General features: G+C 34.4%; 2 protein-coding genes across 2 annotated transcripts; both read left to right on the forward strand.

Moving 5' to 3' along the window:
* The first annotated feature begins 35,320 nt into the window (after positions 1-35,320).
* LOC123653919 (cell wall protein IFF5) lies at positions 35,321-43,125 on the forward strand. The gene is made up of 5 exons (XM_045589896.1): positions 35,321-35,387; positions 37,700-37,744; positions 37,995-38,174; positions 39,507-39,698; positions 39,974-43,125. The coding sequence occupies exons 1-5, from the start codon at positions 35,321-35,323 to the stop codon at positions 42,184-42,186; spliced, it is 2,697 nt and encodes an 898-aa protein (XP_045445852.1). The 3' UTR covers positions 42,187-43,125.
* A 10,177-nt stretch (positions 43,126-53,302) lies between these two features.
* Positions 53,303-57,397, forward strand: LOC123654114. Its single transcript, XM_045590074.1, has 3 exons — positions 53,303-53,346; positions 56,336-56,500; positions 56,898-57,397. Exons 2-3 carry the CDS (start codon positions 56,360-56,362, stop codon positions 57,039-57,041), a joined length of 285 nt encoding a protein of 94 aa, XP_045446030.1. The 5' UTR covers positions 53,303-53,346; positions 56,336-56,359; the 3' UTR covers positions 57,042-57,397.
* The last annotated feature ends 3,551 nt before the right edge of the window (positions 57,398-60,948 follow it).

A 60,948-nucleotide genomic window follows, 5' to 3' on the forward strand; every position in this document is an offset into this window, starting at 1 on the left:
GCGCGTCGAGTGGAGACGAGTGTTTTGTCAGTGAGTTGATTATTGATTATATAAATATGGATATTTATTGCAATGTTACTTTATAAATTATGTAATAACTAAACTTTATAAGAATGATAGATAAGAGAGAAAACGAGATTAAGGGTAGATAAATAAACTTTTCTTTAGTTATATTAACATATTTTGTGTGTGTGTGTGTGTGTGTGTGTGTGTGCGTGTGTGAATTGTATTGTCGATATTTAAAAAAAACATATTTCAATATTTATAATAAATAACGAGAGGCTTATTGTCAATGATACTACAGTTTTCTTAGGGATACATTTGGACTCAAAACGTCAGTGGAATTCCCATTTGTCATCCTTGAATGGTAGACTCAGCTCCGCGACATTCGCAGTTAGAAAAGTACGACAACTGACCGACGTTGCAACTGCACGCTTAATATATTTTAGCTATTTTCATAGTGTTATGTCTTACGGCCTGTTACTGTGGGGTAATGCTGCAGATATTGAGACTATATTTATCTTGCAAAAATGGGCTATTCGCGGCATTTACGATCTTGGAGCTCGAGTCTCCCTACGGGATGTTTTCCAAAAGGTGGACATATTAACGATCGCGTCGCAGTATATTTATAACAATATTATGTATATCCACCAAAATATTCATTTTTTTGAAATAAATAGTAATAATCGCATTGTAAACACGAGACGGAATAACAAAATTGTAACTCCAAGTTTTCGACTGCGCAAAGTAAACGTTTCCTTTCTGGGTCATGGTATTTGCATGTATAATAAAATACCACAAACGATTTTGGAATTGTCTCAACATAAATTTAAAGTTTTTATTAAAAAAAATTAATAGATAAAGCTTATTACTCGGTGCAGGATTACATAGTTGATAAAGATGTGTGGACTTAGTGACGCTGTATTTCATGCAACATGTTTCTAATTTTGTTCTAAAACACAGTTTATATATTATTTTCAAAAGAGTAACTGCGGAGTTTCTTGCCGATTCTTCTCTGCAGAATCTACATTCCGAATCGGTGGTAGCTTCACTTTTACAAAAATAATAGTTAATTTTTAAAGTTTTAATTTGTAAAATGACGATTCAAAAGTGCTCTTGGAGCCTATTTGAATAAAGCTATTTTTGATTTTGATTTTGATTTTGCAAGATTACGTTGTATTACGGGACCGAGAGTATTACCTTTACTTCTTTGCCTTTGTTCCCCGTTCAACCTTTTCACTAGCTTCTTGTGTAGTAAGTTTTAATTTGTTGTGCAACATTTACATAGTAGACTAGCAGATTTAGTTTGCACTAGCTAAGTTAGTTTAACTTAGGTAGGGCACAGCAGGAAATTTCCTGCTCAAAATATGGAGCAGCCCGATTGGGGTAGTACCTCGACCTTACAGAAGATCACAGCTAAATAATACTGTTTTCAAGCGGTGTTGTGCTCCTGTTGGTGAGTAAGGTGACCAGAGCTCCTGGTGGGAATTGGGGATAGGGTCGGCAACGCGTTTGCGATGCTTCTGGTGTTGCAGATGTCTATAAGCTACGGTAATCGCTTACCACCAGGTGAGCCGTACGCTTGTTTGTCGACTTAGTTGTATTAAAAAAAAGTTTGATTCTCTTTGAGTTTTAAAAAAAAATGTATTTTGCGTTAAATAAATCTGTTCTTTTGTTTAGTTAATAGCCACCAGACCAACAGCTCAGCTTTTACGACTATTGGGAATTTAGAGGCGAAATTAACGGCGTAAATATTAATTTATTTATGCCTTGTTGTAATCTAAGAATGCATTATTAAAGCATACAGCAATAGTTACAGATAGCGTGGTACAATGGGCGAATGGTTTACTCGCCATTTCGTACATATACCTAAACATTTTTAACAAATCTTATCTACATATATTAAAAATGACTCACCGATATGTTTATTTATTTATTTTATTTACTTAAAGCATGAAAAACTTATATCTAACATTACCGTGAATTCGATCCGTTGGTTGATCCCAAATTCATAATGCGGATTTTTATTATAATCCTACGGATTTCGTATATAAATAACATTAAATTTAACAATTAATAAAATAAAAATTAATTTAAATTATTCAATAAAATTAATTAAATAGAATAATAATTCTATTGTGATGAATTCAATAATCAAATTAAAAAATATATATAAAACAAACATTCAATAGCAGTCACAAATTAACACATATTTATATCTTTATAACATTCACACACACAGTCGTCTGTGTATAAGTATACATATAAGTTAAATATATTACATTTAAAATCAATATTTCATGAAGATAGGTTCCGGTTAGCACTAAATTGAAAGTTTTTTTTTTCTGTTTGTTATTGTCAAGACAAGGTTTACGTTGAAATATTGACAAAAAAAACAAAAAAAAAAAATTGTGTACCAAATTTGCCGGATCAGCATTTAACAAGTTTGTAATAGAAAGTCCTACTTAAAAATATGACGAAGGTATAAAGTACTCATTATCGAAACGAAAAAATAGTTCCAAGTAAAGCAAATAACTCGCAGCTAGTCCGACCTGTTGGACGCGACGAGATAAAATAGTCATCGATGACTCAGACCATGGAGCATAGAGAAGAGGAGAACGATCGCTATAGAAAATATTGTCCCGAAAATATCGACGAAATAGCGTAGCGCTGCAATCGCTAAGTTGCCTCAATAAAAGCGCGGGCTGTAGTGCGCTAATTTGAACTGATCTATCAAGTCTATCAACGTTTAGTTCGATCATTTTATTAGACATTTGAAGGTGCATAAATTCCTAACAAGCTGAAAAACTGTTTCTGAGCTACAACAATTCAAAAAGTTGTAAAAGTTGTTATCGTAATAATATACACACGTTTCTACGCTTTTACAGATGTTGTTTCGAATTTACACTACTGATAAATTAAGAGACTGGGTTTCATTTTACCTGATATTCTTTTAGTTTTAACTTATGTATATTTTAAGTATAAGTTACAATGACCGATAGGAAAAAATTCAACGTATATAACAACTCCAGAGATGTGTATATAAGTGGCGAACTCGTGCGAAAATTTCGCATACATTGAAAAGAAAAATCAGAATACAGTGATTAAACTTCGATAATTCGCAAAAAAAGGACGTGCCTTTCGGATCAGATACTAAATAATAATTATAGAGAAGACTGTCTTATTTATAAGTCTGTGAGGTGTTTGCATATTTTTAACCATGGGCATTAATTTAATTCACAATAAAGATTCATTCAGAAGTAGACGATATTGGATTAAGTTACGTAATAATAATCTATTTCAATGCAATAAAGCTGCGATAGGAAGCTTACTTCACAGTTAATATAACACTTATACATTTTTATAACCTTTATTTTTTGTTCACATTTATTGTACATGTACTTAAACTAAAATATTTACGATGTGTACCTATTAATAAGATTCGAATATGAAATTACCTAATAATATAATTAAAAAAGGTTCTGAATAGAAAAATATTTGCCAGATAGTGAAGTGTGAAGCGGAATGAAAACATATCAGAAACTTATCTGTTTCATATCGTTATAGATTCAATAAGTTACAGATACTGAGACTTTATCAGTAAGATGTGAAATTGTTTTTATAAGATCAATATTTTAACATCCTACGGCTGGGATTAGGTCTATATTTTGTTTTTCTTTTTTGTTCTGTGATACTAAATAAGTTAAAACTATAGCATTTGTTAGTGGTATTCTTCCTGTATGCTTCAGCCTGTAATGCTCTAATATCCCACTGCTGGGCATAGGCCTCTTTCCCCCGTGTAGAAGTCAGAGCTTAATCCACCACGCTGCTCCAATGTGGGTTGGCAGATTTATTCCCTATCAATCGCTATCAGATGTACATGATAACAACAGGAACCGACGGCATAACGTTCTCTTCGATGCACGATGGGGAGACTCAAAAGGACTGCACAAACAGACCACAGCAAACATCTGTATGGCCAATACAAATGTTTGTTATGTGCGGGGATCGAACCCGCAACCACCGCAAACCAGTGCTATAACCGTTGCGCCAATGCCTTGTCCTGTATAGTATTCTATAGCTTTTTTTGTATAAAAAGTACATTATTGTCTCTCATTAATTATGAACAATATTATGCATATTTTGATATGGTTTTATTAATTTTTTTTTCAATAAAAATCATAAAAACACCACAATTACTGTTTTTAATGATGCTTACAATATGTTTCTTCACATAATTTATAATTATAAATACAACTTTTCTCAAAGTAAATTAAGAGTCAATAAATAATACTAAAATTATCGGAAATATATTATCCATATTATTAGACTATCTGTTAATTATTTAATTAACAAGGAGACAATATAAACGTGGCCTTTGCATTGTGACTACTATACAGGTTTACTGGCGAAGTGGTGAATTAGTATCAATATTGAGTGATAGTTAGTAGAAATGAAAGATCAAAATTTGGTATATTTAACGATATAGTAGTAAAATAAATAAAAAACAATTAAAATACCATATTTTTTTATTTCATAAAATTGCTTTATAAATGTTTTTACATTATTTACAAGTTCATTTGCAGTACAAGTTCATTTACAGTTAGATAATTACAAAAAAAATCTGCTACTTAAAAAACATATCTAATGTAGATACTCTCTTTCTTTTCACACTACTACTAAAAGGTGTACTTGATGCTTGTTTTTACTTCAGGTGTCACAGTTCTAGATGGAGCCTCGTTTTAGGTGAATCTTTAAGTTTATTTTCAATTTTCACCAAATGTGTAATAGTATGAGATTTTTATTTATATTAAAAGAAATAAAAGAAAATATATCGTACCTATAGTGTATGTCAGTTCCTTTACATAAAATAGTGGCTTGCAGAGTTTCCATATACATTTTTATATCTTCTATAGATGATGTAGTATCATCAATAACAATTTCTGGTTGTTGAGAGAAAGAAACCTGTTGTATCAGAAATGATTATGTGAGCTAAACTTAATAAATTTTATAAAATGCTCTGTATGCATTATGAATAGATAAAATTATTTAAAAAAGCATGAGATAATTATTTACCTTCACTGAAAGATTATTGGAAATAGTAAAATTCATATCTTCTTTTCGGGTGCGAATATTGATATGACTAAATATCAACTCTTCGTCACAAGCAAAATAACACCATCCTTGGATCAGTATTGAGTGAAAATGAGCATGGATCTCTTCTAGTGTAACACATGATGGTGGAGACATGTTCGAGATAATGACCTAATGTTGAAATTTATGTACAAAAAAATATTAAAATCTCGCAAATCTATGACAATATGATAAACATAATAATATCTAATTCTTTTACATTATTAGCTGTTACAATCTCTGGTGATTCCATATGATGGGGTCCTGCTGGTTGAGAATCTTTTTTTAATTTGTTACCTTGAATGATTTTTAACGAGGGTTGTGTATAATCCAGGTTTTCAATTGGTCAGTTATTAATGTCATTTTGCACTATTGGAACTTGCTGTAACAAAATAGCAACTTTAAAGTAAAGAAAGCAGATTTGATATTTCTTATATTTCAATATCATCTAAAAATAGTAAATTTTGGCATTCAAACCTCTTCAGAAATGTCCTTTTCCAAATCCTGAGGGTTTATTGGAATGACATTGTCGTTCAAAAGAGTCCACCTTTCGCGAGGGATGATAATTTCAGCTCCATTAATAATCAATCGATCTTTCTTAATATCTTATAATCAATCGAGCTTTCTTAATATCTTTTTCGCGAAAGTGCTTCTCACACACAAACTGATTTGGAGTCAATTGTTGTGATAAAGCTTTTACTCATTTTACCTCAATACGTTATTCTGAAAGTGAATGAATAAATTTTGAGAATGTAATTACTTGCAAATCTTGTAATTAACTTTAATTTCAACAATTTCTTAAAAGTTCAATAAAGATTAATTTATTTAAAAAAACCATGATTAACTAAGCAAATAATAATTTTACATATTCAGTATTCCAATGTACAGCTATGAATCAATAACGTATGAAGATATTATTACCTTTGGTAGTTTGGTACTTTGAATAAAGATTATTGACGCAAATTGTTTTTCAGTTATTCATTCTATTTTAGCAATCAGATGCTAAATCTCTTTTACATCCACGCACAATACAATGTTTCAGCATTTTTTAATATTTCTTTTGGTCAAAAATTAAAAAATTACGGAGCACGATTATTTTCTCACAAATGCCGCGAAGAAAATTTGTTAACATTGTTTACGAAATACATTATTCAACTAACTTCATTGACTTGTACTCATAAGCACATGACATAAACAGCTAACTTCACAGAGGCAACTTACCGTCGGCAGCGCAGACTGGTGGCTGAAAATGAACTACAATTATGTACAAGTTTTTAGGGACAGGCGGGCTATGCTTTAGTACGTAGCGATCGTTCTCCTGTTCTCTATGCTCCATGTTTGCCGGATCAGCATTTAACAAGTTTGTAATAGAAAGTCCTACTTAAAAATATGACGAAGGTATAAAGTACTCATTATCGAAACGAAAAAATAGTTCCAAGTAAAGCAAATAACTCGCAGCTAGTCCGACCTGTTGGACGCGACGAGATAAAATAGTCATCGATGACTCAGACGATCGCGCTGCGTAAGCGCACAAAAAATATCGAAAAAAAAAGTAAATCACACATACCTTTATCCTTGTCAATTTTTTTTAAATACTAATTACGATTTTATTGTTATAGTTATTTCCAGCAGTCTGTACATATATACATTTGAATAACTATTTTAATAACCCTATATATAATTATATGAGTGAACTCATGTGTTTTGCCCATAGTCACTACGCTGGGCAGGTGGGTTGGTGACCACAGGGCTGGCTTTGTCGCACCGAAGACGCTGCTGCCCGTCTTCGGCCAGTGTATTTCAAAGCCAGCAGTTGGATGGTTATCTCGTCATCGGTCGGTTTTTTAAGTTCCAAGGTAGTAGTGGAACTGTGTTATACCTTAGTCGCCTCTTACGACACCCACGGGAAGAAAGGGGGTGGCTATATTCTTTACTACCGTAGCCACACAAGTTACTTCTACACAAATACACACACTTAACATCATATGTTCCTAATCTACTTAACCAACTTTAATTAAATTGCAGCTCTAATCAGCTTTAATCAGCTGCATGCAGTTTGATCTAACATGAAAGATAGGCTATATTTTATTTTGATCTATGTAATTATTATATTTTAGAAAAAATAATAATAAGACGGTAGGAAGTTTACCAGATCAGCTAGTATATAAGCCTATCTTGAGAATGCACTACTACTTCTATATTACAGATTTTTAGATGAAACTTAAAAATGATAAGGACTGTACATATGTGGTTTAATTTAGATCGTCTCGCTCGTATCCTGTGTAATACAATCATATCATTAGCATACCGTAACACGAACACAAAAACAAACACCTGTCATGCCTCGCATAATATCTAAAGATGGAATCATCTCGGAACCAGTCGGACGCGTCTCGTGTATAAATACAATAAGAAAACGGTAATATTGATCGTATATTGTAGATTTTACATTTGTCGATTCATTGATACCTTTTCAATAAAACTGTATCAATTGTTTTATTGAGGTAGGCCACAGTAGATATGGTAGCCACCCCCTCTCTTCCCGTGGGTGTTGTAAGAGGCGACTAAGGGATAATACAGTTCCATTACCACATTGGAACTTGAGAAGTCGACCGATGGCGGGATAACCATCTAACCGCTGGCTTTGAAACACACAGGCCGAAGACGGGCAGCAGCGTCTTAGGTGCCACAAAGCCAGCCCTGCGGTCGCCAACCCGCCTGCCCAGCGTGGTGACTATGGTCATCCCACATGAGGTCACGCATTTTTAACGCGAACTTGTGGAGGCCTATGTCTAGCAGTGGACTGCAATAGCCTGGAACTATGAGGCCACAGTAGGATAATATAGTGGTCAAAATGAAAAACTCGTCTGGGCAAGTACCTGAAACTTACAGAAGGTTACAGCTAAATAATGCTGTTCTGAAGTAGTGTTGTTTTCCCGGGGCGTGTAAGATTGTCTGAACTTCTGGACGTGGTTAAGGATAGGGTCGGCAACGCGCTTGTGATGCTTCTGGTGTTGTAGGCGTCTCTAGGCTACAGTAACCGCTTACCATCGGGTAGGTCGAATGCTTGTTTACTGAACTAGTCGTAGATAATGTTTTGATGTATCATTCAATCTCCTTCCTGTCTTCTCCATAGTACCGTAAAATTTGTAAGTGATATTGGCGAAATCTTTTGTAATCAGTGGTAGAAACCATTAATAGTAATTAAGTAATATATAAAAAAAAACTATGTCTCGTAAATATTTTGTTTGTAATCGATCCGTAAGCCGGCATTGTGATAACTAACCTAACCTAACATTTAGGTTAGCAGATATTTACTAGACAAGACTAAATTAAAATTGACAGTTTTACAACAACAATGAAATTCTAATTAAACGTTATTCAAAATAAGATTTGACTTCAAACAAAATTGTCATTCTTACAGCAATTTATAATATTAGTTAATTTGTTTTCACCTTTGACATTCAATTTACTTCTTAAATATTTCATTATTACAAAGGGACAAAATATCACGGCCACAATGAAAAAATAAAATGAGTTCCAAACATTTACCGCACAGTTTTAACTGCTAAACTCGACGCCAAAAAGTCTGCAGTGTGTGGATTTAGCTCAGACGTACCTTAGGTTTGTGTAGACATAGCGCAGGTAATGTGCATGACGTCATGAAGATGAGTTATGCTTACATTACTTAAGCTGATGTGTATAATTCGGTACCAGAGGTCACCGCTTGCGTTCGAAACGTCTCACACTTAAACAGTTTACAAGTAGGACATTAGGTGGTAAGATTGTGTTGGAGGGTGGGGGACATACAATCTCATAGACGTAGGCTACAAAGATTTATATAATAGACGTTACTGAAATAAAAATATTTGTCACGTGAGAGGATAGAACCCACGACGTCAGACGAACATCAGCCAGTCGCTATAATCTAAGAGAAGAAGGCATTAAAAAAAAAACAAGTCTTACAATTGTTTAGAATAAGCGTGCTTGGAAAAGTACACGATTTTTTAAAAACATATTGAAAGACATAAAACGAGAACGACGTACCTATTTAATATATAAAACAATATTACAAAAACTACAAAATATACAAAGTGCTAGAAAAACAAATAATTCCAAAGCAATAAGACCAAGTAATAAATGTGCATTATTCTTAAATATCTTTTGTATGGATCTAACTGGTCACACATTGCGGTAACGACAGAGTAAATAGGTTTTATTTGTACAAAATATTATCTGTGGTATTCAAATATTTGTCCGTATCAACTGGCTGGTGTCAGTGTTTGAAACTAAATCCGGCGGAAGGTTTAAAAGATAACTTGTTTTAAATTGAGTATTTCTTTTAAAATTTATGTTAGGATTTTATGATGCAAAATATTGGATTAAATTTGTAATATAGGACTAACTAGGACTTGATATCGATCAAATGAAATTAGACGCATAATGATACACTTTGTACATTGTAAGTAAAAAAAAAATCGCAGTGACAGAGCCTGCCGATAGAAGTGAAAACTTAGAAATTTTAGTATTAAAATATGAAATTTCATAACGAATTACAATTAAGCAATTCAGATAATAATCAAACAAAAACACTATTTCAACAATGCACAGTATATACACATTGAACTTTTCACTAAATCCATTCAATTTCACTTATAAGATATACACAGCACTAATGTTGCACAATGGGTCAGCTGTATAGCTCTACAGATCTACTGCTATAAGTGTAAGCATGTTGGTGACGCGAAACCATATTATTATATTAAGTTTAAGTTTTCACTTTAAAACCTATATAACTACACCAAAAACGTCTCAAAAAAAAAACAAGAAAATAATTACGAGGTCAATAAAACGTTATTATTAAACTATAATTGAAAAAGTATCAAAATAGATGTTTTCTCTATTGTAACAGATGTCCAAACGACGCAAAAAACGCCAGACCGCAATTTCTAATCAAGTCCTGAAAAAAAAAACAAAAAAAACAAGATGGCAATCATTCGCGCGCTCAATTCTTTTTCGATTTCACGGTGGCGCCAAAACCGCTAGCTCCGTGGCGTTAATTTTTTTTATTGGGTCAACGATCGCTAAATCTTGACAATCTCGGAATGTGTATCGCAAATGTTCTGGTTTAAGAAAAATAAAAATAAAATAAACTGTGTCTTAAAAACAGGTATAAAGTAACGGACGATGCCTGTCTTTATCATCTGCATTATTTTTTTTTTAAATGTTTTAGTTGATACAGTGGTAGTAAGAGTAAATTTCTTTACGCACTTAATTATAAATATTTTAAATTGTTAAAATAATTTTTTAATAAAACTTTTTTGTAAGACACGGCTAAAAAGGCCACACCGTAACTACTAGATAGATTTAAGTGATATTTATCATACTATGTGCTTCGGTATTATGCAGTATTACATAAACTTATTATCCCGAAATTCACTACATTTCTCTTGACAGAGAGGATGACAGTCAAAACGTGTAACTGCTAAAGTTTGACAACATTTCATCTACACTAAGGTTGAAGTCACACTATTTAGCTTTTCTATAAAAAAAAAACACCATTCTAACGCATTTTTATTTAGATAAGCTATAAAACAAAAGAAAAAAGTTGTTTTCGAACTGTACTTTCCATTTAATCAACAATAATATTGTTAAAGATTACAGACGCGACAATTGGTAGCGTCCACGCGAATCTCATGAACTTTCACACGGAAGGCCGACAGTGAGTGTTACCAGCGATTATTCAATTGAGAGCACGCATTGTAGCGATTGGAAAATGACAGCCGGTTGGACACACACGGTCATCGCGTACCGGTCGCGCACTTATTGCTGTGCGATCGGAAAATATACAAAGAGATGACTCTTGTATTTTCTTTTTCTTTGATATAAAATATTTGTAACTTAATGTGATTAAAAGTGATTCTCTAGTAGGAATAATTAAATAATCATTGATCAAAAGTTTTGTTTTTGAAAAAAAAATTAGTCGCAGATGAGAAATATCGATTCGTCTAAATCCAGGTTTAGACTAAAAATTGATATATTTATCTGTTAAAAAAAAATTGAACGTACTACATGGTATTTTTATTAAAAAAAAACTGTGAAGATCTTTCAATTCAATTAAAAAAAAATAACACTCATGGACATCAAGCTGTCACAATCATCTGCAAGTAAAACTGCATTCCATAAAACGTACATGACAGTTATAATAGCGTAGCGCATCTTGCAATATCTCTACCATGGAGATCAATCTTTACCGATATGACACGGTTCCCCCATTGTCATAGATTCGTTTTCATCAAATATATGGGACATGGGATCGATCGTCTGATGTCACTCTTCATTCGAGCCCGGATTAATGAAAGTTGAATAACGGACGCGCCTGTCAACTGACTGTTTATTAGCGTGTACTTTCTAATGTCATGTCAACATATATTTCTAATACATGTTACGAGACAAATGCGTCAGTTTATATATTTTGAAAACTATTTACATTTTGATATATCTAACGGTGTTTCTATATTTGTTGTTTCTAAATTTGAATTGGGATGAGATAGCAGGAAATGTTGTATATAGAATAAAATCTAGAACAGGTCTAGAAGATTATATTCAAATAATACTACTATGTATAGTCTATTATTGAAAGTAGGTGTAACTACATGTAGAGAGTAAGATAGTAAGAGCTTCTTAGGATGCGTTGTTTGGTCATCGGGGCCGGCAATGTGATTTTTTTAGTCCTGGATTTGAAGGTAGGGTACGGTAACCGATTACCGTAGGTTAAACCATATTTTTTTTCTTCCTAGTGATATAAAAATATATGTATGAATACATTTTCATATCTTAATGTCGATTTTATTTTTTGTCAACGTTTAACTACAACGAAATACAGAATCTACATTCCGAATTGACAGCTTTAAATGAAATGTAATTAATTAAAGGATATTTATACGCTTGAATTAAAGATGGCTTTCGAAGAATTTTACAAATTTAAACTTCGATTGTTTAAAACTTTTTCAATGCCTCACAGAAAATTAAATTTAGAATTTAAATTATCAATTTGGAATGTATAACTTACAATATTTAAATTTAGAATTTAAATTATTAATTTGGAATTTAGAACTTACTTAAAATATTTAAATTTAGAATTTAAACTATCAATTTGGAATGTAGAACTTATTTAAGATATTAATATAAAACGTATGATCAGTAAAAACTAATTCAATTATGACTTTCACATGAAATCAGTACGATTAGTTCTCGTATTAACAGCAACCGGATCTAGTATTTAAGGTTACTTAAATTTTTGGCGACACATATTATTCAATATTTGTCTTTCGACATCGGAGATCTTCTGTCGTCTTGAAATTATATCTTGAAAATAAATATCTTTGTGTAAAAGCAAATAAAACGAACTTATTTAGTCGAAGTGACTCCGTTATTAAATGATTCGTGACTCATAAAAAGTTCGTTCTATTTGATTTGTTTATTTCTGAAGTTTTCTTTCACAACACAACATAACCTGCTTTCCGCTCGCAGCTTCAGGTCAAAGATATTTATTCTCATAAGAATTAACAATTCACAGTGAAATACATTAGAAAGAATACATTTTTAAATAGCTATAAGTTTACAATAATTCTAGCCGAACTTGTCGGTAATATAGTTCATTATACGATATCGTCACAAAAAGCAAAAACGTGACGGTAGAAAGGCAGCTTAGCTAAGTGTATTTAACGATTTCGATCATTTCGTTTTCTTTCGCTAAAATATAGCCTATGTAACGTAGCAATCTCCTAGTAAAAGAATTTTAATAATAATAATAAATATCAGTTAGTCTACGGTAAGCAACTTAATGCTTGAGTTATTGGTAACAGCCGACTGTTATAGTTAAAGAAAATATGTCGCTGTTTGATTTAAATTGCGGGATAAAAATAGCCTCTATACTACTTCATAATAATAGTTCAAATCATAGACGCTTTTGTTTAAATTTATTCAGTAGCTTTGGCGTGTTGGTCGGCCAAGGGGCTGACAGAAAGAAACTCGTACTTCAGTATCAATTGAAGAGTATCCTCCGACATAATTTTAAAAGGTCCTTCATTCCTTTGTTGCATATCAATATCAAAAATCAAAATCAAAATTTATTGAAAAATGATTCAAAAGTACATTCGAATCGTCATTTTACAAATTAAAATTTTAAAAGTAATTATTATTTTTAAAAGTAAATCTATTTAGATTCGGAATGTAGACTGCAGAGAAAAACCGACAAGAAACTCCGCAGTTACTCTTTTTTTTAAATAATACATAAACTGTAATTTAGTACAAAATTAGTTATATTATGCTTGTAAGCAAAGGTTTATTCTTATTTATTATAAATTAAATTCTTTTGTACGCAATTAAAAATATCTCAATTACCTATTGTTCAGGATAGCAACAGCATATCAACTTTATGTATTACAATGTAAGCACAAAGCGATCATTACGTGGTGTTATAGACAGGACTTACGTCAGGATAGGCTGATCTAGGCGGTCGGGCAGGTCAGCGACCCCGCCCTTGCCTGCGCATGCGCATCTTGTTAGCCTTTTTTGCGACGCATCCTTTCCAATCCAGTTTATCTCGAGTCGATTACGTCTAGAATTGCGATGTGGAATTATTATTGCATATTCGTGTATCGATGTATTGATTTAGTAATTAGATTTTGTAGCTATAAGTCTTTAATATGTGTGTGTGTGTGTGTGTGTGTGTGTGCACGCGCGTCTGCCTTCAAACAACATTGTTTTGCGTATCTTACCTTAGCTACTTTACATATATGTAATTTTTCGATACTATTAACAAATATTACGTAATTTTACTGTGCTAAAAATAACACAATTAGCGAAATATTTTCTGAGCGTCTTTTTACAATTGATTGGAATCCGTCTTTTTATTTTTAATTTTTTCGATATGTCATTATTTAGGAAAATAAGTCCCCACATGGAGAAAGAGGTCTATACTCGGCAGTGGGATAATACAGGCTGAATGGTAAATAACTTATTAAAAAATTTAAATTATAATTAATTAATACTTATTAAAATAAAAATCATCATATCAAGAATTTCGCTCTAGCGGGTACATCGTTCCATAGCTTAATTGGCTAGAGCGCTGACACGGTCAGTCGGAGACGCGGGTTCAAATCCCGCTGGAGCGGTCAATTTTTGATATGATATTCAAAAAATGTTTAGAATCCCTAATGTGTGGGTAACACAAAAATAAAATCGTACATATTAAAAAATTTAGTTTCATAAGTTATAATGTTTTCCATTGTATATGTATATAAAGATGGCTGTTGTTGTTTCAGGTAGTAAGGCGACATGGCGTCGCCTACAAACATGATTCTCACACTGGCCGCGTTATGCTTCAGTATATGTTATGCAGGTATTTATTATTTTTTATACTTATATACTTTTTATAAATTATTTATAATGAAAATTCATTATAAATAAGTGCCCACATTGATAATATATAAATATATATTATCAATGTGGGCACTTATTTCCGTTTCGAAAGTAAAAAGAATTAAAATAGTCGTTAGTTTCTCAAATTAAATTCAACTTAGTTTTAAATAAAATGGTTGAAGCTGTGCAAAAACGTAAGTGTCGTAAACACAACGCATAAACCTCTTTGAATAGTACTTTTTAACAATTTTGGGGAGACTGTTGATAGTTGCTAAAATTAATATGCTAAGGATGGTAATGAAATTGTTAGTGCGAGAAGATCACAGCTAAATAATACTGCTTTCAAGAAGTGTTGTGTTCCTTTGGTGAGTAAGGTGACCAGAGTTTCTGGAGGGATTTGGGGGTAAGTTCGGCAACGCGCTGCAATACTTCTGATGTTGCAGGATTTATAAGCAAAGGTAATCGCTTACCATAAGCTGAACGTTGGTAAAAAGTAAATATTTCCTCTTAGCTGTATGTATCCACCACCGCTGGTGTTTAGGCATAACTACGCCAGAGCGGTGTTAATAGACAGTCTGGTTACAGTGTTTGGTTGTTCTGCAAACAACTGCGGGTTTAATGCTATTGGCAAATCTAGTATAGGCTCTTCAGAGATTTGTTGTGTTTTTAACGTTTCGTGATTGTTTTTTGAGTGTTTATTGCCCTAAAAACAATGTATTTCGTCCCACAAGAGGACCATTTTGAAGAACCTATGTATTTGCTTATTTTACATATTATTTAATTTTAACCAACTTCGAAGTTAGAAATAAATAGTATGTTCGGTAAATTATTTTGTTACTTTAGAAAATTATACGTTTGAATACACAAATGGGGTTATTTTTAAAACGTTGGGATTATTTTGTAGGAAGCTCCGGTTAGTGTAGAGCGTTTATTTGATTTTGATGATCACGTTACTTTATTAATCGACTTCGAAAAAAGGAGAAGTTCCTTTTCTTTCCTTCTCCTTCACAATTCAACTGAATTTTTTTTTCAGAACTTTTTACTGGGTGGACCACTTTCGATAGGTATCATTTCAATTTAATAGAGATCTGATAAGTACTTTTTTAATTTATTTCTAATGCGTATTTACTTGACTTTTAAACATTTTGAATATCATATCAAAAATTGACCGCTCCAGCGGGGTTCGAACCCGCGTCTCCGACGTACCGTGTCGGCGCTCTAGCCAATTAAGCTATGGAACGATGCACCCGCTCGAGCGAAATTTTCGATATGATAATTTTTAATTTCGGTTTAAGCGAACCGTGGCGCCGTCTATAGTGAGCTCTTTACAGAAACCCGTAACTATTCAAAGTTTCATATTACAATGAAAATCTTTGACAGGAGACGACACCGTGCTATTTTTAATATCTAAGATTTTATTTTTGTGTTACCCACATTAGGGATTCTAAACATTTTGAATATCATATCAAAACGGCGCCACGGTTCGCTTAAACCGAAATTAAAAATTATCATATCGAAAATTTCGCTCGAGCGGGTGCATCGTTCCATAGCTTAATTGGCTAGAGCGCCGACACGGTACGTCGGAGACGCGGGTTCGAACCCCGCTGGAGCGGTCAATTTTTGATATGATATTCAAAATGTTTAGAATTCCTAATGTGGGTAACACAAAAATAAAATCTTAGATACTTGACTTTTTTTCATCTACCTACGTTGTAATACTGGTCGATATTAAAAATGCAATGATATCAATGATTTGTACGATTTTTATTTTTATGTTATCAACACATGAGGAAATTCTAAACACCGCTCGCTTAGACCGAATATAAAATCATCATATCAAAAATTTCGATCTAACGGATACATCGTTCCATAGCTTAATTGGCTAGAGCGCCGACACGGTACGTCGGAGACGCGGGTTCGATCCCCGCTGGAACGGTCGATTTTTGATATGATATTTAAAAAATGTTTAACAATGATATAAATTAAATATGTGTTGTTAAATCCTCGACAACAATGTTAACAACTTTATATTGCAAACTCGCAGTTCAATAACTTTCAGATTCAAAACGACGATAATACTCCAAGCTTTAATTTAGTTATAAATGTATAAAAACAAGTTTATTTCAAATCACATTAAAGTCAATATGGAATCCCGAATATAATTTATTCGCTACATCGATCGACAACTAACGCACATTTAGTGTTGGAATTTATGACACAGATTCCATATTATTTTGACACCAGACGCATCGCGGAATGTCAACTACATTCATACAAACCGACCCGTGTGGCTTTACCCATGTTAACTTAATTAGGGATAATGTTTACGCGTATTTCACTCATTATAATGAAACAGCCTTTTCGGATTTTATCGTGGCTTATTAAGTTTTTTGATGCTCCCCCCTCCTGTGACCATATCCTTCCGTGACTATGGTTGGCATAAAGTATCCAAAACGTCGAGTATTTAAAAAAAATAACTTAATAAACCAAAAGGTTCTTTCATTATAATTAATTAGGGATAGAAAGGCGGACAAAACAAACTTTTTTAACATGACTTCAAAAATGGAGTAGGTTGTATATTCGACTATACTTTTTTGTGTGCTAATTTATAACCTTTTACTGGGTAGAACGATTTTGATAATACTTTTTTTGATCGAAAGCTGGTGCTTGTCATATGGTGCAATTTAAAGATACAAACGAAAAGAGAAGAGATGCCCATAATTTGTTTTGCCTAAGTATCTCCATGTACGACATTGGACGGTTATAATTTTATTAAATCTATAGATTTTATTTTCAGTTTTAAGTTGTTATTTGTGATGTTATAACCCTTTATGCCGTGTGGTGTCAAGTAGAATAGCACCACCCCCTTTTTTCCCGTGGGGGTCGTAAAAGGCGACCGAGGGATAAACCTGGCTCAAAATCATCAGGGTACTGGAGAAGGAAAGCTTCATTTGAAACCCGGAATGGGGTCTCCGTCAAGCATTCGTGGCACGGCTCTAAAATGCGAAAGACTCCTGCAGCCGAACTGGCTCCACACGTATTGACTCGTCGTTTCTGTGGGCCTATATTTTTTACTCAGAGTCAGATTGGGAATCGGAAGCAGATGTCAACTGTGATAACGGATCAACCGAAATTAACATCTAAAAATGAATATTCCCTAATAATAAAAAAAGAAACTTTTTGGAACTTTCAACCAGACTTTTCAAACAACCAGACAAACACACTTCAGCTGTGCAATATCAGTAAAGATTGTTGTAGGCGTGCCGTGGGTCTGAATCGCCGGACACCTGACGCGGGTCAAGGTCAGCGAGTTCCTCTGAGGTACACACGTCAAACAATTCGACCTCTACAACAACGATGACGTTATGTCAGCTCGCGTCGTCACTTCCTCGTTTGCCAAATGTTTCGTGTTTGGTTATTTCCTGTTTACTTTCTAAAATGTTATCTTTACTGTTGAAATATAAGTAAAATATTTAGTAATTTATTCGAATTTCAGACAAAAATATCTGATGAAATTACTCTTCAGCCTGTATCATCCCACTGCTGGCCATAGGCCTCTTTCCCTACGTAGGAGAAGGATCAGAGCTTAACGCTGCTCCAATGCGGGTTGGTGGATATCCCTTACCATGAATAACAGTCACTATCACGTATATATGATAACAACTGGGACCGACGGCTTAACGTGCTCTCTGGTGCTGCTTGGGAGGGGGAGTAGGGAGAGGGGTTTGGCAACGCGCTTGGATGCTGCTTGGTTGTTGCAGGCGGCTACGGTAATCGCGTACCATCAGGTGAGGCCGTACACTTATTTGCCGACCTAGTTGCAAATCAAATAGAGAAAAAGAAGCAAAAACAAAGTATTAGAAAAATAAGTAATAATCACGTTTAACCACAAATATAATATATCACTGTTACAGACAAGTCTAATTCCATTATATAATTATAGTTATTTTGGTTATGTACTACTTTTGTTAAAAATCCTTTCACTTACAAAATATTCTCCTTTAAAGGTTATATATTACATACATAAATGACTCACCAATTATGGTTATGTATGAATTAATTAGTATTTTAACATAAAATAATTATATATATAAAATACATTATATATTTTTTATCGCATAATCAACGAAATTAGATTTTTTTTTATCCAAGTAACTTATAAACCACTCTTGAATCATCACTATACAGAGTGATTTCATTACTCATACTTTAAGATCCGGATTTCGTCACTTCAGCCTATTGCAGTCTACTACTGGACATCGGCTTCCCCAAATTCCAAGTTAGCTAAGTATTATCAGTTAACAATAGTAAATATGGAGTTATCATAAATTTGAAACTACCATCTTGATTTGGGATATAGATTTTGCTGAGAAGAATCGCCAAGAAACTCAACAGAACGTTTTAAAAAGCCATATAATACTAAACAATTAAATTCAGTCGTGCCTGCTTAAAGCGTTACTAAACATTTTTTTTGATGTAACTAGGTCGGCAAAGCGTACAGCTCACCTAATGGCAAGCGATTACCGTAGCTTATAGACATCTGTAACATCGGAAGCATCGCAAGCGATTTGCTGACCCTATCCCTAAATCCCCCCTGGAGCTTTTGTCACCTTACTCACCAACAGGTATTATTTAGCTGTGGTCTTCTATAAGATAAAGGTACTTCCCCAGTCGGGCTGCTCCAGATTTTGAGCAGAAAATTTCCTGCTGTGCTCTACCTCAGTTGAAATTGATTTTAAAGTAATAATAATCAACATACACACGTTCATAGTTATTGTCATATAACGTCTTTAATTTCTTATCAAATAATTAGCTAATCATTATAAGATCAAAATGCCACGCAATAAAATTTTTTACACTTCATCTGAGTGTATGAATCACTGTATATTCTGTGTAATGTGTGTATGATTTGTGTCAAGTCATTTGCAGTCATGTACATACATGACTGCAATGCAAAGTACGTACTTTGCATTTCAAAGCATTCGGAAAATGATATTATGCACCTGATGTAACGTTTTAGAAAATAATTTCTCTGGATTTCTTTGCTAATTTTTTCCTAATGAATTCATTGTCTTGACGCTTGATGTCACGGCCGTGTTGCCGCGTGACAGTTAACTCAAAACCTTCCGATTAAGCAAGTAATCGGTCTGATTAACTAAACATTATCAGCTCAGGATATTTTCTGTAGTTGTAATCAATAATTAATAATTAATTAAATTTTTTTTTAAAGAGTAACTGCTAATTCTTGTCAATAGAATCTATATTTGAAATCAATTGTAGCTCCACATTTACTATAGTAAATTTATTGAAAACGAATATAATATTAATTCGTAAAATAACGACTTAAAAGGACTTTCGAAGACATAGTTCGAGGACATACAAGATAAAGTAGCCGTTGGTTTAAGATTTGGTGTTTGAAATGGCTGGATCTCGTCCAAAAGCGAACATGACTCTATGGTGATTAGTGTGGGAATGATAATTCGTGAAGCGTGAGCTCGGTATGCGATTCCCATGCTTACTAGACAGGCGCGGGGCGGGCGCGCTGCTGGCCCGGCGGCATTCCGTGCATGACTGACCACGAGACGCGGTATGTAGCTGGTAGGGATTAAAGCTGGATAAAATTAATAACATAATTATTGAATTTAGAAATCAGAGCTTACATCTTTCTTAAACATATAGTAAGTAACAAATCTCAATTTATTAAAATAATTCCTACATTAATTTAGGTCAGTTGAATACTGTTTAGAGTTATATATGCTAAATAAATGTAACAAAAACACTTAGGTTAATGAACTTAATCAATGAAATCTACTTATAAGTTCGTGTCTTAAGTGAATACAGTGTAACAGTTCTGTAAAGGTAAATCTAATACGAGTTTGTACCAATTAGTTCCACCGTCTCATCTAATGTAATAAACTTGATAAACGCTAACGACTGTGGTGGTAGTTTATGATAAACACGCGACTGTTGGAGTATTTGACTAATTTTATCACACTAATTATCACAATATGTGCTCAAACTAATTATCACAATATCTTACCTGTAATGATAGTTGTAAGTGATGATTGAAATAAATAAATAAATAAATAAATAAATCTTGGATAGATAGATGGCGTTATTTGATTCGTTTATTTACCATTTCATATGGTATTAATTTTTTTCATTGACTATTAAGCCTTCTAAAAAGCCTAAGCCTTCTTAAATCTCGACTAAATTTAAATAAGAGAACATGACACGCACGGCCTTTCGTTTTAAAAAAACCATCGAAATAAAAAAAATATACAATCGAATTGAGAACCTCCTACTTTTTTGGAAGTCGGTTAAAAATATATTAAATTCTACCGCCTACATACCACGCAGCGCCCGCGTATCATAATGACCGCGCACATCTCGCTATCAGCCTGGAATGTCTTGCGATCAAATGTTGATGGTTTACCTACCACTTGCATACCATTTACCACCTATCACTTCCACCAACCTACCATTCATTTCAAATCATAAACTTGGTAATATACTTTAAAATATTACGTTAATCGTCACATTATAATGTTTTATATTACAATTAAACAATTCGAGGTAGGGCACCGCAGGAATCCTGCTCAAAATCTGGTGCAGCCCGACTGGGTAAGTACCTCGACCTTACAGAAGATCACAGCTAAATACTGCTTTCAAGCAGCTAGTGTTGTGTTCCTGTGGTGACAGTGAGTAAGGTGACCAGAGCTGTTGCAAGCGTCTATAAGCTACGGTAATCGATTACTATCAGGTGAGCCGTACGCTTGTTTGACGATCTAGTTGTATTAAAAAAATACTTGGTAAATTTGTTTGTTGTTTTTCGGTTGACTATAATTGAAAGACTGAGGTATTATATATATGTTTTTTTTTTTTAACTTATGAATGTAATATTTGTTACATATGTTTAAACAAGACTTCAAGCTTATCAAATGTGTTTTAGTTTTGTAATCTCATTCTCAGCGGAGGTTCAATTTCCTTTAATTTCAATTTCCTGGGACGTCGAAAAAATTATGTAACTTAAATTGTAAAAAGTGAACAACTTTATTTATAGAATACCATTTATAAATACATTAACAATTATTTAAGTATAATTTCACTATATTATATCTTAATAGTCGATTATACAACTCAATTTAAAAATAAATTAAATGGCTCGAACAAGCGGTGTAAACCGGTTCTAACTGGTTCTTTATATTTTATTTTCTTATATCACCTCTCATTAGATCTCTGATTAAAGATACTTTATTTTATGGACTCCAGTCGTGAACGAGTCTAATTATCCATTAATACTTGTAATTACACTAGGTAATATTCTTGGTTTTATCTGCATTTAACTGACACTTTCAATACTAATATATATATATATATATATTACATTTGACTAACATCTGGCTCGCGGTTCTATTCTTGTAATTATTGATGATTTCATGAATTTTTGGGATGAAAAAGAACTATATGATATATGCAGCTGGAATTATACTTATTATCTAAATAGCTTGAGAGCAGTTATTTAGCTGTGACCTGTAAGGTTGAGGTACTTCCCCAGACGAGCTGCTGCAGATTTTGAGTAAGATTTTCATTCATAGGGATTCATCATATTTGAGTAGGAACAAGTTAACAATAATAATTCAAACAAAATAAATAACTCGCAGATACGGGATGTTCGTATAAATAAGGCCCTGCCTCACAAGTTGTGGATAACGCTGTTGGATGGATGATGATATCCAGCAGATAAAAGGATATTTCTATCCAAAAAAAATGAATCTAAAAGCTGTAGTTTATTAATGGAGCAGAAACAGGTCCTGATTGCCTATTCTACCTCCTGCTGTTAAAGTCTAATCGTAACTTATTTGCAGGATAAATTTTATCTACAACTGATGGAACAAGCCCTTAGTCTTTTTTACACTTATGTATTGATACTATTGACCCGATTTTAAATTTTTTCATAATAATACTACGATATCACTAAATGACATAGATTAAATTTTATCGACAGAAAACAAAATGATCCAATCCGGCAAAGTCCGGCATAAGACTGAACATTACGTATTATTATCAAGCAGTAAGTATAGTAAATGATGAAGCACTAAAGACCCTATTATTTAGATTATTACTAGGTGCCTCAAATAGCAACAATTCATAATAGCGAATGAGTATTCACTGTTATGTTAATGTGTTATCAAAACAACTATACTTTATTACTGCCTTGTATTACCGTTGTTATTCAATGAAAATGATACTCTATGCCATGTTCTGTGGTACTGAATAATATAACGAATTATTTCAAATGACTGTTTAATATTTTAATAGATAGCAGATAACTGAGGTAGGGCACAGCAAGAATTTCCTGCTCAAAATATGGAGCAGCCCGACTAGGGTAGAACCTCGACCTTACAGAAGATCACAGCAAAATAATACTGTTTTCAAGCAGTATTGTGTTCATGATGGTGAGTAAGGTGACCAGAGCTCCTGGGGGGATTGGGGATTGGGTCGGCAACGCGCTTGCGATGCTTCTGGTGTTGCAGGCGTCTATGAGCTACGGTAATCGATTACTATCAGGTGAGCCGTACGCTTGTTTGCCGACCTAGTGACATAAAAAAAAAGATAGATTGCAGCTGCATTGTTTAAATTATACCATTCATTTCAATTCTAGACACCCCTTTAGGATTAACACGCTTGATTACTTGGTGGGTTAATTGCAAATCTATTGTAGAATGAGGTTGGTTTTGTAGGATACAATCTCCTGTTTAATCTTCCCCAATAATGACAAGGATAAGAATTTTTTACTTTTTCGATGCTGAAGAAATGCGTATAAAATTTGCAAGACTTATCAAAATGGTCAGTTTAGTTAGGTCACTTATCAAAATTGTTAGTTATGTATAACAAAAATGTCTGTTACGAATAGTAGTACTAAATTCCGATTAATGTAGACATTTTATAACAATATAGTATTTGCGACGCGCGCTTGAACTTAAAGCTTTTAGACTCATCATCATCATTACATCCTATCACAGTCCACTGCTGGACATAGGCATCCACAAGTTTACGCAAAAATAGCGTGAATTCATGTGTTTTGCCCATAGTCACCACGCTGGGCAGGCGGGTTGGTGACCGCAGAGCTGGCTTTGTCGCACCGAAGACGCTGCTCCCCGTCTTCGGCCTGTGTATTTTAAAGCCAGCAGTTGGATGGTTACCCCGCCATCGGTCGGCTTTTAAGTTCCAATGTGGTAGCGGAACTGTGTTATTCCTTAGTCGCCTCTTACGACACCCACGGGAAGAGAGGGGGTAGCTATATTCTTTAGTACCGTAGCCACACAGTACACACAAAGCTTTTAGACTACTTGAGAATAGTTTCTTTAGTAAAAGTTTTAAACGTTTTGTTACATAAATGGGGTGTAAAAAATACGATTTTAATGGAGTGTAATTAAATTAATTTATCCCTTTTTTTCTTAAAATCGTTCTTAAAAAAAAAAACAATAACACTCAAGACATCAAAAGAAAAACATTAAAATCGCAAGAACTCAAACGTCTCTACAAGTCCGCCGGATGGAGCTTTTCTCGTCAAAGTAGTTTCTTTGTGACAGCCGCATGTGTGTCAAGTGTAAGTGTATGGGCGGAACGTGATTTCCGTCTGTCCGAGCTATCGTGCCTGCGCTCGTGCTTGCGTCACGACGACCGTTACTCTGTTTTGTTCATAAGCCTTTAAATCCTTATAAGCTTTAAGACTGCGACTTTTTGAAGTAAAATAGCTTTATGCACGCTTCACTTGGGGAGTAAGCTGGTGAGTGCGTGACGAGAGCGTTACGAAAAGTGTGATCGGGCGAGGCGAACGAAGCAAGAGACAGAGGTGCGAGCACACGTTTTCTTTCTCTCTTTCTCTCATAGCTAGTTACGTTTAGTATATCTTAGACACAGTGCAGGTCTATTGCTAAAGAAGCAATATAAAGCAAAGGTACGTCGCAACGTCTTTCTAACGTTTTGATTTTTAAATATTAAGGTAATCGTTCTGAAGGAATACGTAAACTTCACTCGCGTGTCAGAGCTGACGGACACATTTTTTGAGTTTATATAAGGCCCCCGGTATAAAAAAAATATGAGCAGTAAAATCTACTGAACGAAATACCTCGTTACGTTTCTCATAGCGCCATCTATCGGAACCCAATAGGGTTCCCATAGATGGCGCTATTTGATTCGTTTATTTACCAATGGGGTATTAATCTTTTTCTTAGACCTAATTTTACATACAACGATATTTAATTGTACACAATATTGGTAAACGTGCTAAACAATTAGTAAGCCTTTTTTGTGCTTATTTAGACAGCCGATCTGAAAGACCTTTAATTTTTTTTTCTTAAAAAGCAAAAGTGCTACCGGATGTTACACATTTATATATCTTATATTACGTAACGCTTATATTAATGTTTTCCGTTATTCGTGAGATAAATATTGCTAGTAGAGTGATAGATAGTCATTTGAATTTACAGAATCTCTACCAATAAACTTGAAGCGATTTGTTTGTTTGTAGGCGTTATTTACGGAAGTTATAAATGCACTTCTTTTTGAGTTTAATACTTTGTTTTTGTTTGAAGTGAAAATTCTTTACGCCTGCTTGACTTGGGGAGTATGCCTGTGAATGTGTGACGAGAGCGTTACGAAAAGTGATATCTGGTGAGGCGAACTGAAGTTGAGAGGGAGATATAAGCTAGTGTAGATAGAAAGAGAGAGAGAGTTACGTTTCGTAAGTTTTACTTCAGTTGTGTGGTCTAAAGCATTCTTTTTTTTCACTATCATTATATGTTGATTTTTGTGAGTAAAGGCGGACTTATCTCTGAAAGAAATCTCCTCCAGCTCTAAAAGGTATAGGCTATAAAACATCACGTTATGACTTACAGAGCAGTAACCATAAATGTAATACTTAAAATAGAAAACAGAACGAAAAAATATTTTATGATTCTTTTATTTTATTTCGAAATAAGTAAAATGTTTTCATAATGTATTCCAAGTGATATAAGAAGGCTGTAATAATTTTTCCTTTCCGTTTCCGTTAAGTAAGGTTTTAAAGCTTATCCTACCGTGTTGCTCTTTCACGGGTCGGTGGATATAAATATATACCTTACGTTTCTCTCAGAGGATATGTAGGTTACCTCGATGTGTTTTCTTTAACTTTAAATGCATGAAATAGTACCGAGAAAGAAGTATTTGAATGAATGCTCCTTTTGAGAATTGAAACTCTTTTGTTGAGAACTGTTTTGTTAAATGTCAAAAGTTTTTATTGTCTATTATTTCTTTTTTTTTTACTTTTTTATATATTTTTGAAGTAAACCTTTTTTGCGCACGCTTGACTTGGGGAGTAAGCTGATGAATGAGTGACGAGAGCGTTACGAAAAGTGTGATCGGGCGAGGCGAACGGAAGTTGAACGGGAGTTTTACTTCAGTCTTGTGGTCTAAAGCACACTCGTTTTTTGCTTAATTTCTTTTTTCTTTTGTATGATTAAATGATAATAAGCGTCTCGTGCTATATAGTTGAACAAAGTAGTTTTCAAGTCGAATAAGTAAAGTAGATGAAACAAATCAGGGCTTCGAAAACACTTGGTACACGCAAATCCTCACACCAATACCACAACAAAACATCTGCATATCACTCACACAGTATCAGTGCTGGTCACAGCACCATCATCGTCATTTTCTTATACAACTAGGTCGGTAAACAAGCCTACGGCTCACCTGATGGTTAGCGATTACCGTAGCTTATAGACACCTGCAACACCAGAAGCATCGTAAGCGCGTTGCCGACCCTATCGTCAATTCCCCTCAGGAGCTCTATTCATCTTATTCATCAACAGGAACACGCTTACGCTTCAGCCTGTAATATCCCCTACTACTGGGCATAGGCCTCTTTCTCCATGTAGGAGAAGGATCAAAGCTTAATCCACCACGCTGCTCCAATGCGGGTTGGCGGATATATTCCCTACTATGAGTAACGATCGCTATCAGGTGTACATGATAACAACCGGGACCGACGGCTTAACGTGCTCTCCGAGGCACGGTGGGGAGACCCACAAGGACTGCACAAACACCCAGACCACGGCAAACACCTGTATGGCCAATACAAATGTTTGTCGTGTGCGGAGATCGAACCCGCAACCGCCAGCGCAACAGGTACAATCCATGGCTGTAACCGTTAAGCCAACACGGCATCGAATAGTGTTAGTTAAAAACAGTTATCCCCAGTCGGGCTGCTCCAGATTTTGAGCAGGAAATTTCCTGCTGCGCCTACCCCAGTAAATTATCAGTCATTAAAATATCTCGCTTAAATCGCTTATGGATAGAATATTTTCTCTTCGAATTCAGTAAAAAAATTGCGATCAAAGGTTAATGCTAACATATTAAAAAAGTCTCAATTAAAAACCCTTTCCAAAGTCTGTTAAAACCAGCTTTGCGAATGTAAACAAAAACACGGTTTATGTGAAATCGCTACAAAAACATGAATACGTATGTATAAGTCTAACAGGGGCGGGTTGTATCGATCGGGCGTGACAGCCTGTATCTAGGACCTCCCTGGTATCCCTCCACACATCGAACTCTATCGCCCTGTCGGTGATACATTGCTCGTCTGCAATCAGATGACCAAATTGCTACTGAAGCTATGAAGTGATGGATGTAAAAGTATTTATTAGTATTGTTATTTTGCCGATGATAATAAATGGTAATAGCGGTGATGTTGCTATGACAGGAACACACCCAAATTAATTTTACTGTGTAGAAAAAAGATGGATTTGTTCGGAAAATTTGCTTAAAAACGTCATGTAAGTACATACATACAAATTCAAATAAATATAAAGTTTATCCAAGGTGATACCTTATTAAAATAATATATTTCATCACCACATCTATCTATAAATAAGAAAAAATAAATGATGTCTTTGTCTTTTATGTGTTCGTTATTGTCAGGTGGAAGTTTATATCGCGGGTTCGAACCCCGCACATGATAAACATTTGTATGGGGCATACTGATATTTGTTGTGTTCTGGGTGTTTGTGCTTACGTATTGTGTGTATTTCCGGACCTTTAATATAGGAGAAAATCCTACTGGGAACCGTTGAGTGTGAAAAGTTCATCTATTTAATTATTAAAAAAATATTTATTTACAAAAGTAATAGCGCCTTTGTTCGCCGGATTAGCTAGTTTTGAATACTAATAACACGAATTAAATTTTATGATATTACAACTGGCTGTTATATAACTTTATAGCGATCTACAAGTAGAACTTTAACCATGATTTAAGAGCACTGTTTCCCTCAAAACTGAGCGTTGTATATACATAATGAATAACTTCCTTTCAAGTAGTCAAAAGCTCGACTCTACTGAAATTACATCGTAAGCTCGTCAGCGAAAAGCACGATATTAAAGATTACAATTTATGGAGTCTTTGAGAAATTGAAATTATTTGTAAAAACTTCGTCTGTTACGGAAATCAAGAATGCATAACTTATATATAAAAATGTGTAGCAGTTCGTCATTTCAAATATAGCGCACACTTATTTTCTTGATGAATATCAGCAAAGGTAAATATATCTATACTAGCGACCTCTGTCCGTCCATATGTTTACACGATATTTAATCACCAACATATTATATACTAAAACCTTTTCCGAAACACGCTGCATCTTATGGTATAAGTATTATTCGGATTGCTTCAGTAGTTTTCGCAGTATGACAGAACAAAAGAACCGGCTCTACATTTATTAGTATAGATTATATATATATAGTTTTATATACCAAACAAAGATTCAAGATTTGTTACGTAATTTACCGGTAAATAAATGATTTACGAAGCAATAGCTCCGATGAATTCATTACAACTTCACCCTGAACCGAATTACTCATCTTTGATTTCCAGAAACATCTACGTGATTGTAATTTACTTCACGAAGGAAGATATGCTTCGCTTATATTAGATTTACGTAGATAGAATCTTAATCCGCCAACTCGCATTGAAGCAGCGTGGTGGATTAAGCTCTGATCCTTCTAAAAAAGAAACAGGCTTATGCCCAGCAGTGGGATATTACAGGCTGAAGCGTAGTATCTTAATATCAAAAGTTTTATTAGCAATCATATTATTATACATTTATTTGTCGGTAAATTACTGTAACCTTTTTTTCAAATATTAACTTTAATTATACTTTTTATGTAAAAAAGTATATAATTATATACCATTGTTAGACCTTCTTTAACAAGTTAAACGTTTTAATTATTATTACATTAATACTTCTCACTCTTAACGCGTTTCCGTTCAATAAACAAGTGCATATTTTACAATCTATCTTAATTAGATTTATACATAGGGGGTGGGACAAGGGAGGCGATGTCCACAAATGCATATGTTATATACATCCAACGATTGGTTTTCTGTGTGTAATATAAGCGAAGTTTGGCCGCCCTACAAAATAAGTCTAGCCACGTAGCTAACCAATGTATGCTTAATGTACTCATTACATAATAATAAAACACCTACTTATACGTTGTAGGTTACATATTAAGATAATTACATAACACTTTATACATAGATATGTATTTGTGTACTAATGTGGTACAAATTGAAAATTTTCCGTTAAATAAAAATGCTCACTCATCGACCCTAGGATAGCTTCTGTGTTCAGGGGTCCGGAAATCACACAATACACAAGCGCAAACCAGACCGCGGCCACGGAATGACTTTCATGAAATTCAATTTCTTACCCACATTTAAAATCAAGTTTTGATAGTAATTTTTGGCAATGTATGATGTTCTGGACGATATTTTTAAAAGATTTTATAATCTATGACATTCGTACAATACAATAAAGCGCATACAAATCATTTATTTATATTTATTTCATACATAATTATTTATATTCATACAAATGTACAAGAAATCAAATGAATATCTTTCGCCAATTCATTTCTTCAAACATTTATTAAATCAATACGGACCTCCGAGTAAACTTTTGACCCTCAGATGAACTTTCTAGATACTTTTAACTGGGCGAGAGATTAAGGGCGTCTCAAGTAAAGACTTAAAAAATCTGATTGAAATATAAAAAATAATGTTGACTTTTTCTTTTAAGATGCGAGAAAAGAAATGCCTTAGATTTCGTTGTAATTTGAATTTGAATAATGAAATGTATTTTTAACTGACTTCAAAAAAGAGTATGTTCTCAATTTGATTGGTATTTTTTTGTGTGTAAAGCGATTACGGCGAGATTTCTGATTGGATTCACGTGATTCTTATTTTGTTCGATGCGGAATAGTTGCCATGTGATCCCTATGGATATGATTTAGTTTGGCTTAGTAGTTTTTATATGTCAGAGAGTTATAAAAAGCTAAATAAATTATTACTAATTGAACTATATATTTTTTGGTGTTTATAACAATAATATGACTTCTTGGTATAGTCTTCTGTGTCTAGTTTTATTTTTTAGCTAAATTAATATATATTCTTTATTGCTTAGAAGATACATACAAAAATATTTGTACAATGGCAGTTAGCAAGGGCGAACTTATCTCTAAAAGACATCTTTAGCAGGTTACCCATAATAATAGTCTTTATATGTACTACAAGTGTAATTATTACCCTATATATTTTTAATATTTCCATAAGTTATGATATATTATCTGTGACCTATTCTTGTGTTAAGTGACTTCGGAGACAATATTCGTGATGTTATAATTTCACCCATATAAATCAGTTTGTGCAAGTAGGTTCGTGTCGCGGCTTTACCCTCATGTAGTAACGATTTAGTATAAATATTGCTTATCGTGTAGTAAACTTTTTGTGAGTCTCATTGTGATATTTATAATCTACAATAACTTTTCAAGAATTAAACTTTTTATATAAAAGGAATTTGTTTAAAATCGACTTGCAAAATTAAGTCATTACAGCGACCAAATAAACATATAAAATCTATAACTTTTTATTATGTTTATATATAGTGTGTAACTCTCTAGGTAATTAATATTAATGGAATAACAGTTACAGATAATTTGAGAAGCAGTATTTTTCTTAAGGTATTTTCGATATCTCTAACTCCTAGCTCATGAATCATTAGAGTGATTCAGTCAATGTTTATTGTGACGGCTTGCCGTAGTCATAGCAACTGCGCTATCTGAGCTACGATGGCGGTGGAAGTTTTGATATTTACTTATAAATATAAAAAAGTAATTTAATAGTATATCTATTTTAAAGCTATGTTCGGATACCTTGATGTATGATCTACGTACCTTCTAATAGTACACGTATTAGGTCGCGGAAAGTGGCGGGAAACTGATTTTTACTTTTTTATTTCATTTTTAAAATGTCACCTTTTCGTAGTATCAAAATCAGCCAGTTACAAGCGATACAACCAAGAAGATTTTATTTTAACTTTTTACTAGAAAATACGAAAAGACTTTTTGTCCGACCTTTTATGTACGTATAGTAACGTGTGAAGCGTTCTCGCACGTGCGATATCTTCCATCTAAGGTCTATCTAACTGGCGATATGCCAAAATCTTTTGCCAATCAAACCTCACGGGAGGTATTCTGGTTTTACTTATTATAAAAATCCAATGTTGTAGCTTCATTTTCAAGATTTACTACACCCGTAAATAACATTGAGCTGTCTTACTACGATTTCATTGATTAAAGAGTACGGCGAAGCTGTGACAGCCATGATTCACTATGTTTTTAAAACAAATAGTTTATAGTGAGGTAATTAACCTGATGAAAATTAGGATTTTGATGTCTTTGATTGATCACTGATCTAACATTTTGTGACCTTTGCCTACTACAATAGAATACGGAGTCTAGAAAATTATCCTGGTAACTAAATACCGTCAAAATTTGAAGATAAATTAGACAATAGTTGAGACAATTACTCCCTCGCTAATATGACTGCTTAACATCCTGTCCGTCTGCAGCATCGCTTATTAGGTTAGACTAGAGTTGTTTGTGTCTAGATTTTTCACACACACACACACACACACACACACATCAGCCTATCGCAGTCCACTGCTGGACATGGGCCTCCACAAGCTTGCGCCAAAAATAGCGTGAACTCATGTGTTAGATTGTTGTTGTGTCTAGATTTTTATGCTTATGTAATAAATTACATTTTACAAAGATCGTGTGTGGTAAAGGTCACCAACCCGCCTACCCAGCGTGGTGATAATGGGCAAAACACGCAAAGTTTGAAAACGTTGAAATTAATAATATTTACCACACACTCACTTCAGCCTAATACAGCCCACTGCTGGACATAGGCCTCCACAAGTTTGTGCCAAAAATGGAGTGAACTCATGTGTGTTGCCCATAGTCACCACGCGGGGCAGGCGGGTTGGTGACCGCAGGGCTGGCTGTGTCGCACCGAAGACGCTGCTGCCCGTCTTAGGCCTGTGTATTTGTACACGGTACATATACCAAAATAACATTTTTTACAATTTTTTTCTGTCTCTTTGTTTGTTCCGTTCCGCTTGACAGGACTCAATGGCAGATAGCTGATGTAGTAAGGAGTAACTTAGGATACTTTTATTTTAGAAATTTATTTACTTTATAACACTGCGAACTAAACAATAACTTTTCTGTTAAATTTCAAGCGGACGAAGTCGCGGGCACAGCTAGTATAAATATATATTTAAAAATAATGTGTCTTATCTATTTCATTACATTATATTACGTAACCTACGTAGACAAGTTTATCTTAATATATATAAATCTCGTGTCACAATGTTTGTCCTCAATGGACTCCCAAACTACTTAACCGATTTTAGTCAAATTTGCACAACGTGTGCAGTTTGATCCAACTTAAAAGATAGGATATATTTTATTTTGATATATTATGTTATTATTATATTTCAGAAAAAAATAAGGTGATACGAAGTTCGCCAGGTCAGCTAGTTTAATAATAAAAATCGACCCACATACCCGACGTTCGAGACTTCTGATTTGTTTGAGTGGGGAGGTCGAGAGGTCAGGGCGACACTCCAAGTCGAGCTGGAGGGCGAGCACGAGGGTCTGTGTCGAGGTCGAGCCAATGTTACCGTCATTCGACACCCGCTACGCTTCGATGGGCCACTGGACATGAGACACGTGGCTTAAGGATTCCTGCATGCTTGAAGGAATCTTTATTTCCGTCTCCGGTATTCGCATGTATAATGAAATACCACAAAAGATTTTGCAATTGTCTCAACATAAATTAAAAGTGTTAAAGTATTAAAAAAGTTAAAAAGAAATTAATAAATAAAGCGTATTATTCGGTGCAGGATTACATAGATGATAAAGATGTGTGGACTTTTCTTTTTCTTTATTTAAGGAGTTTTAGCCCATAAGGACTACGCCACTCCATAGGAACATCACAACAAATTTACATATAATAAATTAATGAGGTCATCATCGCATACCAATGTTTACAATCTTGTACAATAGTTTAGCCGGTTCTGAGAGGATACGCCAAAATTGAATTACTACCTCCAAGCTCTTTAAAATTTTGAGTTATTTGCAGCATATCATTTCTAATATCTTCATTTCGGACACATTCCAGCATATTGTGAACTGCATCTTCAATGATGCTGCATTCGGTATGTGTAGACTTTAGTAATAGCACAATTAAGTAAATAAAAAGCCATCAGCTATATCGTAGAAAGTTTTTACTAACCGTTTGTTTGAAATATTTTACTAGTCAAGATCGGTTCAACGAGGAAAATACTAAGAGAGTTCTCTTTGTCTTATTTTATATTTTCGCTCACTTTATTTCGAAAGTAATTTATTTGTAAACGAGAACTGCTTTAATAAGGGCTTAGGTACTGTCAATATTCGTCTTGAATAATGTCTTGTCGGATTATTTTTTTCTGACAAATTCGTTTCCTTTGTCCCATTTCCACCTTCTGTTCTTGAAGGATTTTAAATTCCCTTTGTCCCCTTGTTAAGATTTTATTTATAAGAAGATATTTTAAGATTTAGATAATGATTTATTTTATTTAATTATAATTATTATCTTTCGTAGTTTTAAAAATGAGGATTTTTTTATGTAGGTAACGTTTTGAGTTTTATTAATAGTACTGCTGCTATTCACAACATATTTGGAGATTTTATTTTTTTTTTACTATTTTTATAGTTCCTTTTAAATAATGTTAATTATTAACGTTTTATAGAGTTACAATAACAAAATTATTAAAAAACTTCTAAACAATGTAATGTATTTTCAACAGACTTCAAAAAAAGATGTTTCAATTCGACTGTATCTTTGTTCTTTTCTAAGCGTGATGATTCTTTTTAAATTGAAAGGACTTTGACTGGACAAGGAACCTTTTCATTCGATCCCATTTAAATTTCAACGAGATCTGACAAGTACTTTTTGAGTTATTTCTAAAAATACATATTTACTTGACAATTTTTTCGTCTACCTACGTTATATTATACAGCATAACTGACATTGTTTTACTTGTTCGCTAGCGAGCAAACACAAAATATAATTAACATTTCGAAACAATATCTATAACACAAATATTAAAGGTACATTACCATTTTCATTGAATCCAACGCTATCTCGTATCCGCACATTGAAAATACCGTAACAAACAGTTATAACTAAATCTTTGTTTTCCTACAAAGTAATTACAATTTCTTCGTAATCGTAATTTTTATCATTACTCCTAACAAGGACTTATGTATGGACTTGTAACATTGTTTACAAATAACAACGCTTTTTCTTTTAATTGAGACAATGAGCAACTAATTGTGAATCAAGAACCGGTATTAAATAACGTTTCGATCAATTATCTAACTAATAATTAAATCGTTAATTTATACTAACAGAGGAAATTAAGTTGCTCGTTAAACAATAAGGAATGTAGAATTGTTAGATTCATAAAAAAAAACTAAATATTAATAAGTATTTATCAATAAAAATTATTAAATTTATATTTTATTTTATTATTAATAATAATTATTTTTTACTTTTTTTTATTTTTATATTTTTTATTTTTTTTGCCTTTATTTTAAAGTAAAACTTCTTTACGCATACTTGACTTGGGGAGTAAGCTGGTGGATGCGTGACGAGAGCTTTACGAAAAGGGTGATCAGGCGAGGCGAACGGCAGTTAAGAGGGAGATATAAGTTGGATGGAGCTATAGAAGTTTTACTTCAGTCGTGTGGTCTAAAGCACACTCGCTTTTTCCCGGTTTGTTTTGCTTCGGATTTCACTTCGAAGTTTCATTTTATCAATACTAAGCATGATTTAGTTAGCGGAACTAACGCGTATTGGAGCAGCGGTGTGGATTAAGCTCAGATCCTTCTCCTACATGCGATAAGAGGCTTATGCCCAGCAGTGGGATATTACAGGCTGAAGCGAAAGCATGACGTATCTTCCTTGTTAGTGTTTGTTACTTGTTATAACTTAAGTTCTGAATACTATGTATTAATGTAAACAAACGTTGGTGGATAAATAAATAAATAAATAATTATTATATTTGGAAGATTGTAGTTCTATACAGTAAAATGGTCGTAGAAAGTAAAATGAGGAGGAAATGTACTGTCGTCTAAAATACATGTTATATATCTATTATTAAGTTTAAATCATAAAGATATTTATATTTTTGAATGACTTCAAAAAAGGAGGAGGTTACTCAATTCGACCGTATATATTTAATGTTTATTCGGGGATAACTTCGTCGTTTATGAACCGATTTTGATAATTCTTTTTTTGTTGGAAATGAGATATCGCAAGTATGGTACCATGATAAGGAAACCAGGATTGGATGATGAAATCCTAGATAAATCGAAAGAAACCCTCGAAAATCGCAGTGACGACTAGTGCGTTTGTTAATTTTTTCGTCTACAGTATTATTTTAATAAGTAATAATGTACTAGTAAATAAGATAAAAATTAATCATTAAAAATACAAAAAAAACTCGACTGCGACAAATAACCACTAAAAAGGGAAAAATAAGCTACAATTTAATGTGAAGTGTATTTAGTGCACTGTGTATTTGGTGTGTCACATTGGTGTGTTGTGTATATATTCCATCCGATACTTTCATAAACTAGCAGATATCTTAATGTATTAGTAGATAATATTCCGAATCAGTGATAGCTTTACTTTTACAAAAAAAATAATATTTTTTTTTGTTTTAATTTGTAAAATGACGATTCGAAAGTGCTCTTGGGGCCTATTTGAATAAAGCTGTTTTTGATTTTGATTTTGATATAATTAAATACAGCAAATTGTTGAAGGCGGGGACTACCTACCTACTATTCCCCTCCCTCTAGGACAGTCGGGTAAAAACAATACAATTTTTGTGTAATACTGTATTTATGTGTTATATTTTAAATATTGTTAACATTGATTTATGACTAAATGATACGCATTAGGTAACGCCTGCGTAATGTACAGGTATTGCGCTCCGCTCACGCTTGACCGGCCGTCCGTGTACTGATGAGAGTGGGCTTGTTTTCAAACATGTACAGGTGAATCAGATCGATTTCACAATAATAAAAAAAATTGTGTGTGCAATCCACACACGGCGTAATTGAAACGACTGAAAAGTCGCAGGAAGGTAGGCCGTTGCGACTTGTTCTATCGACGGTGATCACGGACTCGTGATAAAAGGTCGTAAGCGCCATGCAAAACGTGTCGCTTACGCGTTTTGAGCATTTATGTATTCTTATTCATTATCTACATTTTGATGGAGTTTCAAATCACAACAGTTCTAAGGAAGTTTTACTTCAAATATATATATATATATATATATATATATATATATATATATATTATACAAGTAATTTATATAAGTAAAAATGATTCGTTGAATGTGTAGCTAAATGTTAATTTTCTTAGAGATTTTTAAAGTTCTGGTTCTTATTAAAAGAAAAATTAAAAAAAATATATATTAATATCAGAAAACATAGTATTTAAAATTTACGCGTTTGGAAGATTGTACGTCTGTTGCAGGTTAGTACGTAGTATTTCCAATTCCTAGACCAAAGTCTAGATTAGTTAATTACGTATAATTGTGTTTGCTCGCAAACGAAAAAGAAACCGACTTCAATTACATCGACAAGTAATAAAAAGTACAAATAATACAACGTAGGTAGACGAAAAAATAGTCAAGTAAATATGTTTTATGAGAGATAACTAAACTTAATTGTCAGATATAAATCAAATTTATATGTGACATGACAAGCGCCACCTTCCGATTAAAAAAGAATCATCGAAACCGGTTCACCCAGTAAAAATTTCTGAGGATCTGATTACAGGATCTGATTTACACAAAAATAAATACAGTCGAATTGATAACCACCTCCTTTTTTGAAGTCGCTTGATAAAATGGCGGGGTATTATTATTAAATACGAATAAAAAAAAACGCTCTACACTAACCGGCTCTTTGTAAAAAAATTATCCCAACTTATGTTTCAACATAATCCCAAAGTGTATTCAAACGTATACTTTGCTAAAGTAAAAACATAAATCAACGAAATTTTAATAAAAAGGGCTTCCAACCCTCACAATTCACATCATTTGTCCGATGACAAGTATCGCTGAATGGGGAAAATTTTCGAAAAAACCCCTCATCTTTCCACTGCATAAATCAGCCTTAGGTTATGTAAAGGTTATTATATCGACTTATTCGCGTTACATGGTTAAGCTGCGAAATGATACGACAAGGGTATTACAAACCGAACACGCAATGGACTATAAACAATTTGTACGCATCGTATTTCACGAGGGATGAGTAAAGTGGGTAGAGGGAAGATTAGTATATTTTCACACTAAATGTGTGACGTTTTTTATTGATTTTTTGAAGATCAAAATTGTGGGTTTTCTTAATAGACGTCATAGATAGTGTATACATAAGTGCTGTTACCGCATCGCACTGCTTTCAGTGAGTAACTTACCTGAGATTGTAGAAATTGCCTGATTACTTATTCAAGTTTTACTCGAGAAAACTCTAGAGACAAGAGGCGTCTTTCATTTTCAGGAACGAGGAAAACGGAATTTCGTAAAGACTTGAAATATTGATACAAGCCCTTTGTTGGGACGCTGTTGTCTGAAGCATTGTTTTTTCATTGTTAATTATTCTAATGTATATCTAATTTTTTGTTTCGTTGTTTCAGGTCCTTTGCCGAATGTGACGAGTGTCGATTTGGGTTTAAAAGAAGGTAATGATATTAAATTAAATATGTTTTATACGCACATGATCGTCTGTTCCTCACGTCTTCAACATCCGTAGATATTGATATTTTTTTATCAATAAATATACATTGCACTTAGAATGGATGCAGGAATCGAGCCTCTAATCCCAGGAACGAAAAGCGGTATCACTCCAAACCGTGCTAATGCTATCTTTTGATGATGAAAAGGCGTCTCCTATATTCTCTTTATACAAACGTTACTCTTCCGATGTTTCAGGGAGCTGCGCCCTGGGTGATGTGGTGTATATGCCGGGAGACCAGTTGCCCGGGACCAGTCCTTGCGAGCGGTGCAAATGCTCCGACGGCGTTGTTGAGTGTTCCAAGCAGACCTGCGAACCTCGGCCTGGCTGCAAGGCCCTCCACCGGCCCGACCACTGCTGCCCAACTTACCAGTGTGGTAAGTGTGATTATATAAATGATAATAAAAAATATAAGTGTGGGTTAAATAATGCGTTGTTTCATGCAAAACATTACTAATTTCGTATTAGAACACATTTTTTTACAAAGAGTAACTGCGGAGTTTCTTGCCGATTCTTCTTCTGCAGAATCTACATTGCGAACCGGTAGAAGCTTTACTTTTAATGATGGTTAAAAAAAAAGTACTGTCTGGCTACGGTACTAAAGAATATAGCCACCCCCTCTCTTCCCGTGGGTGTCGTAAGAGGCGACTAAGGGATAACACAGTTCCGCTACCACCTTGGAACTTAAAAGCCGACCGATGGCGGGATAACCATCCAACTGCTGGCTTTGAAATGCACAGACCGAAGACGGGCAGCAGCGTCTTCGGTGCGACAAAGCCAGTACTGCGGTCACCAACCCGCCTGCCCAGTGTGGTGACTATGGGCAAAACACACGATTTCACGTTATTTTTGGCGTGGACTTGTGGAGGCCTGTGTCCAGCAGTGGACTGTATAGGCTGTAATGATGATGGTTAAAATTTTGATTTTTAATTTGTAAGATGATTATTCGAAGGTGCTTTCATACAAGTGCCAATCTCAGGCGTTTTCTATATCTTTAAGAAAATGTTTGTGTATTGTAAAACATGTTATTTAAGACGCTCTTAACAGAATGGGTTTCATAGTAAATATAATGAAATGTTATAGAAGAAGAGCAAATAATAAAATGTAATACAAGGTTTATATTGCAAGAAGTGTTCATTTTTAAATAAAACAATAGAAATAAAATTATATTTTTTATCAATATTAAGTAAAGAAATCTTTATGGATTCTCCAAGGCCATCGCAAATATCAGATTTAATATTTTTTGATTATAAAAACTTTGATCCGGATCAGAGGTGATTAGAAAATGATTAAAAATTTTCAAGCTTAGTTTTTTTCTTTATGACGACTTTAAAATCAACCATATTAAATCGTTTTATTTATGTTGAAGCAATCATTGGATTATTTATAAATGATTGTTTTACTAAATGTAGACAATTAGCTTCCACACCAATATCAGGGTTTGAATACACAATTTTAAATCAATGCGCTAATTTAACATCAAATATATTTAAAAAAATATTAAAAGAAATCTTTCTGGAAGTAAAATGAGTATTTTTGAAAGAGGATTTTGTTCGTTTAATTATTTTACTTTCATAGCTCGTTGAGCTCGTGTGATCTTATGTGTAAATGTAGCAAATCAACTATTAGAAATTCAGTGGCTGTTTCTTGAAGTTTTATTAATGTGAGAGAAGATATTTGTTTCATATAAAATATTAATCTCATTTCAGAATGTGAACAGGAAGGCCGAATATATGGCAATGGTGAAAAGCTAGTAGATCCCCTAGACCCTTGCCGCGTGTGCTACTGTCAGGGAGGAGAGGTGGTATGCCGCCGTATCGCTTGCTTCGTACGCGACGACTGTCAGCCGCGGCTCGTGCCTGGACGCTGCTGTCCTGAATACGACAACTGTCCTGTTCGAGGTAAACTTACATGATTAGTGTATTACAAAAAAAAAAAAAAAATTTTGTGGCCAATTTACCTCATGCCTGATTTTTTCTAACTTATATATTTTATTTATTTAAAATATTTTATAATTACATAAATTCTTCAACCATTACAGCCATGATATAATACTATTACCAAAAAACGTGAACAAACGCAAATGCTCAGATGATGACAAGCATCTATAGTTGTTATTATATAAACCGTGACTATCAGATATACAGTTTGACAATTAATTTTGTTTCATTTTCAGATGGCACGCCGCTTCCCAGTATTGTTACGTCGGTTCCAAGTGTGTCCATATTTGACAACATCGCATTAAGTGCCATCTCCTCCGCACCAAGTGGACTAGCTAAGCCAGAAATCACCATCAAAGAAATCACTCCCGTGTCCGAAATTCCAGTAATCACTGACGTAAAGATAAAGGAAATTTTACCTTCCCCTAGCATCGAAGTTGCTGAATATTCGTCCTCGAAATCACCTCTTATAACACGAGAGGCATCTACGGAAAGAAGTTCCAATAACGACAATATATCGGTCGACACTACGGAGTCAAAAGATGGACTTTCTTCATTTGTACCTGTAGAACCAGAGTCAACTGCAAGTGAACAATCTGGTACTAAAGCTATAAATGATGTAACTCTATCGAAAGTAAATCTTTCAACTGAGGATTCTAGCAATGATAGCAATTTTCAATCTAAAATTCCTAATATCGTATCAATGATGGGAGTTGCTTCTATTTCGGACTCAAGCTCTTCAACTACCAAGGCAGCAATAACAGAAGAGGAAGACTTAGATCACAATCCAGCTTTCCCACCAATCCCCGATGATTTATTTTTAGTCTTAAGTAATCATGAAGAAGATATTCTGCCCGAGCAGGCATTAGACAATGAACACGTGCCAACTGATCAAGAAGCTGTCAAAGCCTCAAACGTGCCAATTTCAACACAGGAACCAATTTTTAAAGAGTCTCCAGCAACTACGGTGAGTTATATGTTGGATATTGCAACCATTACGAGTGAAAGTTCACCAGAAAACTTAGCTGAGACAAGTACCTTCAAAGATGCCACGGTCAGTACACAATTCCCTATAACAAAGGAAAATCCAATGTTGAATATGAGATCGGTAATCCCAACAGAAATATTAAACATCCCATCTCTAATATCAGACGATATTACCGGTGAAATGTTGGATGTCACTGAAAGTTCAATGTCAACTGTGGTCGATGATGAATCTGTGGCTACTGAAATTTCAGCAACCGATGGTTCAGTAAAATATATTGATAGTGAACTCCAACCTAAACAAGAAAAACCTTTTTCCGAAGTAAGTTTTATTAACTCACAAACAAGCAATGAAATGGACGAAACTACTAATACTATGTCTAAATCAACCGAAATAATATCTGAAACAGAATTCAGTTCCATACCCATTGAAACTAGTGACCAAAATCCTCATGAAGTTACAGAGAAAGAGAATAAAGATAAATTAACTGCATTCACAGTTAATCTCATACCAACAGAGACATCTAGCACAAAGCCAATGTTTAATGAAGATGAAAGTATTACGATGGCGAGGAGTTCTGAAAAAGAAAACCAATCGTTTGAAAATGTTGAAACGACGGAATTTATTCTAACTTCATTTGGTTCTCAGGAAAGTTCTACTGATGCCGTCGAGTTAATAAAAGTTTCATCAAACGATGACAAAAGCTCAGCTATAATTGAATCTCCTAACAATAAGAATAGCAATGTTTTGACAGATCTGATAAACTTGGTAGGTGATGTTGCTTCCATCAGTGACCATACAGAAAAGCCAGATTCAGAGCGCCATACATCCAGCGCCACTACCATTTCGGATTCTGAGGAATTAATACCAGTCAATGTAGCTGCCGGGTATAAAAGTAAAAATAAAAACTATAACGTGAATTCTATTACTGAAATGCCACTGAAACATAAAGTTCCAATGATGGTTAGCAAACAAAATGTCGTGGAAATCGAGGGTGATGATGATTCAGATGTAATAACTGATTCTCCTCCACCCAACGATAAAGTAGAGCCCACCACTCGTCGTCCAATAATTGATAACGTATCAGACACCGATAACAAAACCGAAGTAACTGATAAAAGGGACATAGAAATTATTACAAAATCCTACGTTCCAACACTCAATAGACGGCCAACTAAAGTGATCATGAAGAATAACGATGAGAAACTGTCGTCTGAGGAATCGTCGAGTGACGATCCCGTATCGACGCCAGAAGTTACCGCTGAAATCGCTTCCGGTCCAAGTGATGTTACTAAAGAACCTGAATTGAACATAAGTTCGTCCAAAGAGGTCACTAGCACTCCTGAAGTCGTGAGCTCAGCTAGTGAGGTCAAGGTATCCTCTGATGCAAACGAGTCTTTGGAGTCCGAGGAGTCACCCGCAAAGGAACAGTCCACAGAATCGTCGAATGCGGCGACCCAGTGAGTTGTCGGTTGAACTGTCGACGGTACCTCATCTTATCAGCATTTTGTAGTTATTAAGTTTCGTTCTCGAAACTATAAGTTACATAGAGACTACTAGGTTTATAGTTACGTGAATATTATCAAATTAACTAATCGTCAATTCGCGTCCGCAGATTAGGGCTGTCGGACTCGCGCAATAACGTAGACGGTCAGTTGAATTTATTAATTGTATTAGCTGGACAAATTATTTATAATCGTTAGTATAGTCGAGTGCGAGAAGGCGTCAGGGTGCGAGACGCACTTCTGACATCTGAAAGAATAAATTAATAGCTTTCAGTGTTAGCATAAGTTATTTATTTTAGTGCGAGTAACGTGAGTAGAACGATTGATATATAAGCAACCAAGCTAGTCAACTCGTGACCATCTCGACGCCACGTTGCCATTTTCAAACTATTAAGGTCACGAAAGCTTCCGCGTAGAGGTAGTTCCTTTAGGAGTTAGGTACGCGCTCCTAGACGGACCGGGAAGGCCCTCAGGGAACGGACGTGACGCACTCGGTACAAAACGAATTTGATATTAATATTCGAACTTATGATCTAGATGAAGATTTATTAGTGTATGTGGACGCACATAGACTCTATTTATGCACTTTATAATGTTATACCCCAAATTTCGAGGAACGCTTTTTATTCCTGATGGCTCAAATCATTCTAAGAAAGTCTTATATGGAGTGTTATTGTATTATTCGATATGTTCAGGTTTAGGTTGTCGTTTGCTGATCCGAAGGTCAGTTCGGTTGTCCAGACCACGTGGGCGCGGTCTTATGGCTAAGTTGAGATCCCGGAATGCTCCTTCTTGCTCCGGAAGACCTTATCTTTTCCCGGGCAATAAGCGCATATGCTAATTTGTATTTAATTTAAAGTATTGTTTTTTTTTTTACAAATAAAACAAATTAGACTGATTTTTGTTTTCTTTTACCTTTAAATCTTCTTTAAACACTTTAACAATTTTTTATTTAGATAATCGATTTCGATAAAATATTAAAAACATTTTTTTAGCTTTAACTAACTTGTCTAGCTGTCGGAGAAGTACGGTAACAAACACAATAACATGATATTTTTATATATTTGATAAAAACTATTTATTTTACAAATATGACCTGTGTAGTTCATTATATATACGAATGCAGAATTTTTTAAAAAGTAGATATTTAATATTTTTTACATTTAAAAAATACTAAACGAAAAATCTAAAAAAAAAACATAAGCAGAAAGCGAAATAGCTTCTGTTAAGAAACTTATAATGAGAATAAAAAAAGGAAAGTGGAATAGAAAAAGAGAAATTGAAATTTATTATACACTTTATAAAATAAATTTGAAAATGGTCATAGTTTAAATTTGATTGCTGATATAATATGAGCTAGCTTAGGATTTTTTTTTGTTTTTTCGAAAAGCTGAGTCAAATGGTTCGAAATTATTAGTACGGTGTAGTTGTCATCTGGCTTTCCTGACTGCCTTTATAGTTATCGGCACGGATATAGAACGCTGACCTTGATCTTCGATAGAAACGAATTTTGGGTGCCCTTGGTGACAGAATCGAGACACAGGATCCAGGTAATTATATTGTTCATCAATGATCGAGTCGTTTATCGAATCAAAGCTGTAACTTGTCCGCCTTTCATGATTGGTTCCTTTCCAGTTGCTCCAGAGGCCATACACCTCATAAATTATATAAATCGTAAACTAAAATGGCTTGCAGCCACTGCACGATGCACAAAGCGAATTTCAAGCTATCACCGACCGCTCAATATCAAGCCAATAATTTTTTTCTTAACAATTAACAAATATACATAAGTAAACATTTCTACACATGTCAAGGTCTTTCTATTACATAATCGTAAGTAGAAACTATTAAAATTACGATTTGATCATTAATATGCATTCGAGTCACAAGATAATAAATCATGCTTATAGACAAGGTGTACGCGTAAAAGTGACTGTCCAGTATGGTGATGGTGACGGCCGATTAGAGATCATTGCTTAATGACTGTCCTCTTTGCGTTGCGAGTGCCTTCTGACCTCCGTCGATTTCATTGGCACTCGAAATAAAACTAAAAGAGAACAATACACAGTTATATATATTTAATTTAATCCCTAAATTTATGTTGCACCGCGTGTGTTACTAAGCGCAAAACTCAAGAACGACTGTAGGAACGATTTGACTAATTTTTTTTTCATAAGAAATACTTTCTTAAAAGGTTATTATGGACTTAGAAATTAGGATGAGGCGCAGGAAATTGAAAAATTTCAGAAAACGTACGATCAATTAAAAGTACAAGTCTTCGACAGTCCGCAAGACAGGACAAGAGGATGCTAGTAATAAATATATTTATGATGATGTGAATTTTATCCGATTAAGGGCAAAGCTGGAATTTTCCTGCTCAAAATGATGAGCGGCCCGACTGGGGTAGCAGCTCGACCTTACAGAAGCAGAAACTAGAGCTTGAAATTTAATTATAAAAATCAATTTTAGTTATATAACGGAAAATGTTTTAAAACGAATCCAACATAATTAAACGAAAGCACATTTTATTAATTTTATTAGCTTAATTGGTCTTAAAACATTTAATGACATAATATAAAATAAACATTAAAAAGTTATTACACGTAGAGCTTATCGGTTAAGTAATAAAACCTCTTCCTATTCAATATACCTGTTTGTAAATCTGTATTTAAAATTCAAAAATAATTAGGAATTTGGTAGTTACATTTATTAAGATTACATTTAGTAAGTGTGTACGTCACAGCTAATTGGCTCCCATAGCCATTTAATTGTAAGGCTAGCCTTTTTATTCGATAATGATTTTATTTGATAATTTTGACTAGCCCGTTGGCGCAGTTTGTTGTGCTGCTTTCTGATCCACGAGTTGCGAATTCAATTCCCGCCTGAGCCTGGGTGTATAATATTTGTATATTTATCAAAAAAATAATATAGTTTTAACAGTCGGCTGTTACCCGTAACACAAGTATTAATTTGCATACCATAGAAACAGACGACCGTGTGTGTGTATGTTGCAAGGGATTTATACTTATTTATTTACTAGCTGTGCCCGCGTCTTCGTCCGCATACAGTTTTGCAAAATAATTATTGTTCTGTTCGTAGTCATAAAAAACAATCTGAAATTAAAGTAGCCTAAGTTACTCCTGATTACATCAGCTATCTGCCAGTGAAAGTCCCGTCAAAATCGGTCTAGCCGTTACAGAGATTAGCCATAAGAGACAGACAGACAGAGAGACAAAAGTTATAAATTTTTTTATTTTGGTATATGCATTTTGCATTTAGTAAAAAGCGGTTATTTTAATATTACAAACAGACACTCCAATTTTATTTATTTGTATAGATAATGATAATTAATAACACATTGTGGTATTTTAATTTATGAATATAAAATATTAATATTTTCAATATACAGACATAATCGTTAGGTCCTAAGTCTGACAGTTTATTGTCTGCGTGACAAGTACTTTTCGAGTGATATCTAATAATGCGTATTTACTGGACTATTATTTCGTTTACGTACGTTTGTACTACTTGTCGATGTAATTGAAGTCGGTTTTTTTTTCGTTTACGAGCAAACACAATTATTCACACTTCAATATCTTGCTTTATCTTTTTTTTACATACATACATAAACTGTATTTTAAAAATCAAAATGAACTTTATTTTAGAAAGGGTATTTTATATTTTATATATTAGGGTATATTAGGGTATATATATTAGTGTGCTGTGTGGCTACGGCACTAAAGAATTTAGCCACCCCCTCTCTTCCCGTGGGTGTCGTAAGAGGCGACTAAGGGATAACACAGTTCCACTACCACCTTGGAACTTAAGAAACCGACCGATGGCGGGATAACCATCCAATTGCTGGCTTTGAAATACACAGGCCAAAGACGGGCAGCGGCGTCTTCGGTGCGACAAAGCCAGTACTGCGGTCACCAACCCGCCTGCCCAGCGTTTTTTTTTTTTTTTTTTTTTATTACGATATGGGCTTACTCTTGACCTCAGTCTAGCCCTAGAGCACAGACGAGGTCGAAGATGGAGCGAGTTCGCCCAGAAGAAGCCTGTTCACTCGCGCTTTAAATATGTTCGGGTTATATGAACTCGGAAATACAGACGCCGGCAGGGAATTCCATTCCTTGGCTGTGCGCATTAAAAAAGATGATTCGAAGCGCTTTGTACGTATGAAAGGTATATCAATCAGGTAGGAATGAAAGCCCGCGGTACGTCTGAAAGTCCGATGGAAGAAAGGAGATGGGGGTATGAGCTCGTGCAGCTCCAGGGCACACTCTCCAAAGTACAACCTGTAAAAGACCGTTAGACTGGCAACCTTTCTTCGGTGAGCCAGAGTATGAAGAGATTTCACCAAACTGGCATTACCGATAAGCCGCTTGGCTCTGCGTTCCACTGAGTCCAGTGTGGCGAGTTGATATTTAGCTGAGCCATCCCACAAGTGACTACAATATTCCATGCACGATCGGATTTGAGCTTTGTATAGCGTAAGAAGCTGTTTAGGCGTGAAATATCGCTTAACCTTATTTAAGATGCCAAGCTTTCTGGCCGCAGTTTGCGCTTTGGACTCAATGTAATTGCCAAAGTTGAGGTTATAATTCAACTCTATGCCAAGGAGGTCGAGGGTATCGGACACAGGGACAGGTGTACCACGGAAAGTAGGAGTCAAGTTGAAAGGACTCCGTTTGGTGGAGAATAAACAGGCCTGCGTTTTGGCGGCGTTGAACGTGACCAGGTTGCAATCACCCCATTGGGATACTTGCTCCAGTATTGAATTTGTTCGTTCCACCATGGCCTCTCTCTGAGAACGTATTACGTCCCTGCTGTCTTTTGCGCTGGACAAATATCTCTCAACAATCGTACTGTCATCTGCGTATCCAACAATGCCTGGTCGTAGCATGTCGTTAATATGGAGCAGGAAAAGAGTTGCAGAGAGAACAGAACCTTGAGGGACGCCGGCGTTTATATCCATCAGGTCAGAGGAGCAGCCGTCCACGACCACTCTGATCGACCGTTCACTCAAAAAGTCTGAAATCCAGCTACAAAAGTCAACAGGGATGCCGTAAGCAGGAAGAGAGCGTGGTGACTACGGGCAAAACACATGAGTTCACGTTATTTTTGGCGTAAACTTGTGGAGGCCTATGTCCAGCAGTGGACTGTATAGGCTGTAATGATGATATTAGGGTATTTTATATATATCGTTTTCGATACAAGCTGTTCGGTTTTGGAATGCTTTACCCGCAAATATAAGGCGGACACATTCACTAGACACTTTTAAAAGTTACTTAAAGAAACACTATTTAAACTCATGAGTCACGTTATAAGTTTTTAAAGATACTATAAGTTTATAAATTAATTTACTGCAAATGTATATTATTGACAATGACTAGCCGGTCCTTCCTCTCTTTTGTCGTATGTATATTTGTATTTTTATATTTTTTATATATTATGTTTTTATATATATGCAATATTTATATGTATGTATATTTACGTGTATGATTATATGTATATATTGTGTATGTACACCTCCATGCCGTCTAAATCTTTTGTCATGTCCTTTTCATGCTAGAGGTTGTCTGGAAGAGATCGCTCTTTTAGCGATAAGACCGCCTTTTGTACATGTCTTTATTTTCTTTTTCGGTACAAATTTTTTTCTCTGATATTGTACAATGATGGGTGTTTGTATTGTATTGTATTGTATCACAGTGATTCTACTACGAAACTAGCTGTGCAGTTAAATAACATAACAACAGTATACAAAGTGTCTAGCCGTACAATGTAATGTCTATTTCCACGAGCTAGCTGCAACATAGGTTATGCGATGCGTTCTCTAAATCGTGTTAAGACTGTTACTTTTGTTGACATTAGTGAAAGTATGAATAGGCACGTATATAGTTTTTTTTATGCACCTGGTCGGCAAACAAGATGCTCACATGATGGTAAACGATTACCGTAGCTTGTAGACGTCTGCAACACCAGAAGCGACCCTATCCCCAATCCCCTCAGGAGGTCTAGTCACCTTACTCACCACAGAAACACAACGCTTCTGAAAACAGTATTATTTAGCTGTAATCTTCTGTAAGGTTGAGGGAGCTCATTGGGGCTGCTCCATATTCATCATTTCAGCTGCAACTTGTCCGCGTTCTTACACCTCCTAATTAATTACCTTCACCACGATTTTAGATATTAAAAACTATCCAAGAAATTGTTAAAATGAAACGAGGAATAAGTTTAAAATAAATAATCATATTTTAACAAATATAATTTTTATTTTTGGAAGATAATGGCTTCTCATGGCAAAAAAAACAAACTAAATAAAAATACAAAAAATATCAAAGATGTCTCTCATGTGAATGTCACTGAATGCTATAGAAATCTCAACCTTCCTAATAAAACACTAAAAATAGATGATTAAATAACCTAAGACAACAGTAATTCTACGTCTCATCACTCTAATGATTGCGGAAATAATCGTAAAGACGGTTGCACAAAATGCCTTCACAAAAGTTCGACAATTATCTCTGCCTTTCTAGCCCATCTCGTAACCCGTCGTAAACATCTGCCCTGTATTGCACGAACATTTGCGCAAAGTTTATGTTAAATGCTGTACTGTGAACAATTTCGTTACGACTAATGGTAGGTCAACAGTTTTGTAAGGTGCTCGAAGTAGATAAGCTGGTATGTACACAGGTTTAATAGCTTTTTGTTATACGGAGGAGCTGTCGTTGTTTATAGAAACGGTTTTTTCAGCTTATAATTTAATTCTGCTGTGTGGTTACGGCATTAAGAAAATAGCCACCCCCTCTCTTCCCGTGGGTGTCGTAAGAGGCGATTAAGGGATAACACAGATCCACTATGGCCTTGGAACTTAAAAAGCCGACCGATGGGATAACCATCTCACTGCCGGGTCTGAAATACACAGGCCGAAGACGGGCAGCAGCGTCACCAACCCGCATGCCCAGCGTGGTGACTATGGGAAAAACACATGAGTTCACTCCATTTTTGGCACGAACTGGCGGAGGCCTATGTCCAGCAGTGGACTATATTAGGCTGAAGTGATGGATTTAATTCCTTCAAAAACCAACTACAATTACATCGACAAGTAATAACACGTAAGTAGACGAAAAAATAGTCAAGTAAATGCGCGTTATATAAGATTACTTAAATAGCAGTCATTAGATATCACTCAAATTTAAAGAGAAGAACAGTACAAGCATCAGCTTTCGACCAAAATAAGACTCATCAAAATCGGTGGTATGTCCAGTAAAACGGTATATTATACGGTATAACACAACGTAGATCGACGAAAGAATAGTCAAGTAAATACGGATTATTATATATAGCTCGGAAAATACTTGTTAGATCACAAAATTAATTTCAATGGGACTACATGATATGCACTTTTTTTCAATTAAAACAAAAATCATCAAAATCAATCCATCCAGTCAAAAGTTCTGAGGGAAAAAAAATACAATGGAAGTGAGAAAACCTTTTTCGGAAGTCGGTTAAAAATGAATCCTCATCGGACAAAGCGCAATACTAAAACTTAAAATCAAATCATCATTAAATTGTTCATTAAATTTATTCAGAAATATTAATCACAAATAATTCAGACATACATTTGAAATAGTATACATACAAACACCAAGGTCTGAAGACGATTTTGCAAACCGGTTTCCTAATACTTGTTTGGTTATTAGAATATGATTAGAACGCTATCTGACATATGAAAGTATGGACGTCACATTCGACGGGGGCCGTAAAGATACACATGTATCCGGTTACGATAATATCAATCAGACGTTATGACATAACCAGTAACTTTAGTTTTTTATAAATATTTCTAACGTGAAGTTTTGTCGACTTCGAAAACGCTTTCCGGACACTTTTTACATTTATGTGACAAGCTTTATTTGCTTTTGTAAACTAGTTCTGCAAGTAAATTATAATTTAATAATTCATCAGATCACATCAGCCTTTCGCAGTCCACTACTGGACATAGGCCTCCACAAGTTCACGCCAAAAATAGCGCGAATTCATGTGTTTTGCCCATAGTCACAACGCTCGGCAGGCGGGTTGGTGACCGCAAGGCTGGCTTTGTCGCACCGAAGACGCTGCTGCCCGTCTTCGGCCTGTGTATTGCGAAGCCAGTGGTTGGGTGGTTATCCCGCCGTGGTGACTATGGATGATGAACTTGTGGGAGGCCTGTATCCAGCAGTGGACTACGATAGACTGAAGTGATGAAGCATTAAGTCGCCCACCTTAAGAACAATCGGCCACGAGTGTAGTTATAAGACAAAAAAGTTATCACATAAAAGCAACAATCTAATTCTCGAATTTATAAGCATTGTAAACGTGAAGAATGCATTTTCTTCTAGACACTAATGTCTCGCTTATTTCGGTGATCACTCTGCCAATTTCAATTTTTTTTCTAAAGGGTATTTACTGAGGAAAGTTGTCTGGCCACTATTTAAGCTTCTTTACCAGTAAATTTATAGTTAACGTCAATACAGCCTCAAAACCACATGTTTCGTGTAGTACTTTTAATAAGTATGCTAAAGACATTCAGAATTTTGGCGCCATCAATGTTACGACAAAAAATACCATAAATTATTACAACTGTGACTCATCTTCGTTACCTTGTTTGTGATGTAATTTTTTGCTACCTAATCTTTGAGAATTGTTTCCATTTTTGATCTAAATAATATTGTCTCTTCTACTAATATTGATTGTCTATTTTTGATTATAGTTTCCTATAATTTTATTTTTCCTATAATTTGTTGGTACAAATCAATAATTCTGCGAGGGTTTCACATTTAGAGTTGAAAGCTGATTTTGGTCAGAGTTTCGATTTCACCGGCCGTAATTTTTCTAGTTCTATCTATCCATTTAGATAATTTTATCCGCAATCTTGTTGTTTTCTTACTTCATTCTCGTAGAAAGTTAGTTACCCTTTCTAAGGATTGTTTTAGACAATCGTACAAGAAACTCAAGCCGATAGAATCAGTGCGTCACGAACTCGCTCTTTTGTAAGACAATTGGTTCATCCTGGCAGACCAGATTAAGACGAGATAGTCTTTACTTTTCTTGAACTTTACACTTTTATTTAACGGTACAGTTATTTTGGTTTCCTAATTTAAAAAAAAGAACCAATATTTTGAGTGAAGTTAGTTTATTTAAAAAGTATGTCTGAGTTTTTCAGCACATAATTGTGTTTGCTGGCAAACGAAAAAAAAACCGACTTCAGTTACATCGACAAGTAATACAACGTAGGTAGACGAAAAATAGTCAAGTAAATACGCATTATCAAAGATTACTCCATAAGTTGTAATCAGATCTCAATGAAATTCAAATGTGACCACATGATAAACATCGGATTTCGTTTGAATCAAAAATCATCAAAATCGGTACACCTAGTAAAAAATAAGCGGATTTTCAATGGTTTCCCTCGATTCCTTTGGGATCAGATCCTAGTTTCTTTATCATGGTATCACACTTAGGATATCTACTTTCCAAAAAAAAAAGACTTATCAAAATCGGTTCTAAACGACGAAGTTATCCCCGAACTTACATTAAAAAAATATACTGTCGACTTGAGTAACCTCCTCCTTTTTTGAAGTCGGTTAAAAAGGAATATTGACTGAAATAATAATTTACAATAACCTATTTTATTTATATTTAGTGTCAGGCATGAACCTGTTTTGTTGTCCATCATAAATATGTTTATGTTGCGAGACAGCTGACAAAGATAAATGACATTAGACACTAATTAGCTGGAATTCTGATGCTCAATTCAGTTTGTGACATCCTACTTTAGGGTATTGGCCTCTTTCTCCGGATTGGAGAATAATTCTGGTTCTCAAACCTACGTTACTTTGTCTCTTTCACTTTGGCTATAGTGTCAAAGATAAATAAATATTCATCTCATTTTGTAATTAATCTTATATATAAAATTCTTGTGTCACAATATTAGTTAGTCTTCCAACACGGCTAGACCGATTTTTATGAAATTGTACAATCGGGTAGGTCTGAGAATCGGCCAACATCAATTTTTTACACCCCTAAGTTATAGGGGAGGGATTAAAGGGGGTTAATAACATATATGGGAAAACAAGGTTTGCAGGGTCAGCTAGCATACATATGTAATTAATGTTTCTAATGTAAAGGTAGGATTTTCTGACTCATTTAAAAATATTCCAAATGATACTACTGAAGGTTGACATCACCACTTAGTTATTTAACCGATCCAATCCACTTTAGATCGAAGATCGCTTAAATCAATTGCATGTATCTAGGGATCAGGGTCCGGCGCTTCGCTTTTGGTGAGAACCACTTCAGAATTGTAGTGATTGGACTTAATCCTTAATCGGATGCGAGCCACGAAGCGAGCGACCTTAGAGCTCGTTCTGGTAGTTTGCGTGAAATACACAAATATTACTAATATCTCTTTTTTGCTTTTTTATATAAATATATATATATATATATATATTTTTATTATTTTAACTTAATATAAACAATATGGACTAACATGTTTCGTAATAAGTAGATAATATTTTTCTGCTAAGAAGTCTGTTAAGGAGTTTTGATGTATAAGGTAAGTTGTTTAAGTTTCCATCAAGTGTCGATAATCTATCAAAACAAACAAACACACACACACACACACACACACATACATCAGCCTATCGCAGTTCACTGCTGGTCGTAGGACTCCACAAGTTAGCGCCAAAAATGGCTTCAACTCATGTGTTTTGGCCATAGGGGAACGCTGGGGAATTGGTGGCCAATTTATCAAAAGCATCTGTCTAAATAATCTTTTTATTATAAACCCTCTAACTCTTCCCTTTATCAAATAAATATATAACTATAATATTATGCATTGTTATTCTGATGTGTTATCTGATATGCACCTATCCGCGTCATTTAATAAGTCCTCGATGATCTTGTATTACATGACAATCTAAGATGAGTACATTTCGTAGCTCCGTACGAGGAGTTGCGTAGGAGTAATCGTCATATGGAGGAGGACGGTGAAAGTATTGAAGGGGGGCGCTATATGAGGAGGCGGTGTCCGCGCGCGTCGCATTGCAAGACACTGCCGGCTGCCGACTCGCAGGTGAGCCCTTAGGAAACCCTTCACTTGTGTTACTGTGATCTATTGTTCATTTGTTTTTAATATATTTGTGAAGAATTTTGCCATTGTAAGTTATAGTGTTTTTTAATTTGTTATTTAGTGTCGGTGGAATTTTTTAATGTTTTTATATAATTTACGGTATATAATTTCTATTGTTTAAAATATTATAATTTGACTATATATTTTGGAAGCGTATTTGCATTGGTTTTGTGCTAAAGTGCTAAAGTGTTATTTTGCGCGACTCTGTTGCGTACGCGTGTGATAAACATCTCCGACGTTATGTAATCTCGAAGGGAAGTGTTTGGATCGAGAATCGTCTTAAGTGTAGGAGGGGTTATCTGGAGATATATTTACTTAAAATTCATCGAAATGTTAAAATTTTCTGCAAATTTTTACTAATTTTTTCTTCCTTAAGAAGCTTTTACAAAGACTGGAAAACTTTAAAAAAAAAACTAATATTTTCCGAATTTCTGCTGAATTTAAATAATTTCAATTTCGACATAACCTTCTGAAATTATTAAAATATTTAAAAAAAATGAATAAAATTGGTCAAGTAGTTACGGAATATGGCGTGTCATATGTGTGAATTATGTAAATAATTAATATCAAAGTCAAAACTATGTTTTAAACGAGTTATTGATTCCCAAAATGTAATCAGTTGTATAACTCTTTCATTGAGTCATTATAATGATTTTTCGTTTAAAAATTAATATTGGATAAAAAACAAGTTTACAAAATTATAATCAAAGAACCATATTTTTAAAATTTCATTTTCAATTGAAGCAAAGTAATAAATATAGAACGCTTTAAGTCATCAACATATAAGTACAGTAAACGGTCTTTGATACATTATTATGTGTAATAAGTGTACTCCATGAGTTAAAGTAAATTTTACTGCACTCTCTTAGCCTTCTATATAACATTAGGTCTCACTATCACAGGTTAGCTGGAAGAGGTCTCTTCTAGAGATAAGTCCACCGTTGCTAACTAAATTTGTATATGAATAACCGTATTTTTTTTAAGTGCAATAAAGAATATACATAAAGTATCTAAGTAAGGTAGGATTAAAAATCATTCGTGTCTCTGTTAGAAGCTTACGCGGTACGTTCTTATCATCTTACAACTTATTTTAGTTTTGAGCAAAGGTCGTTAAAATAATCGAGTGTGGATTAAACGACACGACTGAAGTAAAACTTTCTATCTTCACTTACTTATATCTCCCTCTCAACTTCCGTTCGCGTCACCCGATCACACTTTTCGTAATGCTCTCGTCACGAATTTACCAGCTTACTCTCCAAGTCAAGCGGGCGTTAAGAAGTTTTACTTATTACGGTTCTAAATATTCATTGCTTTGACAGACGGTTAGTGAGCGGTGTTTATTATTTCATTAATTCCTTGGTTACGAACCTGAATCAAAACGTAAATAAAATTTTTAGCCACTTCGATCATATTGATTTCAATATATTTGTAATGAACAAGTGTAATCTTTATTGTCATTCTTAAGATTTTAATAACATTTTGTGACTCCGTTTTTGAGAATAGAACATTGGTCGAAATTGAAAGGATATAGATTAAAACGGGAAACTTGAATAAAACACCTAACGAAGCCAACACAAATATCCCGTTTTTAAAAAATTTAAATTATGCATACGTTAAAACAAAACAGCCAAGCTTTCAAAAAACATTTTCAATAAATATTGATGAAGAGAACGGAATGAAGCACTTTGAATTCGTAAGACATGCCAGGATCGTGACTTCACTTTCTCTCATGCATTTAGTTATGATCAGGTCACCATTTCCGAGTTTACGTAATACATGTGTCGCTCTGATTGTTCCTCACTCCTAAAATCTTGTTATACTCTCCTCATTTGCACATAACGCTTTCGCACGTGTAGTCTCTAATCTTCTTAATGTGTGTAATAAATTATAATGTATATGAAATAATAGTGATATCTCCAAAACTTAGCACATCTTACTTATATAACACCTTCTTGAATAGACGTTTTTATTTTTATTTTTTTTAAAATTTACCAACATTTGTTTACACAAACGCAATTATTATACAATAATTATACATTCGTATAATTACAGTACGTAAGCTAAACTCCAAATGCAATTAAAAAAAATAACAATGTCAATAAGTGAGTGCATGTAAAAATAAAAACAACTCGACAAAATATTAATTAACAAAAAAAAAATTAAGGTTTTTTTTTAATTTCTTTGGTCTGCTTTTCCGAAATCTAATTTAAGATATAAAATTCTCGTGTCGCGGTTTTTTTTTGTTAAACTCCTCCGAAACGGCTTGACCGATTCTCATGAAATTTTGTGTGCATATTAGGTAGGTCTGAGAATCGAACAACATCTATTTTTCATCCCCCTAAATGTTATGGGTAGTCCATCCCAATTTTTTTTTTATTTTTAGATATATTGTTTATTCTTTATTTTACTATGATTTGGTGTTGAAAAATACATACAACCCTAAATTATCACCCTTCCACCATCAACCCCTATTTTTAAATAGCGTTTAGCGGCAAGACAACGTTTGCCAAGTCAGCTAGTATCTATATATATATTTGGATAAATTATGATAACAGGAATAATACTAAAGGAATTTGGTACAATTTTTCGACGTTCCTTAGATACATTTTAAAAAGTATATGTTGATATGTGATTATGAGGCTGGACCGATTTTGATGTCTTTTTTATGTCAAAGCGATTTTCCATATGAAATTTTTTAGCTATTTTTCGTAAAAATCGATCCATTAGTTAGGAGAAATTCAATTCTTTTTCAAAATTTTGTAAGACGTTTTCGCCATAAAATAGATATTTTACGTAGAGGTTTTCTAAATTTGTAACTGTAGATACATTTGTATATAAATTTTATTTTCTCTTCTCTTCGCCTGTACCTATTTCATTAAGTTTTTATTACTTTCGTGATCAAATTTTATAAGTATAGATGTTCTGTTACCAGGTATTACTAAATTACTTAGCAAGAATGAAGTCTATCGTGCTGTGCCTGGTGGCGGTGGCGATGGTGGCCGCGGCTCCTCAGCGCGAGGGCGCCGCCTACAGCAAGGAAGCCATCAAGCAGGCACAGAGCACCTTCCTCATCCCCAAGGATGCCGTCATCCAGAAGGTTTGTAACAACATCGATAATTTGAATTCAAAAGAAGAAAAGCAAAATTAAAAATCTTTTGGTAATTAGCATCAGTTAAATTAAGGTAATTTTTATTTATATATCCTCAGCTACATGGCTAATAAGCGTACCTGTATAATTATGTATATGACTATTTACTTCGCTAGCTTGGATTGGAATTACGTCTAGTGATAAGCCTCGTACCCCTGCCATCCATAAGTGAAGAGTCATTTATTTAACTCTGAAACTTTTACAATACTGTTACTGATTTGACCTTTTTCTCTAATTATTTCAAACTTATATATAAATTACTTTAGTATGTTTAGATTTGTTATTTAATTTAAAACAATTATATTTAGATCTTTAAAACACTTTCACGAATATGTCTTCTTACCAGGTACAAGAAGGAGTAGAGCTGGCCGCTTATGAATCTATTCCAGTCAATCAGAGAATCAATCTTTTCGAGATCCTCGGCGACCAGCTGCCCTATGAGGTTATCAACAACCTCCAATCCAAGATCGACAACGTTGGCCGGCAATAAACCATAACATTAGAATAAATATATAACAATTGGAAACCAGTAACTGATGACAGGGTACACACCAATATAACACAGAAAGAATAATCAAATTCTAGATATAATAATCGTGCTGGTAACATGAACTAAGAGAACCAAGTTTCAGAAGAAGCAACAAAGAGTGCAGTATATATGTATAGTACGTATGCAGTACACCCTTCAGTAATCGTTACTGATTTCGAATCGTAAGGGCCCAGGACCCATTTGTTGTGTAATATTTAATTTATTGGTGTCGCAAGTACAAGCAGAATGTGATATTGTAACATCTTTTTATGTTTGTAGATAAATTTGATTTTTAAATATATGGTCGCCATATCCAATGATTGTTTTATTTTGTTATAAATTAAACTCCAAATGTTTAAAGAAAATGTGTAGGTCATTTCGCTTTTAGGTTCAGCTGCCAAATACGACAGGTTATAAAATTTTAAGGATGCAAATTTTAAAATTTGTAGAAATATTCTATAATGTTGTAACGTCCCAAAACCTGCAGTCAAGATAAAGAATACTCGAATAGAAAGAATTTCTATGATAAAGTCAAGTTTGTTTATACTTGTATGTAAAAAAAAAATGTAATAGTTATCTTCATTGAGGTAGGGCATAGAAGGAAGGAGGAAATATCCTGCTGAAAATCTGGAGCAGCCCGACTGAGGAATTATCTCGACCTTACAGAAGATCACAGATAAATAATACTGCTCTTAAGCAGTGTTGGGTTCCTGTGGTGAGTAAAGTGACCAGAACTCCTGGGGAAGGTCGGCAACGTGCTGAAGATGATTCTGCTGTTGCAAGCGTCCATACGCTACGTTAACCATTTACCATCACGTAGGCCGTATGCTTATTTACCAATATTGAAGTATCAAAAAGTAGCTGGCAAAATTTATTTTTAAAGAAACAAAAATTAGCGGCGCATAAAATCAATGACTTCCAATTAAGGCCCAAGGTTATTTTAAAGCTTTATTTGACTCGATCTTGACCCACTAGCTGATAGTTAACAAATTGAGTGATTATTGCCTTAAGTGTTTATATATTTCTCAATAGATTGATTCAATACATTGCACTGCACTGCTGGACACAGGCCTCCACAAGTTCACGCCAAAAATAGCGCGAACTCATGTGGTTTGGTGACCGCAGGGCTGGCTTTGTCGCACCGAATAAGAAGGGTGTCGTAAGAGGCAGCTAAGGGATAACACAGTTCCCTATAGGGTTGCCAACCATACTTTATAATAAAGTATTCTACTTTATTTTTGGTAAATATACTTTATACTTTTGCATACAAATAAAGTATATGAAAATACTTTATTTTCAATCTTTACTGTGATGCGTGAAACAAAATACTTATTATGAGTACTTAACTATTTAACGGTACATATAAGGTAAAACGGATGATGGAAAGGATTTAAAATTACCGAACGAAATGTTAGATCTCAGATGTGGTGTTTTGAATGTGACAGGACAGGTGACAATCTGACATTTGTCACAGATGTCACTACTCACTATCAACGATATTGTAGAAAAATTTACCGTTGGCTTTGTTTATATGTAGTTAAGGAATCAATGGTTGGAAAAATGGTTTGACCTTAGCGAAGATAACTAACTGGCATTCAATACTTCCTAACGTGTCCTTAAAAAATGCGGTTAAATTTGAACATTTTGAAATGATAATTATAAAAACTAAATTACAAGATGGATTAAAAATTAAGATGCAGGATATATATTCCGAATGTATAAGACAAAAAAAAACACTAATGATGATAAAGAATTTTCAGTGAAAAGTACAGTTGAAAAATGGCAATATATACTTAAAAATGCACCTGATAGCTTACCAAATATATATTAAAAAAAAAATCTTACTTACTCTACTAACTACTTAAGCTTTCACTGAAAGGGTTTTTTTTTAGTAATGAATCTAAAGTAGCGAGAAGAGAGAAATATAGCGTCAATAAATTTAATTAGAAACGATTTTTTTTTTATATAAATTTAAATATTGATTGTTAAACAAGTTTGAAACATTTAAACATAACAAAAAATTGTTAGCATGTGCTAAAGGCACACAAAAATACGTTTTTAAAGCAACAAAAACATAAAATTTGAAAAATACTTTTTTCTTCTTCTAAATACTTTATTTTTTCCTATCCAAACCATTTTATACGTTTTTTTTGTCAAAAAAAGTTGGCAACCCTAAGCGTAGTTAAATGACTACAACGAAAATTTCACGTCATGTTAGAAATAAAAAATAACATAAATATAATATTACATACCATACGTAAAAAAAATAATTATATAATTCGTTACAAAGGCACAAAATAAGATAGTTTTATCTTTAAAACGAAAACAAACATTATGTACATTAACACTTATGTTGATGTACACTTTTCATTCTAAGGTCAGAGCGATATCTCGTCGATTACGCGACAAGTTGCGACATGTCTCGTCGCTCGAATAATAATATCGATACTATGGAGAAAGTATGTGTGGGCACACTTGCGCCACCTTGCCGAAATAACGTGTATACTATAAACTATCGATACGAATTGACATCGACGTTGATAAGGAAACAATAGTGTAGGAAGTCGTAAGCTTGTTTGATGACTGAGCGAGTTACTGTAAAAGGAGCTTATTAAGTTACGAGATAATTTATTACGATGTTAATGTACTAATTTAACGTACAAAGGTGTTTAATAAGAAAAGTGCTTAGCAACCGGTTTGGCGATTAGGATTCGATTTTTGCTCAGAGCCAAGTATAATACGTGAAGAACAACGTCTTTGGACCCCTTTTTACGAAAATAGCGCGGACTGAGGAATGTATTTTTGCACACTTATCTTATATATAAAGTTCTCGTGTCCCAATGTTAGTTAAAATACTTCTCCAAAACGGCTGGACGGTATTTAATGAAATTCGGCTAACATCTTTTTTCATATCCCTAAGTTAATGGGGGTCAGCTAGTAATGTATATAAATTACGCGTCACGTTGTTTGTCCGCGATGGATTTCTAAACTCCTTAACCAATTTTAATCAAATTTCCACACCGCGTGCAGTTTGATCCAACTTGAAAGATAGGCTATTATTTTATTTTGATGAATTTAATTAGTATATTTAGTAAAAAAAAAAATTTAAGGCGGTACGAAGTCCGCCAGGTCAGTTAGTCAAATATAAAATAAACTACTCTGCAAGATTCAGAGGTTACGGGGGTGGGTTGTCGGCCCCAACATCGGGTAAGTGTGAACAGCGCCTTACTTACTCGTAGTCGAGCGAGATCCGACACGATTTTTTTCGGGACGTAGAGGGCTAGCAAAATACCCGAGGTTTCTTGTTGGCGTCGACTCAAAATCAGTTTCCGACCAGTGAATAGCTTCATACAAAATGATCTGCCACGGAAACATTCGATAAAAATCCAAGCCCGACAATTGGGAACGGGTTCATTAGACTTTTCAGAATATTTATCTACTATCTGCGATAACAATCGGGATCGACGGCTTTATTTGTTTTCTGTAGCACGATGGAGAGGTTAATCAAGACGTACATACATACCAGAATTTAATGAATTTGCAAAACAAAGACCTTGAAAGGCTATCGAATCCACGGTTAAAATTTATCTTCAAACTTATTAAAAGCCTTGCGTTCGCGCAGCGCCATCTATATTCTGTTAAATGAATTAGATAGCTTTACATTATAAGGCTGTTTGTTGTTACGTTCATTGTAGAATGAAGATGGCTCTGATAGCGTTCAGAACTTTACAGCTATATACTAACAACCTCTCATGTAGTGGTACGCGTGCGATGTACGCGCCTAACAACCGGCGGTTTGCAGCTTCGATTCCCGCCCGGGATGGATACTTGTACAAATATATCTTTTTAGTTCCGATGTCTGTCCTTT

This window comes from Melitaea cinxia, chromosome 5 (genome assembly GCF_905220565.1).
Source record: "Melitaea cinxia chromosome 5, ilMelCinx1.1, whole genome shotgun sequence".
Classification (NCBI taxonomy): Eukaryota; Metazoa; Arthropoda; class Insecta; order Lepidoptera; family Nymphalidae; genus Melitaea; species Melitaea cinxia.

Excerpts from the sequence above, each read along its gene's own strand:
- LOC123653919 (XM_045589896.1), top strand. The coding sequence starts at position 35,321 with ATGATAAGGAAACCAGGATTGGATGATGAAATCCTAGATAAATCGAAA. Across the intron at positions 37,745-37,994 it reads CGATTTGGGTTTAAAAGAAG|GGAGCTGCGCCCTGGGTGAT; the intron begins GTAATGATATTA and ends CCGATGTTTCAG. Across the intron at positions 38,175-39,506 it reads CTGCCCAACTTACCAGTGTG|AATGTGAACAGGAAGGCCGA; the intron begins GTAAGTGTGATT and ends ATCTCATTTCAG.
- LOC123654114 (XM_045590074.1), top strand. The coding sequence starts at position 56,360 with ATGAAGTCTATCGTGCTGTGCCTGGTGGCGGTGGCGATGGTGGCCGCG. Across the intron at positions 56,501-56,897 it reads AGGATGCCGTCATCCAGAAG|GTACAAGAAGGAGTAGAGCT; the intron begins GTTTGTAACAAC and ends TCTTCTTACCAG.